This window comes from Anabrus simplex, chromosome 1 (genome assembly GCF_040414725.1).
Source record: "Anabrus simplex isolate iqAnaSimp1 chromosome 1, ASM4041472v1, whole genome shotgun sequence".
In the NCBI taxonomy this organism is placed as follows: domain Eukaryota; kingdom Metazoa; phylum Arthropoda; class Insecta; order Orthoptera; family Tettigoniidae; genus Anabrus; species Anabrus simplex.
Window position 1 is genome coordinate 1,119,580,805 of NC_090265.1, and position 72,089 is coordinate 1,119,652,893.

Consider the following 72,089-nt stretch of genomic DNA (forward strand, 5'->3'; position numbering starts at 1 on the left):
ATGCGATAACTTGTTCGACTGATTTTCACACAAGACGAATGATGGAAGGTAAATAATTTGAAGTTGTACTTTTGCTATATCGTTTACCGAGCGAGTTAGCTGCGCAGTATGGGTACAGTGTGTTTTTTATTTTTACACTAGGCAAATCATTGAAGTTGTAGTTTTGCAATATTGCTTACTGAGCGAGTTAGCTACGCCATATGTGCACAGTGTGTTTCCATAGTTTTTGATTTTACACTAAGCAAATCATCAAAATTGTACTTTTGCTCTGAACGCATCAAACAATGTTCTGATCATATGTTGAAGTTAACAACATCGATTGCAGTGTTCGATTCTAGTCTTGTTATGTTTCATTCTGATCTTCTTAGAACAAGGGTACCCCCTAACATGTTCTAAACACATGTTGTATTGAGTACAGTGTTCGATTCTAGTCTTGATCACTTATTTTGTGTTCTGAACACATCAATCAATGTTCTGATCACATGTTGAAGTTAACAACATCGATTACAGTGTTCCGTTCTAGTCTTGTTATGTTTCAATATGATCTTCTTAGAGCAAGGGTATCCCCTGACATATTCTAAACACATGATGTATTGAGTACAGTGTTCGATTCTAGTCTTGATTACTTATTTTGTTTTCTGAACACATCAATCAATGTTCTGATCACATGTTGTGTCGAGTACAGCGTTTGATTCTACTCTTCTTATGTTTCGAAAGTCTAAACATGCACAATAATGTTATCGCTGCACACGCTTGCCTTCGCGATGCAGGTTTAAACTTGTTCGATATAAAGCTATGCCTCGACATAAGAGGCGGAGGAGGAGGAGGTAGAGAAGGAGGAGGAGGAGGAGGAGGAGGAGAATGATACGGCCTTAAAAGCCTATGTACAGTCGCCATTGTTTAAAGATGACAGCTGTCAACAGAATTTTTCAAATTATCCGCCACCACATTTCAGCTAAAGAGGGCAGCAGGGTGCTCTGTTGATTAGGCACATAGAATTTCAAATTTCCCTCCACCACATGCATAACAGCAGCTGTTATCTTGCGCAATAGCCTCTAAGCTAGCTTTCTTCATAAGAGTAGCCGCCATCTTGTGCGAGCACCCCTAGGCTGTCTCATAAGGAGCTATGTATAGTCACCATTTTGTGTCCGCCATCTTGCGTAAGCATCCCTAGGACGTCTCAAGCCATCTTGTGTCTGATAAGAGCGGCCACCATCTTGTAGAAATAGATAGTTGCCAATGCCAAAGGGCTTAAGTAGGAATCGAACCGTTGATCTCATCATTAGACTATGTTTTTTCTTGTTCCTGATACTACGAACCTACGTACTAGGTAGAAAAATTTTGTCCGTTTTGCTCTACGATGCACCGTTTTCGAGATATTTAACATTTTGCATTTAAGCCTCCAAATTTAATGAATCGAACCAGCACGGTACGTTATACTCTCTACCATAGCTAGACCTGATCATGTTACGAAGACTCGCTTCAATACAAGCTAAAACAGAGCAAATGCCAAAGGGCCTAAGTAGGAACCGAACCGTTGATCCCATCATTAGACTATGGTTTTCTTGTTCCTCATACTGCGAACCTCGGTATTAGGCAGAAAAATTTTGTCCGTTTTCCTCTACGGTGCACCGTTTTCGAGGTATTTAACATTTTGCATTTAAGCCCTAAATTTAATGAATCGAACTAGCACGACACGTTAGCCTCTAAGCTAGCTTTCTTCATAAGAGTAGCAACCATCTTGCGCAAGCACCCTTAAAGCGTCTCATAAGGAGTTGTGTATAACCGCCATCTTGCGTCCGCCATCTTGCGCAAGCATCCTTAGGGCGTCTCAAGCCATATTGTGCAAGGACCCTTACGCCGTCCCATAAGAGCAGCCGCTATCTTGCGCAAGCATCCCTAGGGAAACTCATAAGGAGCCATGTGTAACTGCCATCTTGCGCAAGCATCCCAAGGGAGTCTCATAAGAACCTATGTATAGCAGCCATCTTGCGTAAGCACCCTTAAGGAGTCATGTATAGCCGCCATAGTATGCAATTAGCGTCGAGAGAGGGCTGCTGTAGAATTTTTCTTTTTAAATTATCCACCACCACATTTCAAAGGTATCTAGCTAAAGATGGCAGCACGGTGCTCTCTTGATTAAAGATGGTGGATGACAGCTAACAGAACTTTTCAAATTGCCCGCTACTACAGAGGGCTGCACGGTGCTCTGTAGATTAAAGATGGCGTATGACAGCTGACGAAATTACCCTCATGATAGCAGCACGGTGCTCTGTTGATTAAAGATGGCAGATGACACCTGTCAAAAAAGCATATGGCTTTGTTTCCAAACAAGAGTACGTGAAATTTGCCGCCACCACATTTCAAATGTATCTAACTAAAGAGGGCAGCACTATGCTCTGTTGATTAAAGATGGCTGATGGTAGCTGTCAAAAAAGCACGTGAGTTTGTTTCCAAACAAGAGCACGTGGAATTTTTCAATTTGCCGCCACCACATTTCAAAGGTATCTAGCTAAAGATGGCAGCACGGTGCTCTCTTGATTAAAGATGGCGGATGATAGCTAACAGAACTTTTCAAATTGCCCGCTACTACGTGCTTAAGATAGTAGCCATAAAGAGGGCAGCACGGTGTTCTGTGGATTAAAGATGGCGGATGACAGCTGATGAAATTGCCCGCATGATAGCAGCACGGTGCTCTGTTGATTAAAGATGGCAGATGACAGCTGTCAAAAAAGCACATGGCTTTGTTTCCAAACAAGAGCACGTGGAATTTGCCGCCACCACATTTCAAAGGTATCTAGCTAAAGAGGGCAGCACGGTGCTCTCTAGATTAAAGATGGCTGCTGTCAAAGGCATTTTTCAAATTATCCGCCACCACATTTCAAAGGTAAGTAGCTAAAGAGGGCAGCACTGTGCTCTATAGATTAAAGATGGCGGATGACAGCTGTCAAAAAAGCACGTGGATTTGTTTATCTCGAGCTAGTGAGGTTAAGTTGGTAGCACTAAGGTTTAGGCCTGCCAAGATGGCAGCACTGCTGATGACAGGTGACGAATTTGCAGCTACTGCGATAAAGAGGGCAGCACGGTGCTCTGTAGTTTAAAGATGGCGGATGACAGCTGTCAAAAAGCACGTGGCTGTCAAAAAGCACGTGGCTTTGTTTATCTCGCGCTTGTGAGGTTAAGTTGGTACTACTGAGGTTTAGGCCCGTCAAGATGGCAGTACTGAGGTTAGCGATGCGTTGTTGTCTGTCAAAAAGCACGTGGCTGTCAAAAAACACGTGGATTTGTTTACAAATTCAAATCTCGCGCTAGTTAGGTTAAGTTGGTACTACTGAGGTTTAGGCCCGTCAAGATGTCAGCAGTGAGGTTAGCGATGCATTGTTGTCGATGATAGCTGTCAAAAAGCACGTGGCTTTGTTTACAAATTCAAATTTCCCGCGGGTGGTGGAGGAGACCTCTGGGGGGCCTCTGGCTGTGGTGGTGGTGGAGGAGGAGGCCTCTGGGAGGCCTCTGGCTGTGGTGGTGGTGGAGGAGGCCTCTGGGAGGCCTCTGGCTGTGGTGTGGTGGAGGAGGCCTGTGGGAGCCGGTGGGGGTGGTGGCGGCCGAATCCGCCTATTATACTACTTCTATAATTTTAGAAGCACCGCACCACTCCTCAGATCCCACGTTAAGCGAAGATATTTACCACAACTATACCCTGAGATCGTCTGAGTTGCCGGAGAATTTTAATACGCCCCTACTGCACGCAGTAAGATGCAGGGTAGGGTAGACGCTGGACGATAATCTGAAGGAGGATGTACTTTGGAGCTCTTTGGTGTATGTTTAGTCCTCAGCCCGAAGGCTGCTTGGATCCTCAACAGCTCCGCCATCAACTGTCATAGATGGCCTAGGCATCACTGAAGAGGCGTACTAGGGAAATGAGGAGTGGGGTAGTTTCCCGTTGCTTTCCTCACCGAGCCAGAAGTTGCTATTACATATCAGTCTGTCAAGCCTACTGAAATGCATGCACCAAGCGACCCTATGAGCAATATTTTCACACCATTCATACAGGGACTGGCTGCAGAAGGAATGGCATTACTAGTATCACTCATACCTCAGTCACTTTCATTTTGTCAAAGCCAAGGATAAAGCTGAGACAGATCAATGAAAGTAACAAAATTCCTCTAGCCCATACCAGAAGACATAGTACACTGTAAACACTAGGTCCCACCAGCAAAGGCACAGAGCTCTTTGTGATGGTTCTAATTAGTACATCTTTCCAAACATCTGGGAACACTCCGTTTGACAGGCAGTACTTAAATATATGGGTTAGTATTGGCAGAACAGCTCCTAAGATATCCTTAATCAGCGATATAGGATTATCACATTTACCTGTGAAATTAGATGTAATAGGGTATATCACACCTATACCTTCCTTCGAGCTGACATTTCTAAAAGAGAATTGCTCATACACAGACTGCTGTTAAAAAAAGGGTAGGAAATTTTTAGGGAAGGAGGTAGAGACTATTCTTGGCCATGCGAAAGTATCATTTACAGCCTTTAGCGATATGCTTGATACATGCTGCTCTACGGCTTTACCTGTACCTAACGTACGCAATTTACTCCATTTTTGTCTCGGGCTGTTATTGTTCACTAGTTCCTGAAAGTATTTATATTTAGAATTTCTAATTAACTGCTTAGTTCTGTTCCTCAGGATCTTATACCGCTCAAAATCATCTGTGCTATGCGTCTCTCTGTATTGTCTGTACAATTTGTCACGACTGGCCATATCAGGTCTTATCTCGGCCGCTAGCCATGCGGAAGAATGGCGGGTGATTCTTACCTATTTCTTTGGTGCGTGCTTTTCAAATATTTCCAGTACCTGTGAATTGAATTTGTTTACTTTAGAGTTAATGTTCTGAAAACTACGTATACTATCCCAAGGTAAGTTATGTGCATCGTGGCGTAGTTTATTCAGGTCCATATGTCGTAAGTCTCGTATTGTAATGTAGCGTGGTTTGTATTTAGTTATTCATGTAGAATAACACGTACAATAGGTCATGTGAAGAGATGCCAGGAGCAGGGATCTCTCTGTGCTTAATTACTTTTTGAGGATGATTTGTCACAAGAAGATCAATTGAGGTATGACTTGTGCGGTCAGATTGATGAACGTGATTAGTAGCGTTGAGAGGCAAAATTGTATAGTTAGTGCGAGAAATAAATTCAGTTCGCGTCACTAGTCTGCTGCAAAAGTTCAGTGTTAATGTCTCCCATGATTATAATGTCATCGTATGCCGAGATAAGATTTGCTAATGCCTCTTCAAAATCATCAGTCTGTCTTATTTTAGGCGGCTTGTATACAATCTCCATTATTATCTTTTTATAGTAGTCTAATTCTACAAACATAAATTCCGGTCCCAGTGTAAGTATTGGGTGAGAAGTGAAAATGATCTTGCATTTTATGTAATTTCTGTAATAAAGTAGAAGCCCACCACCTATATTGTCAATACGGTCATGGCGTAATATTGAGTACCTGTCGAGGTTAGGTGCCGATGACAGCATGTCTGTACGCATCCAGTTCTCAATGATTCGAATAACATGTGCATTGTTCACTTCAGTAAGACCCTGTACCTCTTCGAGATGAGCTAATAATGACTAACAATTTAGGTGGCAACAAAGTAACCATCGCGGTTGGCTATTGAGCTGCTCTTGCAACACAAGTCCCGTTGAATGTGGTAGGGACGAATAAGAAGGGGAGGGTGGGGCTGTGGATAGGAATGCAGGTCAATGGTATTACCGTTGTACTGGTCAAGAAATATTTGAAACCATACAGTAGGAGAAAAAATGAAGTAAAATGTAAAATGAGCTTACCCGAACAACCTGGAGAGTAGATCCACTGAATTTCACTAGCATACACTTACACACACACACAGATATAAACTAACACACACAATTTCTTTCTCTAAAATAATTTAATAATAATAATAATAATAATAATAATAATAATAATAATAATAATAATAATAATAATAATTGTACCGGGCGGTACACCTCCACGCCGTTAATTCAAAATTTGCGCCTGTTGAAATTCCTATACTGGAGGAAGCCTGAACTTTAACAACCATGTTTATTCTAAAGTTTCTCAGAAGATGTCGCTATTGTAAATTTTGAAGAGTTCTGAATTGTGTCTTTTTCGATTTATATTTGTTTTCTCTGTAGCAAGAAGTGTGAACATTCTCTTCTAGATGGCACCACTTAAGAACTACAATTGTGCACCCTAGTGCAAAGTGAAGGAACCTTTCTTTGAAGAAATTTTGTGGTCATAAGTTTGCTCTTTGTTAAATTTCTTTCTGTCATTGTTTGGGTTGGCAATGTTAATCCGTTCGTTCCGCCAGTTTTGAAATTAGCCAATCCAGAATTTCTTAAATTAATTTTCGACCAATCGGGGCTTTCTTCCCCAACCTACTCTGTAACTGTGTTCGGTAACCAATAAAATTTTGTGGGCGGGTTGTAATCATTCATGAAACGTCTCGAATCTTCCGCGAGGGTATATAAACTGCTGATTTTCTGGTCTCCACGCCACTTCAGTAACATCTATCATTGTGTAAATTATGTAGCAGGGGGCGGGAAGCGCCTCTTCCTTCGGGCAGCGGTTCATCAATAAGGTAATGGCCTTTTAATAACTTATTTTCTTGCTAGCTCAGCAGTTTAACTCTCGGGACAGGTTCGATACCTTTCACCATGTAACTTTCCTCTAAAATGTAATAGACTCTTGGCATAAATTCTGTCTCTTTAAACTACAAATTGGGATAGAGAGTGCCTAATCCTCTCGAGCTCCCATCCATTTTGTTTTGAGGTGACTACGTTTTCATAACTGTTTCCCTTCCACTCGTAATGTCATAAAGTTTTCTATCGTGTCACCTCCGTAGAATGGGATTAGCCCTTGCATAAGCGGCCTAGGGCCAAATTAGGTTTTAATAAAGTTGGTATTTTGGAGGCCATGTAATTGTCCTGTTTCTTTATTGAGTAGACCTCAGTAGGTTGGGTATTTTTACCCCTGTTTTCATGTGCTTGGAGGTCAGCTTGAAGGTGGAGTTTGGAGTGACCTTTGATAGGCTTGAACTTTGAGAGCGGGTTGCTATTTCTTAAATCGGTTTCTGTGTGCCTCGAGCAGGCTTTACTGAGTAATAGGGAGCGAATGCTCCTGGGCATTGTTACGATCTCCGCTACCGCTACGTATACATCCTACTTTCGCATGCTGGTTTTCGCCGATCACGCCACCACTGCTTCATTCACTCTTCTGCTATGCTCACCTGTCGCCTGTCTACTCTGTTCATCACGTGATCCTGACGTCATCTTCTTCTCCACGCACCGCCTCCTCTACCTGTGTGTGTGCTTGCGCTAACCTCTACTGGACACGTGATTATGACGTTTCTGGAGTATGCTGGTTTTCAACTTCTCTATTCTTCTCGATGTTTCTGTACGATTATATAATCTCGCTCCACCGCTCAAAATATTGAGTCTGGCTTCGTTACGGAGTGGTGGAAGCAGCCATACTACTGCTACGTTCGATATTGTCATGTACCATCTGGACTGTTATTTTCTTCAGGTTATCCGGTGAGCAAGTTTATCATAATGTTATTTGGACATTAAATTCTTCATTGGGCCATCTGCCCCACTTGAACTTTACTTTGGCCAGCTTATTACGGCATCAAATATATATGCAAGACATTATTTCGACTAAAACCTTTCAAACACGAACTGTACTACGGACAATGGAATTTTGAAATCACAATATCTATTTCCTTGGACCATCGTTACCTTTTGGTATAATGTTTATTTAACACATTCTGCAGCGTAACTTCACCCGGCGAAGAGAATCCCTTTCCCCGTTCAATCCCTACTTCATTTTTATCCTTTTTCCTTCTTTTCACATTTTCTTTCAGGTTGCTTCTTCTATATCGACTTATATTATTCTTCATTGTACCCTTTATACTTATTCATACGGTATTGTAAATGTGGCACATTTTCCTTGTCTTTCAAGGTTTCCTCTATATATTTCAGTCTAGCAAACTCTTGTCTGCGATTTACTAAACTTGTTGAAGAATGTTTACTATTTTTATTATCTGTTAAATACATATCCTGTTTGCTTTGTTAAATTCGAGATTTTCTTGTTCCTGTCACTTTCTCTTGGTCCTATTCCTTCCCACTGCGCAAATTCTGCTGTAAATTATTATTTTTCTTATTATTATGATTATTATATCGTGCTGCTTCTTCTACCACGTATATGTTTGAGCTATCGACTAATATTGTATACTATTTTATCCCTGCTTCGTATGTACCTACGACGATAGCTGAGGGTATCTGTATTATTCCTGAACACCCTCACTACCACTATATTCACAATCGGGCCCCTCAGAACAGTAAGATAACAGAGCAATCTCACCTCAGTTTGATAGCAAACCCAATCTCTTATCTCAGCATGATTGGGGTTTTCTGCCCCTTTGTTAAACCTGGTGTATAAATAAAGTTGGGCTCATTGCTCAGGGATTGTGTTTTAGAACTCGAAGCCCAATATATATTAATAAACTGTAATTGTACATTCTTATTTTGTTGCTATATAACCAAGTTCCTGTTGTACTTGTTAGTTCTTGATCTTGAAAAGAAAATATAACCGTGTTGAATTTTAAATTAACTTTAATTTCGTAAGTTGAGACCTGTTCATCCCAGCACCTTCTTTCACCTCTAACTACCACGGAGAGCTCCGTAACAATAATAACAATAATAATAATAATAATAATAATAATAATAATAATAATAATAATAATAATAATAATAATAATAATAATAATAATAATAATAATAATAATAATAATAATAATAATTGTACCGGGCGGTACACCTTCGCTCCGCTAATTCAAACATTGCGCCAATGAAACTCCTCTACTGGAGGAAGCCTGAACTTTAACTACCATGTTAATTCTAAAGGTTATCAGAAGATGTCGCTATCTGTAAATTTTGAAGAGTTCTGAACTGTGTCTTTTTCGATTTAGTTTTGTTTTTTCTGTAGTGAGAAGTGTGAACAATCTCTTCTAGATGGCACTACTGAAGAAATACAACGGTGCACCCTAGTGCGAAGTGAAAGAACTTTTTTTTTGAAGAATTTTAGTATGCGTAAGTTTGTTCCTTATTAAATTTCTTTCAGCTTGTGTTTAAGTTGGCAACGTAAACCCTTTCTTTCTGCCAGTTTTGAAATTGGCCAATCATAAATTTATGTAATTAATTTTCCACCAATCCTGGTTTTCTTCTTCAATTCTGACATGTTATATTTTGGTCGTCCAATAAAAAGCTTGTGGGCAGGTGTTATCATTCAGGGAAGGTCTCGAATGTTCCGCGAGGGTATATAAACTGCTGATTTTCGGGTCTCTGCGCCACTTCAGTAGCACCTATCATTGTGTAAATTATGTAGCAGGGGGCGGGAAGCGCCTCTTTCTTCGGGCAGCAGTTCAACCACCAGGTAATGGCCGTTTTATAACTTATTTTCTTGCCAGCTCAGCAGTTTAACCCTCGGGGCGGGTTCGAAACCTTTTACCATGTAATTTTCCTCTAAAATGTAATAGGCTCTTGGCAAATATTCTATCTCTTTAAACTACATATTGGGATATAGAGTGCTTAACCCTCTCGAGCTCCCACTCATATTGCTTTGAGATGAACTTATTTTCACAACCGTTTCTTCCCTTCTAATGTAATGTAAATCGTTTTCTTATATAAGTCACCTCTTTAGGATGGGATTAGCCCTTGCATTAACGGCCTAGTGCCAAGTAGGTTTTAAATAAAGTGTATTAGGAGTGCAAGGACGCCTCCTCTCAAGTTGGTATTTTGGAGGCCATGTAATTTTCCTGTTTCTTTAATGAATAGGCCTCAGTAGGTTGGGTATTTTTACCCCTGTGTTTATGTCCTTAGAGGACAACTTGAAGGTGGAGTTTGGTGTGGCCTTTTATAGGCTGGAACTTTGAGAGCGGATTGCTCTTTTTGAAATTTGGTTTCTGTGTGCCTCGAGCAGGCTTTTCTGAGTAATAGGGAGCAAGTGCTCTTGGGCATGTTTGGGGTTTTCTGCCCCTTTGTTAAACCTTATGTATAAGTAACGTTGAGCTCATTGCTCAAGAATTATGTGTCTGGCTCTCGGAGCCCAAATCCTGTAAAACTGTAATTGTACATTCTCGATTTGTTGCTAGGCTACTGAGTACCTGTTATATTTGTTATTTCTTGATCTTAAAAAGAAAATATAACCTTGTTAAATTTTATCTTAACTTTAATTTCGTAAGTTGAGACCTGTTTCCCCCAGCACCTTCTTTCACCTCTAACTACCACGGAAAACTCCGTAACAATAATAATAATAATAATAATAATAATAATAATAATAATAATAATAATAATAATAATAATAATAATAATAATAATAATAATAATAATAATAATCATATTTAGTGGACACATCACAATGGTCATACCACTCCGATAATCCACATAACCACCTCATATGTAAGTTCAATGCATTAGGTGAACTAATGTGGAGCTTTTTCCCGTCTTCTAAATGAACGATAATGCGGCCGACCTGCGTCGAAACCCGCCGCATACCCCAGAAGTCCTGCGCTTTACGCAATATTTCTTTCCTTGCGGACGTCAGAGATTCTGTGATTAATAATTCGGTACCTTTAAGAGCTTGCTTGGCATGCCAGATGCGGTCTCTTTCATAGTACCAGGGGAATTTAATGATGATCGGCCTATTTCCTTCGGACACCAGCTCAGCTGCTGTCCTTTTCATACGGCCCAGTCTATGACATCGATATATTTATACTGTCTATAGACAATTCGATGTTCATACTGTGTTTAACGCACCCAGCGCCACCACGTAGGTGTCCTCGTCGGGGGTCTCACAGACACCATGAAAGAGTAGGTAGTTTCTTCTGGTATGTTGCTCTGCCTCGTCAATCAGAATGTCCTGCTGGTCGAGACGTTCCTGTAGATGGCTTGTCTCCTCCTTCATTACATTTAATGCCTCCGAATTTATTTCCCGAAGTCTTGGAACTGTGAAGCGAGGCCGGTTAGTGTGTCGCTGGGGTTGGTAGCACTGGTCGCACCAGCAGCCATGGCTTCCTCCAAGCGTACTTGGAATTCTGCCATTCGCTTCTCGAACTTCTTAAGATGTTAATTTACGGCTTTCAGCGCCATAGTACTTCACGGATATTGAAGTTCACACTAAAATAAAGCACTAGCATACCTACGAATATTAAAATAATGAGTATCTGGCTGATATGGCAGGTGAATTACGGAGCACGTTTACTCGCGTTGTACAACGCGCGCTATCTTATGCCTACTATATTCCTTACTATAAAATGCCCTGTAATTTCACCTTAGCAAAATATGCCTCAATTTTTACAGCAGCAGCCTTCGCTATTCGACAGGCATTACTCTTTATAAAACATAATAACTTACCTAAGGCAATTCTTTTTTTTTTCCGATTCATAGGGTTTCAAAAGCATACAATCCAATAGTGCTGGCTACTGAATGCATGATTCGAAGTAGTGTATCGATTCATTCAATTGTCCAAGGGAATAAATTCGCAGGAACGGTGAGCTCACGACACATAATTCAGCTTACCTCCAGCGGACAGTGCTGATTGTCACACTCACGGCTCACTAGCGTGACACTAGACGTTGGCGGGGAGCCGAGATTCCGCTGCAGCGAGACAGTGAATCATAGCACTCCGAAAGAATCGTGCGCAAGCACGGCTCAGTGAGACACAAGATACACACGGCTCCTTATCGGCACACTGGACACTGGTAGAGAGCAGAGCTTCCGCTCCAGCGAGACATACAGTGAGCCATAGCACACCGAAATAATCGTACGCAGTCACGGATCAGTGAGACACAACATGCACATGGTTCATTATCGGTACAATGGACATTGGCGTGTAGCCGAACTTCCTCTGAAGCAATACATACTGTCTTACCAGTATACACTGAAAGAATCGTTTGCTATAATGGACTCTCGAGCTGAGCTCATTTGAAAATAATACCCGCTTGCATTCACTGTCCTGTTCTTACAGGGAGGTTTAAATAATAACTGGATTTATTTGCAGTGTTAAAAAGGTATTCAAAACATAATTCTAAAGTAGCTAGTGAGTAGGTAGGCTATTAGATAACTATTTATTAGTTTAATGAACATTAGTGTTATAACTTAGTTGACATTTGACAATTAAATTAGACTATAGCCTGCCCTATGATTATGAGCCATGCTCACGACCACTCAAAATTACCTGTTTTATATTGGGAAGAACGGCTCAGTATTCTCTCAGTTCGTATGGCACATCGTTGTACAAGACTTCAATTATACGTGGACAGTAAGTGAGGCGACTGACGCAATAACTTAACCAACAGTATGTTGAATCAGAAAATCAGTGGGCTCGGGTAGCCTATACAAAATATGACGATTTAAAAAGTCCTCTGCTGATGGAAAAATACATATTTTCCATAATGACTGTGCAAGTTGGTTGTGCGGTTATTATAGCGTAACTATGCGTTTGCATTTGTGGGATGGTGGGTTCAAATACCACCGTCGGCAACTGTTAAGATGGTTTTCCGTAGTTCCCCATTTTCACATCAGGAAATGCTGGGATTGTACCTTAATTAAGGCCATAGCTGCTAATCAGCTGGAAGACAATGAGGATGAAACTACAATCCTAGCAGAAAGGAAGAAGAAGTTGGACTGCACTATGACATTGGTAAGTCTAGAAATGACAAGAAATTTGAGTTTTTCTCAACGAGTTAGGTTTGTGGCATGGATTCTTAGATTTTGTAGTAATACAAGGAAGATTAACTGCCACGCAGGTCCCCTACACTTTTCAGAAACAAAGGCAGCAGAGCTGATTGTCATCAAAGGTATTCAATCAGATTCATTCCCAGCTGAAGGTGATAACGTCAATGGGATAAATGTTGTCAGTGACGAGGAAGGTCTCATCCGAGTTAAGGCAAAGATTGTGATGAGAGAGGATTTAATGAACTTCAGATAACCATTGTTGCTACCTAAGGAACATAAAATAGTTGAAGCAATGATTATGGAGCAACATCGACTTCATTGTCATGCCGGTTTGCAGTTTTTAATGGCTTATTTGAGTAAAAGGTATTGGATAGTACAAACTAGAAGGACTGTAAAGAAAGTGATAGCAAGTTGTCTGCAGTGTAAACGTCATAAACTAAAGAATTCTGAAACAGAGTCTGCCCCTCTGCCTAATGATTGAATAAAGTATGCCGATGTTTTTGAAGTGGTTGGCAATGACATGGCAGGACCATCAATCCTGAGATGTAATTCTAAGGTATGGATTGTTCTCTATACCTGTGCCGTCTTCCGGACAGTCCATTTGGAACTAAGTTCGTCATTAAGTACCGAAGCTTTCATTCTTTCATTGAGAGGATTTATCGCTAGAAGGGACCATCTATCCATTATCTATTCTGACAATTGAACTAATTTTGTTAGGACTTTCAATGCATTAAAAGGCTTAGATCTCCAGGAACTTCAACAACAACCTAGGTTTCAGAAATAGAATGGAAGTTCAATCCCCCAACTGCAAATTGGTGGGGAGGATGGTGAGAATGTCTGGTCCGTTCCATTAAAGAATTGTTGAGACGAATGTTCGGAAGATCTGTACTCACTTATGAAGAATTACTGACTTCGCTTTGTGATGTAGAGGCCGTTATTAATTGACACCCAGTGACTTGACATCATCAATGTTTCTTAACGATGTTGGAGAGGGTTTTGTGCAAGATATTGATCATCTCAAGAAGGAGAAGTTCCAGGCACGCCTGCGCTACCGACAACACCTGATGCAAGAACTTAAACAGCGCTTTAGGAAGGAATATCTGCCCCAGCTTCTCCAGTGTCCCAGAGGAAAAGGAATATCTACTTTGATGGAAGGTGATATGGTTCTGGTTGGTTGCGAGCAACAAAAGAGAGCGGAGTGGCCACTAGCAAGAATAGTGTCCCTCTTTCCTGGTGTATCTCGGGTGGCCAAGTTAAGACCGAAAGATGGAACACTGATAAGACCTATTGAACGACTGTACCCTCTGGAGATAGACACTCGTGAGGAGCCCTTAGTTTCCAAAGCCTCTTCACCTGATAACATTCCCCATGGGTACAGAACCCGTAGTGTTCGCAGAGTGGTCCCCAATCCGAAATACTCCTCTTAAGTTATATACTATGGAACTGTGCTGAAGAAAGTGTCCTGTGATATTCGCAGGCATAAGTTATTTGTGATATCAAATTGACTGAAATTATTCTCACAATTTCAGGGTGGGAGAAATGTTGAGAAATTAAACTGTTTTGAATTCTGTAGTACTTTTACTCTTTTCTTTATCTTGGAGTGTGTATCATGGCGACTCTTGGACGAATGAAGTGAATTAGTGTTGTTGAAACAAGTCTGTAATCTATCACGACTATGTGTTGTTATTGAGTTTAAACAGTAAATATATTGAATGTATGGAGTCAGATCGAGTTCACTACAACAGTTACAATTAAATAGATGTTCGTTGTGATTATACAATTAAAATGTCATTTAATATTTCACTACACAGTAACAAATTAACACGCATTTACTGCGTGAGACTGCCAGACTTACGAATGTGCGCGGCAAGCGGGTGAAACATACCAAATCATACCAAATACATAGTGTCCATAACCTTAGCCAAAACGTACCCCTGCTACCCTTCCTCGCAGCGTAACACGCTGTTGCGCGATTCTCCACTGATTGCTGTGACGCTGTACGAGTCGGTTAACGGCAACGAACGCGACATTTTGTGCGTATTTCCTCTTAGTATTTTTCTTAACAATTACAGAAATTAAAGTTAGGAATTAGCTGAAAACACAGAAATTAAACAAATTGGTTTGTTTATAATTCCCCAAATATACCCCTGCTACCCTTCCTCGCAGCGTAACACGCTGTTGCGCGAGTCTCCACTGATTGCTGTGACGCTGTACGAGTCGGTTAACCGCAACGAACGCGACATTTTGTGCGTATTTCCTCTTAGTATTTTTCTTAACAATTACAGAAATTAAAGTAAGGAATTAGCTGAAAAAACAGAAATTAAACAAATTGGTTTGTTTATAATTCATAGTTTTAGGCGAATTTTTAAAATAACTCTTAGGTTCTTGAGTCTGCCGAAACTTTAAAAAAATCAGGTAGCTAAAATGGAATACATTTTTCTCCACAAAGTGAGGGGCAAGTGTCCCCCCTCGCCCCCATTAATCGCCGCTACTGTGTGCACAGAGTAGTGACTAGTGAAGAAAACTTTCACGCATCTATGGGCCTTTGGCATAGTTCTCAGTCCGACTTGAACCAGTCGCGAAAGAACTGGAAAAGAATCGTGATCGAATCGTGACCGTATCGTAAGAATCAAGACCAACTACAATATATCGGACCGTAATGCAGCTATCGATATTACCTAAAATGGCGCCCCGATCGGTTTGCTCAAATGTAAACATGAGCATGTGAGAATCATCTGTTTAGTTCTTTCTGCTGGTTTGGTTTGAGTAGGAAATGTTAGTATAGTGATATTTTTATAGAAAGTTGGTTTTAAAACTATTTTGATATATTAGGACGTGTCGATCGTAATGCATGCCTGGATGTAATTCATATTACAGTAGACGCACTTACATTCAGATCAAGTGTCCTTAATGCATCGTGACAATTTCGTAGTTACAAGTAATATATTAGGGTGCATTAAAACATTCGAGGGAAAATTTGTTAATAGAGAGGATGTGTTCCGTGTACTAGATGAGCTTTTTTTCGGATAAGGCCGAAACTCTGTGTTGTTACCAATCCTAGTACATTTCTCAATGCCTATACCTTTTGAGGATTTAAAAAGTGAGGTTATAAAAAGTGATAAAGACCTTTATTTTATCTGTGAATGAAGATTATATATTCTTTGTTAAAATTAGAGGACAACGTATTAACTGATATAGTGTCGCAGTAAGTATTTACGTTACCAACGATTTGGGTGTTAAAGTATTGTATTGTATTGTATTTTGTTTCATCCAACTGACCATACAGTGATATGGGACACGTCAATAATCAAATTTGCAGTAACAAAGGGTAAAACAGTAATATACCTGCCATGAGAAATATACAGTGTGGTAAAGAGGCACAGATTAAAAACAAATGTGATACATAAGTTAATTTCCAAGAGCTAAGTATTCTTTAATAGAATAAAAACAATGATTAGAACAAACAAATTTGAATAATACTTTTCTAAATTTTGAACATGGTTTTTATGCTTAATGTAGCCTGGCAATTTATTAAATAAATGTACTCCTGCATAACCCAAACGTAATTTATATAGTTAAGTTTTGTGTGGTTATATGTGCAGACTGTGTCTATTTCTGGTATTATACCTATGTACATCGAAGTTTATGGTGAAACTGATTATATTCTCCTTCATATATACAAGTGTATGGAAGATATAAAGGCTAGGCAATGGTAAAATAAAATAGTTTGAAGTATTTCTTGCAGCTTGTCCTCCTGCCGACACCGGCCATTCTTCTGATTATTTTCTTTTGTAACTTAAAGATGATTTATCTATATCGTGAATTCCCCCAGTAAATGACCCATATGTTAGTATGGGATGAACATATGCAAAATACAATATTCGGCAAGCTTCTAAATTAAAACTTCTTTCAAAGTTATTATCATGAAATAAATTCTACTAAGCTTTTTCCCTATAAACGCTGTATGTTTTTCCCAGGTTAATGATTCATCCAATCACAAGCCATGAAATTTTGTTGATAATGAGTACTCGATTATGGTCTCTCCAAATGATATTGGACTAATTTCCATATTTAGTTAATCTAATCACAGAAAATTTCTGTTTACTTAAAATTAATTTATTATTTTCAAGCCAGCTCAGGATATTACTCACTATATTGCCTGCCTTTAAGTCTAACCCTTCAGAACATTCATCAGCTACAAAAACAGTAATATCATCTGCAAACAAAGTTAATTGCACTCCTTGAATATCATCGACAATTTGGACGATATCATTAATAAATACTAAAAATAATAATGGTCCCAAAACTGATCCATGTGGAAAACTATGAACTATATTTCTGGCACAGGAATACACATTCTTAATAACAGTTTTGCTCAAATCAGCACCGGTATATGATATTTCAACAATCTGACTTTTACCCCTAAAATAATTTGAACCAGTTATAGGCCATTCCCCGAACTCCATACATGTATAACTTTTCTAAAAGCAAGCTGTGGTCAATTATATCAAAAGCTTTTGTTACGTCTAAGAAAATACCTAAACATGCATCCTGCCTATCTAGTGTGTTATATATCCTTCCAATAAAGTTAGTGAATGCTGTAGTAGTTGATCTATTTTTGCGAAAGCCATTTTGGCAACCAGCTAATGTATTATGCTTCTCTAAGAATGATAACAGTCTATCGTACATAATTCTTTCCAGTATTTTGGAGAATACAGAGGGGAGGCAGGCAGGCTGATAGTTACCAGCATCTTCTTCACTACGCTTTTTATGTATCGGAACAACTTTGGTTACCTTGAATTTGTCTGGAAATTTGCCAGTGGTTAGTGACAAATTTATCAAATAATAGAGAGACCTGATTATGTATTGGTAACAGCATTTAATAAGGTAGTTTTGATAACCTCTAAACCAGAAGACTTCCTTTTTCCATTTTTTACTTTCTCTATCTCTTGCTCAGTCACAGGAGTAAGAAACATGGGTGATACATTCCTGTGAACTGTATTCAAGTTTGTTCTTGTCACTGATGTTTGAAAATTTTCTGTTAACCTCCAAAACTGCTTCTAGAAAATAGTTACTAATGTTTTCTGCAACTTATTCTGGATCACTGACTTCTTTCCCTACATTTGTACGAGTAATATTATTTTTAATGGAACTAGAGTATCCTTCTCCCTTTTTATAATGTTCCACATACAGTACATTTAGACCTGTTTTTAGATTTTTTATTTCATTCTCATTATGCAATCTTTTGGCAACCTTCAAAACTTCTCGATATATGTTATTATATTTCTTATAATAATCCTTCAATGCAAAGGAGATGTTACTCCCTTTCACACGTTTGTTTAAAAACCTTAATCGTCTACTTGAATTTATAATTCTTGTTGTAATCTACCCATTCCTATAATTCTTTAAAATCACCATTTTGACTGGTATTGCCACTTGATAATAATAGTTGAACAAACCCAAAAACTCAATGAAGACCTCATTAGTTGATTTATTTCTATATACACTCTCCCAAGTTTCCTTGGCCGAAAATTGATTAAAATATGAAATATGTACCTTGTTACACATTCTACTTTCCCTGTAGGTCACATTGTTATTTTTTTAAATTATGGTTTCCTCTTACCCTAAAATTTACATGCACAATTTGAGCAAAATGATTTGAAAAACCTATATCGTAAAATTCTATTTCATAATTCCACATTTCCTCATTCAATACAACTTGATCTACTGCTGACTTTGTATCCCCAGATATACTCGTTGGTTGATCTACAACTGCCTTTAGACCATACAAGGAAAGAAACATTTCTAGTCTTTTCGTATCTCGCCAACCATTATACCCTAAAAATTCTACATTAAAGTCGCCCATGATTATTACAATTTTGTTCTTATACTGTAGGTCATATAAAATAATTTCAATATTATTATAAAAAGTTTCAACAATACTAGAAGGATTTCTATAAATGCATGTAAGTATTAATTGTAATCCACTAGTTCAACAAAGCTAGTCTCGAAATGCTCCTCTACATTCAGATATTCAAATTTATCCATCTGCTTACATTTGATATTATTATTCATATATATACATGAACCTCCACACCTTATTTTCTTTCTATAAAACTTACTTGCAAGAACATAACCTTCTAATACAATGTTTGAAATCTCATCCTCTATCAACCAATGTTCAGTTAAACATAAAACATCATTCCCTTGTAGGTTATCTGCTAATAGAACCTCCATACTTAGAATTTTATTTCTTAAAGATTGAATATTCTGGTGGAATAAATTTAGTTCTCCCTTTAGATGATTACTATTGCTACCTTTTACCTTAAAAATACTGCTCTAGTAATACTCATCGTTTCCTTGTCCTACTTGACGTTCTTATTTCTGATTGTATAGCTTGCCCTCATTTAGTTCGTCCTGATGGTGCTCCAACATCCAACTTCTCGAGTAACTCCTCTCCTCGTTCATCCAAGTGACTGCTACTGTCGAGCACAATGGTTTCCTCACGAGTTCTCCCTGAGTACTCTGTGCTTTCTGGTATTGCTGTCTCTCTCTGATGATTGTGGTAGAATCACATTAATCCCTTTCAGCTGATTTTATTCTCCTGGGCATCCACTTTTAGTGGTAGCACTCCCCGCAACTACTTCCTCAACCCTTCTTACTTTCATTACCTGCAAATGTCCTGCAACTTCCTCATCTTTATCGAACAGCAATGGCATGGCATTATTAATGACAGTTGTTCCTGGGGTCTGCTGTATTTTTTTCCTTATCATATTACATAGCTGCTTTTTCCCTCTTCTGCTAAGATGCACGTCATGATTTGTGAAATATCCTCGATCCATATTGCTCATATCAATTATTTCTGTATATTGAAAGCATTTGATAATCTTCTGTAGCCGCCTGTTTTTATCATCAACTAATTTATACAAGACCTTTCAGATAAATCATGTCGATTTGGAATATTACATAATATTACATTGGTGGTCTTTAATTTGCAAAGTGCTTTCTTCACCCCAGAAATCACATTTGATGCTTCATTTCTAGCAATATCATTCGGTCTGCCATATTAACAACGCAGTCATTCTCATTAAGTGTTCCCATCTCTTCCATATCTGACTTAAGATCCTCTTTGAACAGAGCACCGTGCTTTACAAAACCTACGACTTCAGTCCCCGATAGCATATCACCAATTTCGACAGCAATTCCCCAACCATGGCTATCCCCGTACACAACTACCTTACATTTTTTCTTCCTCAACCCCTGTGCAGGCTTCCTTGTAAAGGCTGGAACGTTATTAATCTTTACACATTCTTCTTCACTAGATGTAATTGATTCATAAGACCTGGAACTTATTCCTTAATTCAATACCTAGGCCTACGCCCCGATCATGATTAGTTTTAGGCCTACAGTTGCAACTCCTCGTAATTACTTCCGACAAATGTCTCAGTTTGCACTTCAATCACACCATTTAAACTCAGACTATTACGTTTAATACTTTCAATGCCTTCCCTTAACATTCGAAGAATTTCATCCCTTGAGGCCAGTTCGGATAGTAAATTAACACAGTCAACACACATTCCCGCTCCCGCGTGCCCGATGCGTGCGTCACATACACAAACAATTCTCGAATTACTTCCCCTTTGGCCTACGTTCTGATCCACACTTTCACTGGAATTTGACACATTCTTCTTCCCGTCATTAAATTCTATGCACTCACTACTTTCCAATAAACTATTACATCTCCGAAAATTCTCAACAGCTTGAGGAGCAACGCGCCAGGCAGGCACCATGTTTGTAATTTTGATACGAAAATCCATATGCTACCAGAGAACTTCAAATTGATTCTCCTATTGAGTATCTGAAGTGAAACAGATGTAGCAGTTTGGTGGATCATTATTAGAATCATTCTTATGAGGGAATTGAAATTCGCGACAAGGTTATGTTTCTATCAAATTTCTTGAAAGAGGTAGGCTTTTATATCTATATTTAAAAACGTATGGTAATAGAAAGGTTAATCAAATAAATGTATTTCTAAAACAAGTACTGATTTATAGGAAGAAGAATTACGGTCTGGAATAATTTACCAAGGGTTCCCCGTACTATCATTCTTATTAATAAATGGTGTATAACTTTTATACAAGATTTATACACCGTTATGTACAATGTGTTACTAATAAACCGTGTATAAGCCTCCTGTGTAAACGCACATTATAACTGTAAACAGTCCTACTAACAAACTGTGTATACCAAGCTTATACAAATCTTCAGCACAAAACGTTACTAATAAACTGCATATAGGCTCTATCGTGTGTAAGATTGTTATAAGCAGTAATGTTAATGCAGGGCAATTGTTATACACTGGTAATACAGTCGCAGGACTTAGTATAAGAAGAGCATAAGACAATACATTGCATTTAAGAGTATTTCCGTGCACTCATATGAATACCATTGGTGGTGTAATTTGACGAATTGTATTAATTACGAGTTCAGTGAGTGAATTGAAATAATGAACAATTGTGACGATTTAGAGCACGATAGTTTAGGTATCGCCTGTTTAGGTTATGCACAATAGAGTCACTGACTCTCTCTTGGGTGTCTATGGCTGAATTTTATTGAATTGTTGAACTAACCGTCTTACACCTCCCGAAGAAGAAGAATAAATCGTTATTGTAGTCCACCTCCCAATTTGCATGGTCAGGCTGCCAGAACTGCTTTAATCAATAATTACTTTTGAGGTGTCGAAAACTGAAGAGCAGATATGATGTGACTAACAGACAATCTTCTTTACAAATTCATCCTAATTTATATTTATTAGTAAGAGAGTTATAATAAAATGGTGCCGATGAAAAAACTAATAATAATGAATGTGGAGTCACATGAATCACTGCTTTCTGAGAAGTAAGTCTTTTTTAAAATTTCAATTTCCTAGCTACGGACCCTTGTCCTTTTTGTAACTGCCTCCATTATTCGCAATTCTTTCAAAAATCCTCCGAAAATTTGCTAATAAATAGACGGAATGTGTAATAATGTATTACTGCTTAATAGACTTTTGAAATTGCGAGTTTATTATACATTATCTGTCTCTACAAACTTCTTTCTCAAATTTGAGTATAAAAAGGGACATATTCCTCGACATAAAAAATGGTATAACTTGAAAACCGTACCGTACGCAATATGATTTCCATACTTCGCAGTTGAATATGAAACTTTTTTTAGCTACAAAACAGGTTTTTCTTTCTCCTGAAAAGTAAGAATTTTGGAATATGTACACTTTTCAACTCGCCGATTCAATAACAATTGCTTACGTTTTCCATACTATCCCATTTATGAGCTTTTGATCTTTCCTTAAGCTTTTCCATTTATTTTTTGGCGTTCAGTACACAAGCAAGCTGAAAAAATGTTGATATCAATATAAGTCAATTTCCAGCTGTCTTATGGAATGACAATGAATAACTATAACATAAATTATAGTTGGGCGTATTTTGCGTAATAATGTGTTATTGCTTAATAGACTTTTGAAGTTGTGAGTTAATTATACATTATCTGCCTCTACAAAGATCTATCTCAAATTTGAGTACGTATAAAAAGGAAAATATCCCTTGACATAAAAATGGTATAAGATGAAAACCGTACCGTACGTAATATGATTTCCATTCTTTGTAGTTTAATACCCAGAAATATGATACACAAATGCCTATTAGAAACTTTTTTTGATCAAACCTATATTTTAGGTACGAAACGAGTGTATACGTGCTGTATAGTAATGTTGATATCAGTAGAAGCCAATTTTCAGCTGTCTCACTTTGTGTTGCCACTGCCTTTTCGACATAACGCAGGTGTCCTGGCCTTAGGACACCTGCGTTATTCTTTGACAGATGTACCGCCCCAGTCAAACTCATAAATCTTATTAAACAATAATTATCTACTAAAAAAATAAAGCTTAACAAAATCAATGCTACTGCGCGACTTTCCGGAAAGTTTTTCTCATAGATAATCAGCAGAAGTGATCATAAAGGCGGTGAACGTGCGAAATACGTCAGTGAACTGCAGGAAGAGATTCCTACGCCTTGGAACGAGTGTATACGTGCTGTATAGTAATACAATGCGTATACTGTACCACGTTTATTAGTAAGAAAAATGTTCAACGCTTATACATGGTTCATTCACTGTATAACTATACAAGTGTTAAACAACTGTATAAGGACATTGTTTAGTAACACGGTATATCTACACCAGTTAGATACATTTCCAACTTCTTTGAAATCACTTAAGAAAGGACTAGGTAGACAATTGATACGTAATCTGCCACTTGGACGACAGCTCTAAATTCGGATCATTGATGATTGATTAATTAATTGACTGAATTGAAACGCATCAAATATTCCCCCAGGCTGTTATCAAATACCATAGAGACAATACGCGACACTCGGCGAGATATCGAGGGACAGCTAATAGAGCTATCTCTAGCGGGTAGACCTGAGAACTACTGATTCTCTCATAAGAGCACGTGTATTTATGTGTGTTGTTTTGGTGTTATTTATGCGTTTCCAGTGAGTTGACATAATTAAATAGTAGCGTGTATTATTCCCTGATATCTCCTCTCAACATGAGGGCAAAGGTATGTGCTGTGTTTGGCTGCAGTAACCATGAAGTAGAGAAGAAAGCGCGGTCTTTCTTTCGCTTCCCTCGTGACAGGAAATTTAAGTAATATTGTGTTTCTATATATATTCTTCCAGTGACAAAGACATTTTTATAGTACTTCATAATCTTCTGAACTGCTCGACCCATATTTTAACCGGCTTAAAATATAATACGAATACTTTATTGTATAGCGCAGCAGTTAACCTTAAGTGCCGATGTGTTGTTGTAGGTTTGATCTGTGGGTTTTGAAACGTCACAAAAGTGATTTGGATAAGGTGTACAAGAAAGAAGGGACGTTACGCTTATATAAGAATTATAAAATCTGTTCAGATCATTTCCAGACCAGCAACTTCAAAAATTGTACGTAAATATTCTTCAAAGCATCACTATCGACAAAATTTTCATACTTTTCTCTCTTTTATCCCTCTTCTCAGATTCAAGGCGGGATTTTATAGATTTTCTTTCTGTTAGTAGGCTTCATGTTAAGAGGAAAACTGTCCAGCTTTAAAGTGTTAATTCATTGGATCACGTGTGTAAGGAAGGTGCCGATATTTTTATTGACAAGTGTCTACATGTGATGATACAATGCCTTTTAAATGAGAAAAGAGACAAATCTAACCGTTAAAGTTCAGGCAGGAATGCTAAAGCAAAAAAGTAATGCATAAATGAAAGATCAACCCATTTCACAACAGTCCATTTCACATCTTGTTTATATGTACAATTTCAGTCTTTAGATAATAACCTTTTAAATAATTCTTTGTCATTTATCCAGAATTGCTTTAGCAACTTCGAAGTTAATATCTCAATAATACTTTCTTTCTAGACGTAGTTTATTTATCCATTTTCGTATATGCATTTCCATTGATATTTGAATTTAGCGCGACTTTACAGTTCGTCACTAGAAGCGCCACCGTCGAATTGTCTCCCTATTTAACAATGCTAAATATAAAAGTTAAGAAAGTCAACTTAAAAAAATAAATTGATAAAACATCCCCTCCCAAAATAATTATACAAAACAATATTCTTATAAACAATTAAGTGTCACGTATTGTATCTACTGTATTTGCTGTTATCTTAGAATGCAATCCTATATTACCTATTTTCTTTACTAGACTAGTTCATTAGAAAATATTTATATCCACATATTGCTTATCAAAATATAGGATATTTCTAGATAGTATTGGTCTATTACCCAAAGTAAAGTATTCTGTTCATTATTATTGACAGCTTTGCTATTCAATACGATAATCCAGGGGCGTAGCCACGGGTGTGTTACTGTGGGTTAAAAACCCCCCATGGAAACATTGCAAAAAAGAAAATAATTAGCAACTGACAGTAAACAAGAAACTAAATAAAAATTGCTTAAAATAGATAATGACGCTTTCCGACAGGTCTATAACTATTGCAATATGCAGAGTCAGTATGGAGGTGATTCAGTGTCTGCATGACTGCCGCACCGGCTCTTTTGTCGTAGTGTGTGTATGCTTCGGAACACAGCCGGCACAATTAGCTTTCTCGACGCCTTGACACCGCAACGCTTCGTGTGCCGTAAAGGAGTGAGTAAAGGAGTGGAATCGGAGGTAAGGCTTTTTGCGGATGATGTTATTCTCTATAAAGTAATAAGTTACAAGATTCTGAGCAACTGCAACGTGACCTCGAAAATGTTGTGAAATGGACAGCAGGCAATGGTATGTTGATAAACGGGGTTAAAAGTCAGGTTGTGAGTTTCACAAATAAGGAAAGTCCTCTCAGTTTTAATTACTGCGTTGATGGGGTGAAAGTTCCTGTTGGGGATCATTGTAAGTATCTACGTGTTACTATAAGGAAAGACCTTCATTGGGGTAATCACATAAATGGGATTGTAAATAAAGGGTACAGATCTCTGCACATGGTTATGAGGGTGTTTAGGGGTTGTAGTAAGGATGTAAAGGAGAGGGCATATAAGTCGCTGGTAAGACCCCAACTAGAGTATGGTTCCAGTGTGTATGGGAACCTCACCAGGATTACCTGATTCAAGAACTGGAAAAAATCCAAAGAAAAGCAGCTCGATTTTTTCTGGGTGATTTCCGACAAAAGAGTAGCGTTACAAAAAGTTGCGAAGTTTGGGTTGGGAAAAATTGAGAGAAAGAAGAGCTGCTCGACTAAGTGGTATGTTCCCAGCTGTCAACGGAGAGTTGGCGTGGAATGACATTAGTAGACAAATACGTTTGAGTAGCGTTTATAAATGTAGGAAAGATCACAATATGAAGATAAAGTTGGAATTGAAGAGGACAAACTGGGGCAAATATTAATTTATAGGAAGGGGAGTTAGGGATTGGAATAACTTACCAAGGGAGACGTTCAATAAATTTCCAATTTCTTTGAAATCATTTAGGGAAAGGCTAGGAAAACAACAGATAGGGAATCTGCCACCCGGGCGACTGCCCTAAATGCAGATCAGTACTGATTGATTGATGATGATTGATGCCGTGTGTCACGTGAACAGAAACTCCAGTCCTTCCGTACATGTCAGCTACATCGATGCTTTGAAACAGAAAAGATTTGAAACGGGGACGGTGCTTTATTTATCCTCTCGCCGTAATAGAAATACTCCGCTTGACATTGCCCTGAAGTTGAACCGACACTCGTTAATAGATGCTTCATATTACGAACCGCAAGTCAAGTTACTAAAAGAAGAATGTACTACGCATTGTAAGGTTTTTGTTGTACACCGAAAAAGACATTATTGTTCTCAAAGTAGGGTCATACTATGGCAGGAAGACGCTCCCGTTTCTCAAGTGCAAACGTTTCGAAAATTATGTTTTTCGACTTCAATTTGAACTAGATTTTAAAGGTGGATTAGGTCAAATCTGTTACTGTACGAGCAACCAGATGAAGTAGACAGAGAAAAGAAGTATATCTATCTGCATACAGTACCGTATTACAATAAAAACTACGAGCTAGACGACGTAGAATTGTGGGGTCTCATGATTGGTGCAAGAGGGACAATCCCTGAAAAGACGGTAGAGCTGATGAAGAGCTTCAGCATCAGTACCAAGGAGCTCAAAGCGCTCAGGGGTTCTCTTCCGATACTCATTTAGACACCACTTATATTCGCCAGACAAAGATCATGGACTTATCATTGACAAAAAAATTCCTTATATTTAAAGAAGTTGTTTTTGTGAGAAGTTAAATACAGGGATTGCGCCGCCGCCACCGCCACCGGGCTCCCAGGAGTCTCCTCCGCCACCGCCACCCGCGGGGCCTTCCCAGCGGCCTCCTACGCCACCGCCACCCGGGAGGCTTTCCCAGGAGCCCGCTCCGCCTCCGCCTCCGCCTCCCGGGAGGCCTTCCCAGGGGCCCGCTCCTCCTCCCGCGGGAAATTTGAATTGGTAAACAAAGCCACGTGCTTTTTGACAGCTATCATCGACAACAACTCATCGCTAACCTCAGCGCTACCATCTTGACGGGCCTGAACCTCAATGCTGCCAACTTAACCTCACTAGCGCGAGATTTGAATCGGTAAACAAATCCACGTGTTTTTGACAGCCACGTGTTTTTTGACAGCTATCATCAAAAACAACGCATCGCTAACCTCAGTGCTGCTATCTTGACGGGCCTAAACTTCAATGCTGCCAACTTAACCTTACTAGCGCGAGATTTGAATCGGTAAACAAATCTACGTGCATTTTTGACAGCTGTCATCCGCCACCTTTAATCAACAGAGCACCGTGCTGCTCTCTTTAGCTACATCTCTTTGAAATGTGGTGGCGGATAATTTCAAAAAATGCTCTTTGACATCAGCCATCTTTAATCGACAGAGCACCGTGCTGCACTCTTTAGCTACATACCTTTGAAATGTGGTGGCAGGCAATTCCACGTGACAGCAGCCATCTTTAATCAAGAGAGCACAGTGCTGCCCTCTTTAGCTACATTCTTTTGAAATGTGGTGGTGGCAATTTGAAAAATTCCACGTGCTCTTGTTTGGAAACAAACACGCTTGCTTTTTGACAGCTGTCATCCACCATCTTTAATGAACAGAGCACCATGCTGCACTATTTAGCTACATACCTTTGAAATGTGGTGGCGGCAATTTTAAAAATTCTACGTGCTCTTCTTTGGAAACAAACCCACGTGCTTTTTTGACAGCTGTCATCCACCATCTTTAATCAACAGAGCACCGTGCTGCTATCTTTATCGTAGTAGCGGGTAATTCCGTCAGCTGTCATCCGCCATCTTGCATCGCAAACCTCAGTGCTGCGCTCTTTATGTACATACCTTTGAAATATGGTGGCCGATAATTTAAAAAATCTACAGCAGCCATCTCTAGACGCTCATTGCACAAGATGGCGGCTATACATGACTCCTTAAGGGTGCTTATGCAAGATGGCTGCCATACATAGGTTCGTATGAGATTCCCTTGGGATGCTTGCGCAAGATGGCGGCTATACATGGCTCCTTATGAGACGCCTTAAGGGCTCTTGCGCAAGATGGCGGCTGCTCTTATGAGACGGCTTAAGGGTGCTTGTACAAGATGGCTTCAGACTCCCTAAGGAGGCTTGCGCAAGATGGCGGACACAAGATGATGGCTATACATAGCTCCTTATGAGACGGCTTAAGAGCGCTTGTACAAGATTGCCGCTGCTCTGTAATTATGAAGAAAGCTAGCTTAGAGCCTAACGTGCCGTGCTAGTTCGATTCATTAAATTTGGGGCTTAAATGCAAAATGTTAAATATCTCGAAAACGGTGCATCGTAGAGCAAAACGGACAATTAGGAATCATCATCATCTTGCGCAAGCATCCCAAGGGAGTCTCATAAGAACCTATGTATAGCAGCCATCTTGCGTAAGCACCATTAAGGAGTTATGTATAGCCGCCATCTTGTGCAATTAGCGTCGAGAGGTGGCTGCTGTAGAATTTTTTAAATTATCCGCCGCCATATTTCAAAGGTATGTACCTAAAAAGTGCAGCACTGAGGTTTGCGATGCAAGATGGCGGATGACAGCTGACGGAATTACCCGCTACTACTATAAAGATAGCAGCACGGTGCTCTGTTGATTAAAGATGGCGAATGACAGCTGTCAAAAATGCACGTGGGTTTGTTTCCAAACAAGAGCACGTGGAATTTTTAAAATCGCCACCACCACATTTCAAAGGTACCGTTATGTAGCTAAATAGTGCAGCACGGTGCTCTGTTCATTAAATATGGCGGATGAAAGCTGTCAAAAAGCACGTGAGTTTGTTTCCAAACAAGAGCACGTGGAATTTTTCAAATTGCCACCACCACATTTCAAAAGTATGTAGCTAAAGAGGGCAGAACGTGCTCTCTTGATTAAAGGTGGCTGCTGTCACGTGGAATTGCCTGCCACCACATTTCAAAGGTATGTAGCTAAAGAGTGCAGCACAGTGCTCTGTCGATTAAAAATGGCTGCTGTCAAAAAAGTATTTTTCAAATTATCCGCCACTACATTTCAAAGACATATAGCTAAAGAGGGCAGCACGGTGCTCTATTGATTAAAGGTGGCGGATGGCAGCTGTCAAAAAAGCACGTAGATTTGTTTACCGCTCAAATCTCGCGCTAGTAAGGTTAAGTTGGCAGCATTGAAGTTTAGGCCCCTCAAGATAGCAGCACTGAGGTTAGCGATGCGTTGTTGTCGATGATAGCTGTCAAAAAGCACGTGGCTGTCAAAAAAACACGTGGATTTGTTTACCGATTCCAATCTCGCGCTAGTGAGGTTAAGTTGGCAGCATTGAGGTTTAGGCCCGTCAAGATGGCAGCGTTGAAGCTAGCGATGCGTTGTTGTCGATGATAGCTGTCAAAAAGCACGTGGCTTTGTTTACCAATTTAAATTTCTCGCGGGAGGAGGAGCGGGCCCCTGGGAAGGCCTCGCGGGTGGCGGTGACGGAGGAGGCCCCTGGGAAGGCCCCCTGGGTGGCGGTGGCGGAGGAGGCCCCTGGGAGCCCGGTGGCGGTGGCGACGGCAGAATCCCTGTTTTTAACTACTATTGTGTATTCTTTTTCTTTACGCAGCCACGAAGTGGATTTTGAAAATAAAATAAAAATAATACCGATATTCGACTCTTCTTAGATTAATTACTCATTTTATAATCTTTTAAATTAGTTCACTTAGTTTGTTAACTATCTTACTATGCTTTCGTAACTATATAGTTACATGTACGTAAAATCGAGCGAGTTGGCCGTGCGGTTAGCTGTGATCTTGCATTCTGGGGATGGTGGGTTCGAACCCCACTGTTGGCAGCCCTGAAAATGGTTTTCCATGGTTTCCCATTTCCACACCAGGCAAATACTCAGGCTGTACCTTAATTAAGTCTACGGTTGCTTCCTTCCTTGCTTCCCTATCCCTTCGCCTTCATCAGACCTATCTATGTCGGTGCGACGAAAAGTAAATTGCAAAAAAAGAAAATTGTAAAATTCCTATTTCGGACTCTTTTTAGATTTCGTTGCTCATTTTAACATTTTTAAAGTTAGTTCACTTACTTAGACTACTATGCTTTTGTAACTGGATTAGATTTTTGTTAATGTACATAGAATACGGGATTTTGTATTCTTCCGAAATGTAATTAATTATTTCATAATTATTCAAATGAGTTACTGTGTTGGTGTGCTTTTTACTGTAAAACGGCTCCCTTTTAGTATCATTGTAAGCGTTTAGTGAAGATGCAAGCGCAGTTTATTACTAGGCCTATATACTAGTACTATTATATTGTACATCATCATTTATCATACCGTATTCTGTACATTTGCTCATTAAATATTTCACGAATCTCACATTGTATCGTTATAAGAACGTCGAACAGTTTATTCAGTTAACTGAATAATGGTTCATATTTCAACACGCCATCACGAAACACTGCTTTTCTTGCAGTCCGAGACGGAAGAGCGCCGTGTGTCGACATCGGAGCCGAAAAGTGAAATATTCGATACCTCAAGGTTACACTCGTCTCCATGGCAACGAACAGACCCTTCGTGCATGCTTTGTATTCACTTATCAGCTCTGATGTCGCAAGCCCCTTCAGTTTGGAGTAGAAACGCAACTGGTTACTGGGCAACAGTATTAGGTCTTAGCGAATGACTCAAAGTGCGTAAAATGTAGTAACGTGTTGTGTTTAGTGTTAGCTATTGTTTTACCACATCAGAATCACCAAAATACGATTATGGATCCACCGGTACGCAAAAGGCAATCTAGTTTAGTCATTTTTTTCAAAAGAACAAGGGAACATAATATTTCAACGGAATGTATACAACCTGAATCATCTGCTGAAGCTGAAACACAACCGATTAACAAACTGTGCTCACCAACTAAAGGCCATCAAAGCCTGGACTTAACATCCGCATCCACTTCTAGTGCAGTGAATTTATGCAAATCCAAGGGACATAGCAAATTTTGTGGGAAAATCTGCTAATGTAAGACATCATACACACAGTATTAGTACTATTATCAAAACAGTGCAGGAAGTCGAACTACAACCCTGAACTGCTGGTGGGTACATTTTTGACGTACCGGTATTCAATAATTACAAGTATTTTATCATTATCGAATAGTTACAAATAAAGTAGAAACATTTACATTCACTTAAGTAAATTTTTCAGATGGACGTTGAAACTAGGCACAATGTTCTGACTGATGTTTGAGTGCCAGATTACAACTTCAAGCTTCCAGGTAGTGGCAAGGGGAACTTAAAATTTCAACTCCATTGGTTAAATAGATGGAAAGTGTCTAACATATTCTCAAATCGACGATGGTGCTCTTTTCTTCTTATGGAGCTGGAGTAGGGCATCATTCCCTGGGAAAACTTGTTAAAACTAAGATCAGTATGTGGAAAGATGCTGATGAAGAGTTCGATAGGCATGAAAAAACCGAGTACCACAAGAATTGTATATTACGGGAGAGCCAATTCAAACTTGTCGCTGAGAAGAAGCAAGACCCAATCGACATATAAATCGACAAGAACGTTGAAAAGGAAATCGATGTCAACAGAAAGAAGATTATTCCTATTATCGAAACTATAATTTTGTGTGGCCGCCAAGGTTTACCCCCTTAAAGGACATAGAGATGATGGGCCAATTATTATATTGAATGATGAAGAGCCTACTGAAAATGATGGAAACTTTAGGACTTTTCTTCGCTTTCGTGCAAGAAATGGGGATGAGGATTTATAAACTCATTTGCTTACAAGCGGCCGCAAAGCTATGTACATTAGCCCACAAACTCAAAACGAGATCATTCACGTATGCAATGACTTTATTGTTGAAAACATCGTGCGCAAAGTAAACAGATCACAGTGCTTCACTATACTGGCCGATGAGACTAGTGACATTTCTGGAATGGAACAAATGTTTCTTTGTGTTTAGTATGTCGACCCTGACTATCAGACACTCCGGGAGGAATTCCTCCAGATTATACCGATCACTGACGCCACTGGAAGAGGTTTGGCTGGCAAAATAATTGATGTGGTTCAATTATTTAAGAGGACAAGGATATGATGGAGCTAACGTTATGAGTGGGCATTTTAATGGCGTCCAAGCAATAATAAAAGATACCTACCCATCGGCTTTGTACGTGCACTGCAGCTCACATATTCTCAATCTTGCTATAACCCATGCATGCTCAATCCAAGGAATCAAAAACTGTTCGGGTACTGTGGGGAATATTTATTCATTTTTAGGTTTCCTAAAAGGTTAAATGTATTTAAAGAATCGATAGATGCCACTGTTCCTTAAAGTGACAAAACGAGGCTTAAAGTAACGTGTCTAACAAGATGGGTGGAGCGCCATGACTCAATTGCAGTGTTTTTAGAACTGTTTGATGCCGTCGTTGCAATTCTTGAAAATATAATACAATGGAATAATAAAGAGGCCTCTACTAATTCTCAACAATTGTTATGTGCTCTGCAGAACTCAGAATTCCTTGTATCCATACATATACTAAATAAAGTGTTGTATAAGTGCTCCTCTTAGCAGATTTTTTCAAAGTGAAGAGTTGAACATTGCAAAAGCATTTCCATATGCTAATGTTGTGGAGGACGGTTTTATCAAGATCAGAGGAAATGCAGAAGAGGAGTTCATAAGCATATTTATGCAAGCAAGAAATCTCAGTTGGACACACAAATCAGCATTCCTCGTATAGCAAAGCGCCAAAGGCAGAGGTGCAATGTAGAAACATTTGGTAGTCCAGAAGAATATTTTCGCATATCCATGTTCAAACATTTTTTGGACAATTTCTTAGCAGAACTGAGAGAACGTTTCACATCTCATAAACTGACTTTGCAGTCTTTATGTGCCTTCTACCTCCAAGTGACAAGAAAACACCTACTAAGGAAGATGAAGAGGCAATTAAAGTCGTAAGACAAAAGTATTCTGTGGATCTCCAATACGGTAAAGATAGGTATAGGTGAGAACAGTCTGTGGTACGGCTTGCTTTCATCTCTAGAGAAGAATCCCAAAGGTGCTTTAGAAGCCCTTCTTTTATGTGATCAAGATAAGCTCCCTGCAATCTACTGCTTGTTGAGAGTGCTTGCCTCCCTACCTGTCACCACTGCAGCCAGTGAGAGATCATTTTCAACATTAAGATGCCTGAAAACCTACCTCAGAAATACCACAAATGAAAGTCGACTCAACGGGTTGGCTCTCTTGAACATTCACAGAGACATAGTTGTAAAACCAACAGATGTGTTGAATTTATTTTCTAGGAAGCCTCGAAAATTGGATTTTAGATTGTAAACTGAACATACCGTTCGAGATAAAACTGCTGACCTCGATCATATTGTTTTTATTCTGTATTTTAAACTAAGAATTTTGTAGTGTATTGCAATCTGAATATCACCAAATGCAGTGGAGACAATACGCCACACTTACGGATTTAGCCATGTTAAAATGGGAGACAATTCGACGGCGGCGCTTCTAGTGACTTGACTTGGAAAGTCGCGCTAAATTCAAATATCAATGGAAATGCATAAATGGATAAATAAATTACGTCTAGAAAGAAAGTATTATTGAGATATTAACTTCGAAGTTGCTAAAGCAATTCTGGATAAATGAATGAAGAATTATTTAAAAGGTTATTATTTAAAGACTGAAATTAGACATATAAACAAGATGTGAAATGGACTGCTGTGAAAGAGCTTGGTCTTTCATTCATGCATTACTTTTCTTAGCTTTAGCATTCCTGCCTGAACTTTTACGGCTGGTTTTGTCTTTTTTTAATTTAAAAAACATTGTATCATCACATTAAGACCCACGTCAATAAAAATAGAGGCACATTCCTTACACACATGATGCAATGAATTAACATTTAAAAGCTGGACATTTTTCCTCTTGACACGAAACCTACTAACAGAAATAAAATATATAAAACCCCGACTTTAATCCGAGAAGAGGGATAAAAGAAAGAAAAGTATGAAAATGTTGTCGATAGTGATGCTTTGAGAAATATTTACGTACAATAAATTAAAGTAAAAATGTAACATACCCTTGGCTGTATAGTCGAATATTTTTAAAGTCACTAGCCTGGAAATGATTTGAACAGATCTTATAATTCTTATATAAGCGTAACGTCCCTTCTTTCTTGTACACCCTATCCAAATCACTTCTGTGACATTTCAAAACCCTCAGATCACACCTACAACAACACATTGGTATTGAAGGTTAACTGCTGCACTATAAAATAAAATATGCGTATTATATTTTAAGCCAGTTAAAATATGGTTCGAGCAGGTCAGAAGATTATGAAGTACTATAAAAATCTCTTTGACACTGGAAGAATATGTATGCAAACACAATATTACTTACATTTTCTTGTCACGAGGTAAGCGAAAGAAAGACCACGCATTCTTCTCTACTTCATAGTTACTGCAGCCAAACACAGCACATACCTTTCCCCTCATATTGAGAGGAGATATCAAGGAATGACCCACGCTACTATTTAATTACGTCAACTCACTGAAAACGCATAAATAACACCAAAATCTTCACACATAAATACACGTGCTCTTATGAGAGAATCAGTAGTTCTCAGGTCTACCCGCTAGAGAGAGCTCTAATAGCTGTCCTTCGATATCTCGCTGAGTGTCGCGTATTGTCTCTACTCTATTTGATATCACATACAGTAATTCACTCTTGTATGAGTATCCTTATGACAGTCATGCATGCGCATACCAGACACGCACAAGCACAAGCACAAGCACTTTCGTTATGTTATATGTTAATTTTGTAACTGTAAACCCCAATCCAACCCCCCCATTGGCCGATCCTGGCTACGCTTTTGCGATAATTACAGGCGTGTTTACATTGAACCCGTGCGTCGGCCATTTTATTTTTGTTTTACGGTCTTAAAAATTATTGTATAGTACGCGAACTTTTACTTGAGCCCTAGTACCCATTATGCACTATGGAGTTCAGGGCTGAAGAAAAGGTTCGCGTGCTATAGATGGTCTTGAATGAATCGTTGGAATCGTTTCTTGAATAGGAATCGGACTGCCCAACTCTGGAAATGACATTTTGGGTAGGAGTAGAAGAAATAGAACGCGATAGAAATTCACATCTTCGGCTATTGCCGCCATTATATAGTTCAGTTGAATGCCTATTGCCAATAACCCACACCATTAGCGCTTACACGGCATTTTTGAATTCGTGAGGAGTTGTACCTCGACCTACTTGATGCGTCACTCAATCCAGTTCGTGCTAGCTCCTGCGAGGGTATCAAGACGGCCCTGAGTTGGATCCGTAGATGCAATGCACCGCCGTCTCGATCCTCCTGTAGTGCCTGCTCTATGCGAGCCTTTTTGCGACTACGCTGCGACAAATTTTCTCCGCTAGATGGCAGACATACACGCACAATGTTCTAAACTTATTCTAATGACGACAGCCTACAAAACACTATGCAGTATGGTCATATGTTCACTGAAGCTCGGAAATTCCATCAGTAATACTAAATATTGGCAATATTACCTGTATGAAGTAGCAGTTGGCCTCTTAATGCACAACTTAAAGATTTTCCTGAAGGAAGGCTTGGAGTGGTACCGTACTTTTTGTGTTCTTGCCAACGCAATATCAAATAATAGAGGTCTTACGAACTTGGTTAGGATAATATCACTAACAGTTTGCTGATGCTCTTTGACCTCAAACTGTAACAAAACACATTCTGAAAGTTTTTTTGTTATTTGTTTTACGTCGCACCAACAAAGATAGGTCTTATGGCCAGTAGCGGCTTTTCAAGTGCATCAGGTACAGCCCGGCTGCACTAACATTTCTCAAAACAATTGTCTATCATTTTCTGCAGTCCTATATTTTCTCTTTAAGCATATTCGTTTAAAAAACAGAAGACTGCGCCTTATACCTTGTGATTACTCAACCGGTGTAGCGCCCATAATTAAGCAAGCACTGCAGTTCGTTTCTTTTACGAGTGCGTCTTGCGGTCTGAGTGCAGCCCTCTCAATGCTCACAGCAGTCTGGGCTGACTTGTGACGTGTAACACAACGGTTGCCATGACAACGCTCAAGAGTGCCTCCAGTACGCATACGGCTATATTTTGCTTGGTGCAGCCCATTGAGACACTGGGATATTCGGCTGCTTGGCACGAGCTGGGACGATATTATCCGAACACACCCGAGTATGTAACGCGGCCTCTCTGCTTAGTTTGCTGCCATGTTCGTATCTAAATCTCACGCTGAAACACAATTGAACAAACAAGACACATTTACTATTATATTTTGTCGCGAGAGTTGTGGCTACTGTTACAACACCTGTAACAAGAAGCTTGTTATAAATTTGAACGTGTGGTGCTCGGAGTATTCTTTTATAGTGAAAGTAAATGTCCGTTGTTATGTGAATCGTGACCGTGTGTCGGATTAGTTGTGAGTGAACTGTACATAAAATACGCGCTTTTGAAGAGCATTTAGTAGCACAGCTCAAAGAGTGAGCTCTTGGCGTTTTTATAGATACTGCGTGAAGCGTAGCACAATTATTGTTGTATGGATGTTTGGAGAGGAAGTGCGGTTGAAATTCATTAGGGATATAAATATGAAGCATGCGAAGCCGTACTTATAGTATTCAAATCTTTTCTTATAGTGTGAAAGAATAGTGTTCCTTCAAGGCGTGTTTTTTTTTAACATGAAACCCTCCGTGCATTTAGTTTGTATCTTAAGAGAAACTCCATTTTCGAAATGGAAGGAGGAGGATAAAAAATAAATTTTATCAAGCAATCGTCCCCAACCAGTTTTGACTTATCAGAAAATAACTGGTTCTACCTCCGAACAGATGTACACACGAAATTTCCAGGTATCTTGATGTAGTAGTTATCCGTGGTTATGCGGTATTCATTATTTGCAGAGTCTCTTTTGTTGGCCTTGTCTTATTGTTGGAGTGAAACAGGCAGTCTGGAATCACGCAGGATTTGAAAATATGTCCTGTGCTACAAGGTCTTTCCAAAAACACGAAGGTTCCTCGGAGCATATAAAAAATGCCGTGGGATATAAAGAAAAAAAGAATCAGAATCAAATTGCTGACGCTTTAAAGGGAAATGCTCGTCTATACATCATAACATTTAATGAGAGTGTGAGGCTTAACAGACTTTTCATGCGATTACCAACCGGTGCAGTTTTATTTCTTTCTAAGCAGGATATGGCATTTAGAGGGTATGATGAGAGCGACTCCTCCTTATATAAAGGGAATTTTAAAAAACTGTTGATTGAAACTATTTTCAGCAGCTGATTAGAAATGCAACAGCATTATGCTTCTGTAAAAGTTTATAGCGGAGAATAGAAAACTATACAATGTGAGTTAATAGACTGCATCTATACCTTCTTTAGGGTTGCTGCGAAAGAAGAAATTTTAGATATCTCTTTCTATTCAGTTCAGGTCGACGATACAACTGATATCACAAAGAAATCGCAGTGTTCGGCGATACTTCGGTATGCGTATTACCCACAAATGTGCGCTAGTTGAACGCTTTCGGTTTTTTGACGTTAGTTCGGACTGTACTGCGATTACTTTATTCATCTTGCTGTATGCTGTTTTGAGTGAATTTTCCTACAAAACTAAATTGATTGTCCAGTGTTATGACGGAGCTAGTGTCATGGCGGTCATGTAAATGGTCTTCAAACTAAGGTCAAAGAAGATGCCCCTCGAGCATTATTTGTACATTATTTCGCACACCGATTAAGTCCAGTGGTAAAGCACATTATTACCAACATATTATCAGAGTGCCGTTCTTTTTTTTTTTTTTGCGAGCTGTGGTGGTATTCCTTCATTTTTTCATTTATCAGCCAAAAGAACTTTCGTCGCTGGTTCAGTAATTGCGAAGCAAATACCATCTGGTGTGGATACACGTTGGTCGTCACGTAGGAAACTTTTGAACGTGGTTGACGAGGAGTGGGAGGGATTGAAAGAAAAATATTTGAAAGACTTGTGTACGATCCTCAGTCAGACGAAAAAAACGTTAGTCAATCATAGGGGTTGTTCAATAATTTCAATAGCTTCCAGTTCACATTTTTATCAATAGTATTCCATGACATTTTTGAGCGTGCTAATATATTATTTAACGTGCTCCACAAGAAGTCTCTGAGCGTTTACTTCTGCCTCTCAAAAATAAGCACGACACGGCAACTGATACAGTACTAGGTAAAAGGAATGAAGAAACATTTAAAACCTACTTTCATACGGCTGAGAAGAAAACCAAAATTGAACTAAAATAAAATTCTAGTTCAAAAACAGAAAGTGAGTTTTCTAAAGCATGGGGTGCTTTATTTTCAGATACCGGATTTAGTCTCCGTGGAAACTGATACAAGATTTCAAGATATGCAGAAGCTCCAATTTCTTTTCTTAGGATATAGCTCTAAGTTTGAAGAATTTTCTAAAATTATTCCTTTTGATGCTCTAGAGAACTTAAAAATCTCTTATCCCACGATATTTGACACACCAAACCAAACCAAACCAAACCAAACCAAACCAAACCAAACCAAACCAAACCAAACCAAACCAAACCAAACCCCCATGGCGCAACAGGCCCGAAGGGCCAAGGCCTACCAAGCGACCGCTGTTCAGCCCGAAGACCTTCAGATTATGAGGTGTCGTGTGGTCAGCACGACGGATCCTCTCTGCCGTTATTCTTGGTTTTCTAGCCCGAGATATTTGACGCACACCGATTCTACCTACAAAGATGCCAGTTTGGAGGAAATAATTATGTCGCACAATAAAAAATGAACTCAAGGACTTGTTCAAAGAAGCGTATCAATTATTTTGTTTAATAGGTACCATGCCGTCTGCCAGCTCATCAGTAGAAATAAGTTTTTCGTGTCTTAAGCGGATAAAGCCTACTGAAAGAATTCAACATCCCAGGAGAGGCTAACTGCGCTGGCAAGCATATCCCTGGAGAAGTCACTGCTGAACGACTTGATGCATACAATGCCCTTTTACGATGACATTATTGCCAAGTTCGCTGCTTCAAAGGACCGGAGAATAGATTTAACATACAAGCAATAGATATTACCGAATGTGAGCAATATTTGTTTTTTAGTTAATTTAATTTAATTACATTGTGCTTTTTAAAGTACGTGCATGAAAATTATACAGCGCATATTTGTAGCCCAATATCTTCGCAAAACATCAACCCGATACCTTATTTCCTCCTAGCCAGATTATCCAACACACATATTCAAAATGTACACGTTTACTGCACAGGCGCGAGTTGGGCTGCACCAAACTTACACCCCACGAGCCGCCACTGCTTATGGCGACGATGGGATAGGAATGGGAAGGAAGCGGCAGTGGCCTTAATTAAGGTACAGCCTGGTGTGAAAATGGGAAACCACGGAAAACCATCTTCAGGGCTGCGAACAGTGGGGTTCGAACCCACTATCTCCCGGATGCCAGCTCACAGCTACGCGCTCCTAACCGCACGGCCAACTCGCCCGGTATTCTGAAAGGGGAGACGTCGCAAGTCCTCGTATTACGCGCGTACGTTTGAGGACTTCGACAATAGGGCACAGCAGCTTCAACGAACTCCTGCAGATGCTTCACCAGAGCAACAAAACAAGGTTTTGGGTATCGAACTCCTCCTCTGTCCTGATGCATAATCAGTTCCATTTAGTGGTGTCGAAGCTCTAGGCAGTGAGATGTTACTGACACAAATGTCACACTCCATCCTCTCTTCAACAACACGAACCTAGTACCCGAAAATTAGGATTTGATTTCCCGTTTCTAGTTTGATTGGAATGATATCGTCTGGATATCTGATGTTGTCCAAAATCTAAACATGAACACGTTTGTTTTGTGATTGTCCGTCACAATTCTTATCATAAGGAATCCGCTATCCTCCACGGCTTTAATCACCTTCTGGAAGAAAAAAAAAATCCGCAGCCTGTTTCCAGTCATTCGACCGGGTCAGGAACGTAACGAATGAAGCCACCATCTAGCAGCGAGGATAGGAATTGTGCCGGCCGCCGAAGGCTGTCGCACTCCACCGGGGCAGTGATTAATGAATGACAGATGAAATGAAATGATATTCGAGAGTGTTGCTGGAATGAAATATGACAGGGAAAATCGGAGTATCCGAAGAAAAACCTGTCCCGCCTCCGCTTTGTCCAGCACAAATATCACATGGAGTGACCGGGATTTGAACCACAGAACCCAGCGGTGAGAGGCCGGCGCGCTTCCGCCTGAACCGTGGAGGCTCCATCACCTTCTGAAATAAGGTTAAGGCACAGATGCGAGAGTAATCTGAGGACATCCAATTCCTTCCTTTATTAGGTCCTTGCGTAGATAAAGCCGACAGCCGCTTTGCTAGACGGTATTTCATGGAGTCGTATCTTTTCTGGCTGCGAACCACCTTGCCGAGATTGGAAAAATGGTACACAACGGTTGAATATTTCGGGGAAGGAAAGAATCTGAAGTTTGAGTTCTACGAAAAATATACCTTGCACGAACGGAAAGAAACAGGTACTAACACCTTAAAATCACTTTCTAAATATCTATAAGCATAACATGATTAACTCATTTCACAGTTCTATACAAAATATCTCTTGTACGAACGGAAGTGACCAGACACGTTTACTCATTTTACGAAAAACTCAGTTTTTCACACACATTTGTGCTCCAATAACACAGTGCTACACCCACACTGACAGCGAAGATTGTGCGTCTACTGCTGCACTCTTATGGCGACTTGGAGAAATATTGGTAGTCGCGCCTTCCTGTGTTAAACTAGTGGCATAGAGCAGGCAGTATTTGAGCAGTATAAGAAGATCGAGACGGCGGTGATGCAATGATACCTTCTACCTTGCGTTCGTGCTTGGTCGTGGTGCTTGGAATGTGTCTGGGTGAAATAACGAGCCCAAATTAACTTCACGAACAGAACAGAACAGAACAGAACAGTGGTGCTTGGAAGATAAAAGTCATACTGTATCTTAGGTTATGTGCTGTAATCAAGAGTGTAGTGTACTGTCTGTGACATGAGCATTGAGTTTTATTAATTTCAGCTGAGGTAAAATTCAGGCGCACTTCAGACTGTGTGTGTTTGTGGTGTTAAATTTGCTTTGAGTAAGTTTTCATCGAGTCGCTGTTATGGCCGGTGCTTTGTTGGTTGACAGTCCTAATTACTCAGCAGTTTCAGATAATTATTTATCCAATGGAACATTGGGAGATAAAGATGACATTAGGGATAGAGAGCTGTTGATTCTTCGCTTGGGTGAACAGTATAAGAGAGAAGGGAAAACTAAAGAGCTGTCTCAATTAATCAAAGATAGCAAACCATTCCTCAGTCTAATAAGTAAGGCAAAAGCAGCAAAGTTGGTGAGAACTTTACTTGGCTTATATTTGACTTCGAGTGCTAATCCTGAAGCAAAAGTGCTATTGTGTAATGAATGTATTGACTGGGCCAAGTCAGAAAAAATAATTTTCCTTCAGCACTTTCTTGAGACACAACTCATTGTTCTGTACAATGAAGCAGGCATGTTTTCAAATGCACTTGCTCTTAGTACTACTCTCCTTCAGCATCTCAAAAAGTTGGAGGATAAACATCTTGTTGTAGAGGTTCAGCTTTCTGAAAGTAAGACGTTTTATGCATTAAGTAATCTTCCCAGGGCACTAGCATCTTTGACATCTGCAAGAGCTGCAGCAAATGGAATCTATTGCCCCCCGGAACTTCAAGCAGCTTTAGATATGCAGTCTGGAATAATTCATGCTGCTCATGATCAAGATTTTAAAACAGCTTTTTCATACTTTTGTGAAGCACTTGAAGTTTATAACAGTATTGAGAATCCTAAGGCACTCATTGCTTTGAAGTATATGTTACTATCTAAAATAATGCTTAATGACCCTGGTGATATACATCATTTACTGAACACAAAACTGACTCTCAAATATACAGGGCGTGATATTGAAGCCATGAAGTCTGTTGCTGAGGCTACCCGGAAGAGATCATTGGCGGCTTTTCAACTGTCACTGGAGACGTACAAGGATGAACTGGAGAATGATGAAGTAATTCGTACACATCTAAAAACTTTGTATGAGGACATGCTAACGCATAATTTGTGTCGAATTATAGAACCATATTCAAGAGTTCAGGTAAGTTACATCTCGGAAGCCATCAATTTATCAGCTCATGAAGTGGAAAAGAAGTTATCCCAGATGATCTTGGATAAACGTTTTAATGGAATTCTGGACCAGGGTAGTGGTGTCCTTATCTCTTTCCCTGAAAAGCCTGTGGATAGGAATTATGATGCAACATTGCCAATTGTTCAGAGCATGTTAAAAGTAGTTGAAACGCTGTATCAGAAGGCATTAAAAATTTAACTCTCTTTAATATATGGTGGTTTACTCACATCATGCTGTAGTGTAATGTGACGACTTAAATATATCATGTTCAAACTGTATTTAAAATTATCTTATTTCAGTAGGTGGTACAATCAGCAAGACTATTAAATTTGTTGACTTTATTTGTGAATTTAATAAGCTTAGTGTAGAAAAGTAATAGGGTTATGTCACTGCATGGTAATTAGGAGGTGCAGTTCCTTGCAAGAATTGTAGTTACGGTAATACATGTAATGTAAACGGTATTATTCTTAAATGAAAGTTAATTTGATCTGCTTATAGACTTATATTAAATGTTTTAATATGATGATAATAGTGCCGATTGTTATTGTATGAAGCAAAGCAACAAAATAAGGTTAACAGATGGAGAGAAACAAGTTGTTCTGACTCATGAAGGATCCACATAAGATGAGAAGATTAAAGGCCGATATCTTATTGGTCAGAAGAAATAACGGTAGTGTTGGGAGTGGTGATTATTTTTTAACCCTAATTGCTTGCATTGGTTCATGGATACCCGAGTGAATTCCCTTTCTTCAGTTTAGTTTGCCAGATTTAGCTAGCTAGTTTATTCTGCTATTGTTACGAGACTTCACCCAATGTGTGTGTGTCTGTGTTTGTGTGTGTTCTTCTAAAACATATACGTATAATTGCCAAGACCAGGCGAGTTGGCCGTGCGATCAGAGTCGCGCAACTGTGAGCTTGCATCCGGGAGGTAGTGGGTTCGAGCCCACTGTTGGCAGCCTGAAGATAGTTTTCCGTGGTTTCCCATTTTCACACTAGGCAAATGCTGGGGCTGTACCTTAATTAAGGCCATGACCGCTTCCTTCCTACTCCTAGGCCTTTCCTATCCCTTCATCGCCAAAAGACCTATCTGTGTCGGTGCGATGTAAAGAAAAAAAAAGAACTGCCAGATGATTTTGAGCGTCTAAAAAAGCTTCTTATTTTAAATGTAGGCCTAAGTACTGTGTTACTGAATTTTTCTGCTCTTATTCATGTTTTCCTGCCGGCCCCGTGGCGTAGGGGTAGCGTGCCTGCCTCTTACCCAGAGGCCCTGGGTTCGATTCCCGGCCAGGTCAGGGATTTTTACCTGGACCTGAGGGCTGCCTCGAGGTCCACTCAGCCTACGTGATTAGAATTGAGGAGTTATCTGACGGTGAGATAGCGACCCCGGTCTAGAAAACCAAGAATAACGGCCGAGAGGATTCGTTGTGCTGACCACACGACACCTCGTAATCTGCAGGCCTTCGGGCTGAGCAGCAGTCGCTTGGTAGGCCAAGGCCTTTCAAGGGCTTAGTGCCATGGGGTTTATTCATGTTTTCCCAGTTATTTCTTTTTTGAAGGATACTACCCATTTTCTTCATACAGAATGACGAAGTGTTTGGTAATCGACAAAGAAATTTGTAGCAGAGTTGAAGTTGCTTTGTGATTATGATGACAGCAATGAATCTGATCTGGAACTTTTTGAATTTGAAGGAAAGAGGAGATATTGCTAAAGAAACATACTGTACATTCATACGTCTTCATTATAGACTATGCCTATTGGCGTTCATTCTGCAAGCTGCTGTGATTTTACTAAATGCCTCCACAATTCTCTTATTTATTAGCTCTGTGGCTTCATATAGTTCTACACCTCTTATCTTTAAAACATTAGAAACTGAGTCTAACTATCGTCATCTTGATCCTCTTACCCTCCATGGTAGAGTCCATTACTCTCCCAGGTAACCGTTTCTCTCTCCTCTGTGAACTATGTGACCTTGCCACGGTGGGAAGGGTTGCGTGTCCCAATGGAGCAGGTAACTGCAGGTGCAGCCATATTGGATGGGTATCTGTTGAGAGACCAGAATAGTGAATGGTTCAACGAAAGGGGGTAGCAGCTTTTCAGAAGGGCGGCAGTCTAAATGATTGACTGATATGGCCTTGTAATAATACTCAACATGGCTTAGCTGTGTTGATACCGCTATATGGCTGAAAGCAGCGAGAAACTACAGCCATAACTAACTCCCGAGTATATGCAGCTCTTTATGTATGAATGATGTACTGATGATGGCTTCCTCCTGGGTAAAATATTCCGGAGGCAAAATAGTCCCCCATTCGGATCTCTGGGTGGGGACTACACAACAGGGGGCGATCATGAGGAAGATGGATACTGACATTCTGCGAGTTGGAACATAGAATGTTAGATGTTTGAATCGTGGTAGGTTAGAGAATCTGAAAAGGGAGATGTAGGCTGCAGTAGTTACATAGAAATGTAAAAGTTAGCACAGGAGAGGGTGGCATGGAGGGATGCATGGTCTATGGACTGATGAATCAAACAATAACCTATCCGCATTCATTCACCTCACATATTCCCACCATCAAAATTGGTTAATGTGTACAGCTTCATCAATTGAGTTCATTCTTAACTTGGCCTTTATCTACTCATTCTGAGTACCCTCCTGCCATTGTTCTCTCTTATTTATACCAGTGATCATTCCTGTTACATTCATGCCTGTTACTTCCAACTCATGAATAAGATGTTCTGAGTCCAATCAGCTTTGACTCTTCTAAAGCAAAGTTTGTCTGAAAACAGACCAGTCTGGTTTCATCCAGAAGCTGACTTCATTTGTACAGAATAAGTTACTGTTGATCACAACTGTGAGCTCACTGCATTAGATTTGCTGCACCTCGATTCACTCTTGCTGACTATACTACCATCCTGGCAAATACACGTCCTAAATACGCAAAATGATCTAACTCGCGTTCTAAGATATATTAGACTGCTGGCTTACAGCACAATCTGCCATTAAGACAAAATTGTCGGCATAGGCCATACCGCTGATTACATTTCCATGTAACTGAATCCTTCCTTTCCTCTTTATACCTTTCAGTAGATGGTCCATGTAAACTATGAACAACAAAGGTGAAAGATTACAGCCTTGTCTACAGGGCGAGTTGGCCGTGCGGTTAGAGGCACGCGGCTGTGAGCTTGCATCTGGGAGATAGTGGGTTCGAATCCCACTGTCGGCAGCCCTGAAGATGGTTTTCCGTGGTTTCTTCCCATTTTCACACCAGGCAAATTAAGGCTGTACCTTAATTAAGGCCACGGCCGCTTCCTTGCAACTCCTAGGCCTTTCCTATCCCATCATCGCCATAAGACCTTTCTCTGTCGGTGCGACGTAAAGCCACTAGCAAAAAAGAAAAAAAACCCAGCCTTGTCTACCCCTGTAAGTACCTTGAACCAAGAACTCATTCCACCCTCAATTCTCACCACAGCCGAATTGTCAATATAAATACATGGATTGCTTTTAATAATCTGCTCTTAATCGCATAGTCCTCCAGTCTGTCTTAACATCTTTACCCTTGGTACTCTGTCATGTGCCTTCTCTAGATCTACGAAACAAACATAACTGTCTGTTCCTTCAGTTACCTGGTGCTTACTGAAAATCTGATCCTGACCATCTCTCTGGTCTGAAACCACACTGGTTTTCGTCCAGTTCAACCACTGATTGCATCCTCCCTTCCAAAATGCTAGTGAACACCTTGCCTGGTTTACTGATCAATGAAATACCTCAATAGTTGTTGCAATCCTTCCTGTTTCCTTGCTCATAGGTTGGTGCAGTTACTGCTTTTGTCCAATCAGAAGGTACCTTACTAACATTCCATGCTAATCTTATTACTCAGTGAAGCCATTTCATCCCTACCTTCCTAATAAATTTCACCGTTTCTGGTCTAATTTCATCCATAACTGCTGCTTTAAGACAATGGAATTTATTTACCTTTCTTTCCACTTCCTCAAGCATAGTTTCATCATCATCATCATCATTGTCCTCTTCCCCATGAGCTTGGTTGTTTGCAGTGTCACCATGATGATTTCCTTTTACATTAAAAAGATTTTCAAAATATTCCTTCCACTTGTCCAGTGATTGCATGGTAACTAATATGAGTTCACCTGATTTACCCAAAACACTATTCATTGCCTTTTCGCCTCCCTAAGATTCTTTAACTCTCTGGCGAGCACGCTGTTGTAAAAAATACAACAGGCACTTTAAATTCCGTTTAACATTTCAACAACAATAGGTGTGAAGTCAGTGACCCCTGTCTATTCCTTTATTACCCATTCCTAAATTTGTTGGATAACATAGATGAAACTCTACGACACCCTAAACAGAAATTCCATGTGTCTTTGTTGTTTATAACAAAGCTTTTGACTTGATTAATAGGGAAATTCTAATACACAAACTAGAGCTGTTGGTAGGAAGAAATAACAAAATTGGTGACTTATAAATAATATTCTGACATCAAACTGAATTATGATAAATGATGGAACAACTAGATCAAAAAGCATCACTCAGACAAATGGAGTCTTACAAGGAGACCCATTAAGCCCACTACTCTTTAATGTAATCACTTCAGATATTGTCACTAAAATAATACCTAGGAACTCCCCAGTAGTACTATACATGTATGCTGATGACATGGTCTTAGGATCCAGTAATAAAGAAGAATTACAGATAGTAATAGACAACCTGGAGGAATGGGCAAAGGAAAATGATTTTACTATTAACATTAACAAGACGGTACAGATGGTCTTTAGAAAGGGTGGAAGATTAGCCAAATCAGATAACATACTTCTTAGAAATGAGAAACTGGAAATTGTAAATCATTTTAAATATTTAGGAAAACATCTACAAACAACCAGAACGTCATTTAGAATACATATAAAGGAAAGAGCAATAGTAGCTATTCGTAGTATTCAAGACATCACCAATCCAGTTACTGGACATTAAAACAGCGTTATTCTTATTTCATGCAAAGATAGCACCGATCGTAACATACGGCATACATTTAATTTGGACACACCTTACATCTAGAGACCTCGAAACATTAGATCGTGTAAAAGCAAGTTTCTTGAAAAGGACACTAGCCGTCTCAAAATTTACTCCTACAAGATTAGTTTATGAACTTACAAAGGAAACTTTCTTCATCGAGGATCTTAAATTAAGATTGCATCTACCAACAACCAAAGCTTCAGAAAAACACCTAAATGATAGGAAGGAGGAAAGGGCAAATATCTAGGAGGAATTTTATTGCACCGATGCAATGATAAGTAAGGAATGGACTCAAACCAACTACGCTCTTAGGCACACAGTGACTCGGTTTGCTGTGCATGGATTTCATCATCGTATATGTAAAATGAAGTTCTTTCATTCGCCGGATGAACACTGCTTTTGTGAACTTTGTGGTAAACAATGCGGGAGATATCACCTACAGGACTGCTTGAAACTAACAAAATCTATAGTGAGATATAGTGAAGAAAATTAATTTGTATATATATTTATTGGCCATTGGCTGCAATAAATCTATTATTATATTGTAGAATGTGATTAGTTTGTAGCTAACAGATTTTCTTTAGTTGTGCCAGCAATTTGAAGCAGAAAAGATGACGCTGTTGTAATTTGGTAACGATGGGATAGGAAAAGGCCTAGGAGTGGAAAGGAAGCAGCTGTGGCCTTAAATTAAAGTATAGCCCCAGCATTTGCTGATGGGAAACCACGGAAAACCATCTTCAGGGCTGCCAACAGTGGGGTTCGAACCCCCTATCTCCTGGATGCAAACTCACAGCTGCATGCCCCTAACCACACGGCCAACTCGCCCGGTACAAAATATTATCTTGTGTGGACAGGGTACAGAGTGATAAAGTTATGTTATGATTTTCATGTTCTGTTATTTAATATTAAGTTATGTAAAATCTTGACAAGACTGAAGGTGATGATATCATTAGACTACCACTATTGAATTTATTATATATAGAGTTAACAATTATTGCAGTAAAATATATTAACAAAATTAAAAGATTTGTCCTTTTGGTGTATTATTTTCATGTAATACGTAATGAATATTAACATTTCTTATATCGACATGTTGTAAAAAGTACAACGCATGCTCACTGGCATCACATAACCTAGCACGCCTGCCAGGGGGTTAATACTGTCCAGAAAGGTTTCATTGCCGCTTGACCTAGCCTTTCCACGTTATTACCAAAATCTATCCATGACTTCCTTCTTGAATTCAACAATTGTTTCTTTCGTTTTGTTTCATCTACATACTATTCCCTGTCTGCATCAGTCCTTGTTTGGAGCCATTTCTGATATGCAATCCTTGTACGTTTACAAGCTACCCTCAATTCATCATAACACCAAGATGTTCGTTTTTTCTCCGATCTTTATACACAATTTTTCCTAGGCATTCCCTTGCTGTTTCTATAGTATTATCCATATATGCCACCCATTCTTTTTCTGTATCCTGTACCTGCTTACTGTCTGTTGTCGTATCCATATAAATTTATCCCTTCTTATAATGCCATCGCTTGTTCGGAGTGTAGTTGGCCCAATAAAGAGGGTGGCGTTAAATCAAGGCCACGTTTTAAAACATTAATTTGAATGACTTATGCTACATAGTGATATACTGTACAGGGATTTTCTGGAATAGTATTAAAAACAACATTTAATGTAAGTAATTTGTATTCGAACAATATCATGACAGATGTTACATGCAAATTTGATACAGTTATCATAAGCAAACTGAAGTACATTTATTCAGATCTGAAAAATTATTTGAATGGAGGATACAGATACACAGATGGGACTGAAGTTCATAACAGATCAAGGTGAGCTACTGCCAAGCTCTTTACCCTCAAATTGCTTTGTACAGGATTCCAAAGCTGTTCTGAGAAACAGTCCACAGTGTTAAGCAGTAAGGAAATTCTCATTGTATGCCATTATCATTCATCCAGAGTAGGAACAGTGAATCCCTTGGGCTATGACAATTGCAATATCGATCTACTAATGATCATCAGTAGCATCCATCCCACATCACATTCCCAAAGAATTGAGTAAAAGCCATGTTCCCATTTGAAGATAAATTATCCGGGATCCTGCCAATGATTTTAAATCAACAGTTGGTGATATATCGAATACACTTTTAACACTGTACAACACTTCAGTACCAGTGCTACCAGTGGCAGCAGGCGAGGGTGGCATCATATAGAGGTAGGTACTCGTACCATGCTACTTTCATTACAAATATCTGTTGGACTGAGTGAGTTGGGCATTGTGGTTAGGATCACACAGCTGTGAGCTTGTATTTAGGAGATAGTGGTTTCGAACCCCACTGTTGACAGCCCTGTAGATGGTTTTCTGTGGTTTCCCATTTTCACGCCATGAACCTACTACGCTGGCGTAGCAGGGGGAGGTGATGCTCCCACATGGCGCATCCCAGATGGGGGATAGGGGGGTCCTAACCGGCTTGCCGGCAGACTTAAGCAAAATAAAATAGCTCTCGCAGACCAAACATACAACCCCCTGTGGGTGGGGGACGCAAACGAAGAATACACCCACAGTATCCCCTGCCTGTCATAAGAGGCAACCAAGGGATGATCAAATTAGGACCATGAGTCTACTTGTAATTAATACAATCACGTGGGGAACACCATGGGCTGCCTTTACTTGCGAGTAGTACCATTATGTTAGGAACACGATAGGTTTATGATTAGTAGTAACAGTGCGTGAATCAGGATGGATTTTACAGTACCCGTGATTAGTACCACTACATGCGGAACACTGAGCTTACGTTGCCTGCGATTAGTACCATTATGTGAGAAACACCACGGGTCTGGCGTTGCCTGTGATTAGTACCACTATATGAGTGACACTGTGGGTCTGTGTTTTCTACGATTAGTACCCACTATGTGAGGAACACCACGGGAAAGTGAGAGTCCCTGTGATTAGTACACCTGTGTAAGGAACACTATAGGTTTGTGTTGCCTGAAAGTAGTGCCACACTGTGAGAAACACCATAGGTCTGTGTTACCTGTGAGTAGAACCATAATTGTGGAATACCGCGAGTCTATGCTACTTTTGATTAGTACTGCAACATGACAAATACCATGGTTCTACTTTACTAGTGATAAGTGCCATTATAAGAGGCCCTTTGGACCCCTTTAGATAATAAGCATCATTGATTCAGGGTTGTGCTTTAGAAGCAGTCCCTTGGTCAGTAATAGGCCCTACTATTGTTTTACGCTAGATTCTGGGCATATTGCGGTTCGGATTCACTGGTTGTTTTAAATTCATATTCATCCATTCATTCTTCATCATCACATTTTGAATTCTAGTCAGTGGATGATTTTGGACGTATAAATTGTCATTACATTTTGTACCATTAGGGCCCGGTGACCTAGATGTTATGCCCCAAACAACAAGCATCATCACAGTTTTCACACCTGGCACCTTAATTAAGGCCACAGCCGCGTCCTTCCCACTCCTAGCCATTTTCTATCCTATTGTCATTGTAAGACCTATCTGTGTACCACGTAAAACAAATTGTAAAAGTATTTTTTTTAAATCTGTTTGTTTCTCCGTGGGCAATAACTGAGGGTGGTGGTATATCAGATGGCGATATACAGGGGGTTGACTGTACTTCTGTCTAATCTCCTCATCCTGGAAATTTTCTAACCTTATTCATCTTTAGACAGATTTGACTTTCTTTATCCTAGGCTTAGAGATAATAGTCTGTATCATCAACATACCTGCATATTCCTAACAGATTTCCTGAATTCAAAGTGGGTTATGATATAGTGTGTTGTGGATCTGATGCCTGTACCCTCCCACGTGTAGCAGTAAATAGGCTTATGCTTGAAGAATGTATTCATAACTGCTAATTTCATACTAATACAGAAGTCCAGTAAACGCTTCCCACCGAGCTCGATAGCTGCAGTCGCTTAAGTGCGGGCAGTATCCAGTATTCGGGAGATAGTAGGTTCGAACCCCACTGTCGGCAGCCCTGAAAATGGTTTTCTGTGGTTTCCCATTTTCACACCAGGCAAATGCTGGGGCTGTACCTTAATTAAGGCCACAGCCGCTTCCTTCCCACTCCTAGCCCTTTCCTGTCCCATCGTCGCCATAAGACCTATCTGTGTCGGTGCGACGTAAAGCAAGTAGCAAAAAAATAAACGCTTCCCCTTCCTGTTAGCTTCCATTTCTTCCCCACATTTGCCCATCACCTCTTTGTATCCTTCAGTTTTATTTCCAACACTTGCATTGAAATTGCTCATTAGCACAATCCCTTCCTTGCCGTTGACTCTAACTACAATGTCACTCAGTGCTTCATAAAACATGTCAACTTCATCCTCATTTGCATCCTCACTTGGTGAATACACCAAGACAGTTCTTATCCTAATTCCTCCAACAGCTAAATCGACCCACATCATTCACTCATTTACATGCTTAACAGAAACTATGTTGCGTGCAAATGTATTCCTGATGACAGTCCTACCCCACACTCAGCCCTTCCCTTTTTAACACCCATTAAGAATACTTATAATCTCCTGTCTCTTTCTCGTTATTTCCCCTTACCAATTATCATTCATTCCTAACACAGAAGCATTTTTGCTGACTCAGCCAGTTGTACTTTCTTTCTTCCATAAGCCCCATTAATATTGATAGCTCCCCGTTGAATTCCATTTTGATCGCCAAGTTTCTTCCAAGGAGTCCCTCTCCTGTCAAATGGAAGTGGGACTCCATTATTCCCGAGGTTTGAAGCTTGCAAAAAATGTTCTGAGCTCGGTAACTTCAGAGAAGCAGGATGCTACCCTACCTGCTCATAGTTCAAGTGAGGCTCTCTCATCTAGTAGGTTAGGGACCGCTCGTGGATTATATAGTCTGAACCATCTGAGCACATAGAGGGCCATGACTCAGTCTGTAAAAAATAAAAATACATTGGGCTATTGGGTCTAACATAAGCAAAACCTTATCATTGATAAAAGAAATAAAAATAAAATGAAGTAATACAATATCTAATCCAAATTACTTGACCTACAAGTACCTTTTTTAGATGATCTGAAAAGTCAAACAGTGCTGGCACTGCATCATCTTTCAGAATTTTGTTCTCTTCAGATTGCCAAAAACTTGCTTCTGTGAAGTGAATTGAACATAGTCTATGGGAATAAGTTGAAACAAACTTGTCTCTTTTAACAGCAAAAAGCCACTTCGACAGAAGTTCAGGCTTATTCAATGGAAACCTGTAAGCAATAGCCTATGTCTAAAAATAATAGTCATGTATTCGAAATCAAAGAAATGTATATATTTCTAACTTCTTTTTTCTCAACCATTCCTGGAACAATGACAGAACATTCTCCCATTGATTTATCACAAAATATACTTCTGCTTTATAAATAGAACCTCATGTGATATATTTCAGAACAGAGTCATTCACATTTCACTACATTATTTTACATTTTTAAATTCTTCCTGAAATAACTCATTATGCTAGTGCTACTCTACCTCATAATTCTAAATGCATCTAACAATGAAAATAATACCTAGCTCAGTTTAAGTTTCTCTGAATTAAATAGATTTTTACCAGTTGGTTAAATTTAAGAGGGATAAGTGCATCATTTAGGATGCAAAATTCCCTCTCATACTATTCTCATCTTAAATACCAATATTAGGCCTACTGATTTTATAAACTCGAACTGAAAGGAGATTTCCTGAGCACAAATTAAAATTGAAAATGTGTTCTAACTTTTCTATTACAGGAGCATTATGATTCACATCAGGAAGAAGATAAAGGAGCTTGAATATTAAGCACATACGAATATAACAGTTAAACATGTAGTTTGATTAGTGTTTTCTAGTGCAAAGTAGGAGTCAGCCTAGTCAAACTTCTCTGGAACAGCATATTTAACAATTCTTTTATTATAAAGGAGATGTGAAAACACGGATAATGATATCAATAAATCATTTTCCTGATAATTTTTAATAATCTGAAGCCATAATTTGATTTAAAAATAGATGGGTTTACCAAGCTTTATCAATGATATTTTTCGGATTCTAGGCCGTGTTTATCGAAATTTTAATACGGGTACACAGTCTGTAAGAACAAAATGTGCGCTTTTTCAGAATAGCTGTTTAGTTCTTAAGAATTGTCCCTAATGAAATGAAAAATGCCAAGAAGAAGCAGCCTAAACATTGAGAATGCCACGTCCATACATCCCTGAATCCACCACTCTGTAGCCCATTCTCGATTATGGTAATTTTATAACATTTCAATTTCTACTCACTTGTGAAAAGAAATGCCAGATCCTTTCTGATAATGATTTGTGCACTTGAAAGTTGCATAAGAGATCACCATCATGAATAGTTCTCCACTCTTCACTTAGGCCTACTCTCCTTTAATATCACCAATTAATGAAAGCTCGCACTTATCACTAAAAATAGTTTCCAATACTATAAATTATCAAATAACACAACCACAGATCCCCGAACCGATAGGAATCATCATGAAAAACACACAAGAAACTGTGAACATCACCACGTGTTCACCATGCATTCAAAACTTAAGTGCCCGCAACATGGCGATGCGCGAAGATATTCAATTTTTTGCATAGCACCAGCACGCTCTGTGAGTCTAGACAAGTAATATTAAAGTCTTTGATTCTAGCAGCCTCAAGTTCCAGAGCTGGTATGACCGGACCACAGACAGCCGTGAACACTCCTCTGCCGTATTCTGTTAAGTGTGCACACTGCTCATTCCAATCAGTGCCTGATAGTAGGGTAAATAAATGTAACTTACATAGCTTTTCAGTCCATTGAACACACAAGTTCAGTATGTTATGTTAGGTATGTTATAGTGTAATACAGTGGACGCCGCTTATTATGATCACTCCGGGATGCAGATAATTTGATAACATTAACCGGCTGATAACTGTAGCCGAAAAATAAAAATTGATAGGTACCCTACTGTATTTATTCATAACCTACATGCACTACAACAGATACCGGTACACATCACTGCAATACCGTTAACTGTTTTCAGCTATGTAAAATATTCTGTAGCTGTTTGCTTCTGGTTGTCTCTCAAAAGTCCATTAATATCTAATTTCAGCATTTGTTGTTGTTCGGGAAGTTTCAGCAACATCGTCATCATCAGCATCGCTATCTTCTGCTCCGTGTTTTCACCTCAAACATCTAATTCTGCGGATGTAAATGCCTCACATAAATGTCGTCTTTGTCTGTTTCGCATCAGTTCATCCATTCCCGAAATTCGAAATTCATCTTCCGTTAAGCCTGTTGGACAAAATTCACCATCCTCGTCTACTTCTGGTAACTCTCTTAAGAATCCCCCATACTGGAAACAGTTCCTTATTGTATGTGCTCAGACATTATCCCATGACATGGCTAGAAGGTGCAGGGCATCGAGAAAGCTGGTTGTTTTGGTAAGGGCATTGGCACTAGTATTATGTGAGTCCTCTACTGTATGTTTTCTAAGATTCTTGTGCGCATTTCATCGCCAGTACTCTTTCATGATGCGAATGATTCCTTGATCGCATGGTTGAATTAATGAAGTCGTATTCACCATTAAGAAAACCACATTGATGTTCTTGAGCTCACAATTCACAATGCGTGATGCACAGTTGTCAACCAGCAAAACTATACTACGTCTCAGCCTATTATCCCACTTCAGTGACCATTATTTGAAAATCAGGGCAGTCATCCATGCATTAGGGTTGGAATGATAGTCCACTGGAAATTTCTTGATGCCTTTGAAGCAACGTGGGTTCTTACTTTTCCCAATCAGTAACAGTCTTTTCTTTTCACCAGACATACTCGCACAACATACAACTCTTACTCGTTCCTTGGCGGTTTTACAGCCTTTAGCATTTTCATATTTGAAGAAGTGTGTTCATCAAGGCGCGATAATACCTGCATACTTGAGAACGAAATCCTTGAAAACAAATATGATAACATAAACCGAATCCATGATCAAAATAAACGAAAGATGTTCAGTGTTTTAGTATATGTCCGTACAGGACTTCATAAAAGTAATTATATAATACAGTTGATAACATTATCTGTGATTACAATAAATGGCGTCCACTGTATTTATATTTAACTTGTGTGTTCGACAGACTGAAAATCTTTTAAGTTACATTTAACTAAGTCGACACTAGAAAGTATTGCTTTCTTCTTAAAAAATTATAGTAGGGATTGAATATCTGTAATACTATGATGAACCAGTGTGTTACATACCAGTAATTATCAGAAAATTTGTGAATCAGAGGAATGGCATACTAAAAAAGAAAGTTCTCTAACTCCTCAGCTACTTTTTGCCAATATTGAGGCAGACTGTTTTAATTAGGACACAACAGTACTCCCATCTATCAGAGATGTGTGGCAGCAGAAGAGAAAGCACATCACAACTAACAATTGTCAATGAAATGTTATTGTTGATCAAATTTATGATAATAAGGCCTCCCTCTTGTCTTATTCTTCAAACGATCATTCCTTTACAATTTTTTCTATAATAATTTTCACTTTTTCCTTGTTGATATGAATCGAAGACCACGCGGTTGCGCACCGTAAGACGGTCGTGACAAAAAACATCATCACTTGACACGATTGAACAATATTTTCATGTTAGCAATGATAACAAAAGTTAAATTCATTAATTCTATTATGGTAAAACTGTATAAGACATGAATGATTGAAAATTGTATTTTCTATAACTTGTGTTATGTATTACTTTTCGATAGGACCAATAACATAGGAATTTAAAAATTAAATTTTAGCCACCTTTCCCTAAACTACCGTTTCACCCAGCACGAATAAAATTATTTATAGCCTAGACTGTATTGCCTGATTCCCTGACTTTCATTGAATTATGTTCACCTGTTTTCTTGTGGTTCGGAGTTGATGTGGACTTAGCAGCAATCAAAATTCATGAATATCTCTGTTATCATAGCCAGTACGGTAAAAATGTATAAGATATAAATGACCATAAATTTAATTCTATATAACTTCAGCTATGTAATATTTAACGATAGGACCATCAATAACATAGATTTTTGAGAATGAAATTTTAGGCCTTCCCCTAAACTACCATTTCACTCAGCATAAATAAAATTACTTGTAGCCTAGATTGCAGCGCCTTATTCCCCGACTTTACATACCGATTTTCATGGAATTCTCTTCAACTGTTTTCTAGTGACACGTACATTAAGGCATATTCTATTAGGGGCGGGAGTGATCCCCCCGCTCCACACTACTCCTGCTAACACCAATTGGCTGGCTGTAACAAGATGAGGCATTGTGATGCTCTTCAGCACTTCGAAAATTTGTAAGTAGGGAAAGGATTTTAAGGTCGAAAGTATTGTTAGAAAGAGGGGCAGAAGGTTCTGAAAATACATACAAAAAGGTGATGATATCACTTTATTAAGATAAATGAATTTTCTTTATCCCATTTACTAGCTTCTAATAAATAATAAACTTGATATATTGGATTACACGCAATATTTCAATGTTTTTGACAGTAAGTTGCTGGTGCTTTGAGCTCAGTAGATCCTTACATATAGAGAAACTCCACTCACCATCTACAGAAACCAATGGAAAATATCTTGTAATTACTCGTAAAGGGATTTCAATCGTAATTGCAAAGATTTTCATGTCTGGATTGTTCAAGTTTAATTTGAATTTGTCCTTAGCAGATCCATTAAGGTTCCCAACACTCATCAACTTCTTCCACTATTGCCCCTTTTCCATACCTTCCAAACTCAAAATCACATCAGGCAAATACTTGTAGCCATGTACTGTCAAAAGTTCCAACTCTCAGTCTTTGCTGTTGAGTAATTGTTGGGCCTGCTTGATGGCTGTGGACACATATGAAGCATTTGATTTTATCATAGTTTTTGCACAAGAAAACTGTGCATCTTATCCAAGTACCCCACCTTCAGGTGACAGGAAACTGTCACAAACTGGTACAAAAGATGACTAGGAGCCTTTACGAGAATCTTCTTCGTTCGACCCCCACTGTCAGCAGTCCTGAAGATGGTTTTCCGTGGTTTCCCATTTTCACACCAGGCAAATGCTGGGGCTGTACCTTAATTAAGGCCACGGCCACTTCCTTCCCACTCGTAGCCCTTCCTATCCCACCGTAGTCGTAAGACCTATCTGTGTCGGTGCGACGTAAAACAACTGGTAAAAAAAATATCTTCTTCAGAGCAGCAACAAAGTCATTTACCCTACTGCAGTTCTCCCTGATACTTTCACAAACGCAGTGTAGTCCATGTTCAATACATGTCACATGGCTGAGGTTGAAGTACATGCCCTTTACTTTTGGAAAGCATGTAGCGTGCTTGATCAGTTACTGCAAGCTTGATTTTTTTGTATTGTATGCCCCCTGGCCACAGGTTCGTACATGAGTCATTTAATGATTGCATTATTGTGCAGGCATTTGTCTTCCTGAGTTGGTACATTGTAAAAAGCACAGGTTTCACCCATTAACCAGATTATGGAAATGCCAACACATTCAAAATATATCTTTGCATCTCATCAGTAGCTTCATCTAAAATGAATTCCACTTCTTGTTTGTAAACTGCTTCTCTTATTTTCTCGGAGACATTCTCATAAATTGGCTGTATGTAATTTTTTCTCTGAGTGCTCTCATCTGGTATTGGCCTTTGTGTGTACTTCTCAAGGAATGAATTGAATGTAGGATTTGTGGACAGGAATTCCTGACTGGATTAATGTCATGGCAAGATCCGCACTGAACTCGTGGAATGACAGCTGCTTTTCAGATCCTGAAGCAAAGGCATATATCAGAGTAGTTTGTTTAGGTTTCAACTTGTAAATTTCAATGTTCTTTACATGTTTGCTGTACAGGATGTGCCGGTTTGTTCTGTTTAATGCTTGTCAGCCGATTGCAATTTTTACTTCGCAGATGGCACATTGAGGAATGATGCCATCAACTTAAATTGCATCTAGAATTCTTCTGAAAGTGCATAGAGCTTCTCCTTCTTAACCTTCAGTATGATTTCATGTTGTGAAAAATATGTTCTGGTCTGAACTGATAAAGCACTAACACGGCCAACAAGAGACTGCACAATTGATAGGGGAACCATTAAATTCATGCCAGTACTAACTGAATTTATTTTAAACTGTTGTAGCATCATAGTTTAAATATTAATTTGATTTCACAGCTGCAGGTTGGCCATTCTTGCTGGGATATAAATTACTGGTGGTTTCCATAAATTATATTTTATTATTTATTTATCAACTATTCTTATTAAACACATTTTAAAAAATATGTTCAAGAAGAGAAAAAATAAAATAAAAGCACATGAATGAAGTGGGGGGGTAAAAGGTGCTGAAGCATAAAATAAAAGGGAAAAGTTGGCAAAATGTATTAATCTCACAAAAGGTGCAACAAATTGTTTTTATTTAGCTTCATTTCATGTCCCCAAATGCATACCATATATTGACCTATCGGTATTCGAGTCGCGTGCATCCATTTAACGTGTCCTAGCCACTTCAGCCTTGCAACACTCAGCTTTTCTTCCATGGTCAGGTTGACCTCCAGGTCTCTTCGTATCTGATCAGTCCTAATTCTGTCCTTCCTTGTTTTCTGTACAGCTGATCTAAGGAACTTTATTTCAACAGCTTGCAGTTGACTTAGTTCTCTTTTAAGTATGATGCAACTCTCCAGACTATATGTCTTGATGAGCACAAGATAAGTCTTAAACAGGGTCTGTTTAGCCCTCACCGAGCTCGATAGCTGCAGTCGCTTAAGTGTGGCCAGTATCCAGTAATCGGGAGATAGTGGGTTCGAGCCCCACTGTCGGCAGCCCTGAAGATGGTTTTCCGTGGTTTCCCATTTTCACACCAGGCAAATGCCGGGGCTGTACTTTAATTAAGGCCACGGTCGCTTCCTTCCACTTCCTAGGCTTTTCCTATCCCATCGTCGCCATAAGACCTATCTGTGTCGGTGCGACGTAAAGCAAATTGAAAAAAAAAAAAAATTGTTTAGCCCTCTGAGGAACTCCCTTGTCTGATACTGTGTTCTGGACTTTGATCCTTTTTGCACCCTGTTCAGCACTTCGTTCTTGGCACTTCCATCATTTGATATTGTACTGTCAAAATATTTAAATATTCAATCTTCTCTCCCTCGAGGGTGAGGTTACAAGGTGTATTTTTCCTGCTAACTTTCATTACCACTGTTTTTCTCTTGCTCACAGGTAACTTATATTCTTTAAACTTGGTGTTCCAAAGATCTAATCTCCTCTGTAAATCTTTCTCAGTTTCTTCCCAAATGGCAACATCAGGAAAAACAATGCATTAAGATCTTATCTATTTCTTTGAGTTCCTTTATAATCGTATCCATGAGTGAAATGAAGAGCAATGGGGAAAGAGAACCCCCCTGTTGAACACCTCTTCTTGTTTTAAACCACCGAGATCTTCCATCTTCCACTTGCACACTACTTCCACAACCATCATACAACATGTGAACTTTTTAAATTAGTACTTCTGGGATGTTATGATTTATAAACATTCCCATATTTTTCCCCGGATAATCCAGAAAACTAAGAAACAAATACAGTACATGTTATATAATACAGTATATTAACATAAGTTGTACAGTAATACCTTTTTTTTCAATTGTACAAAAAAATATAAGAACACTTTTCTTACATTTCTGTTTTATGCACTGAAATAATGTGTGAGCCTTTTCTGTTTTACATTTGTATAGCGTTTGTGCGTGGCATGATCACAAAGACTTTTTACTAACATCAGTTCTGCCGGTGTGGTTTCAGTCTGGGATTCTAAATAGGCCGTCAGTTTGTTCAACTGCATTGTTGTATCGCCATGAGTCATTGTTTTTTCTGATGGTGCACTGGTTTTATTTTTGAATTCACCATCACTCTCGTCATTACCTGCCGAGAAACAAGAGGCAGTAATTTATTCATCTGTCATTACGCCGTAGCCTGAATTACCGTAATTTCTCAACGAGTCATTTACGTCGTTCACATCTACATCCGAGCATCCGGAAATGCTTGCAAATGTGTCAAGGAACTCAGACGAGTCCACGGTTTCCTGTTCTCAGTTCCAGGCAAATGCCGGGATGGTACCTTTGATAGACTGCGGCCGACTTACTTCCAATTCCTGTCCCTAACTATCCTTGGTGGAAAAGACATTCAAGAAGAATCAACCCCGTAAAAAAAAAAGTACAAGTAAAAATAAATTATTATTTTAGATCCGGATAAACAAGGTTCTTGTGTAGCACCAAAACAGGAGCATAATGAAGAAACTCAACACAGTGTGCCATTTATATGGGACAATGTGAGCAAAACACACAAAGAAGTTTTCTGCGTAAAGTTTGGAATGAGCAAGAAAAATAGCATGGTAGGTTGCTGAAAAGAAACAGCGTGCTTTTAAGAGTGTAATGTGTCAAGGAACTCAGACGAGTCCACAGTTTCCTGTTCTCAGTTCCAGGCAAATGCCGGGATGGTACCTTTGATAGACTGCGGCCGACTTACTTCCAATTCCTATCCCTAACTATCCTTGGTGGAAAAGACATTCAAGAAGAATCAACCCCATAAAAAAAAAAAGTACAAGTAAAAATAAATTATTATTTTAGATCCGGATAAACAAGGTTCTTGTGTAGCACCAAAACAGGAGCATAATGAAGAAACTCAACACAGTGTGCCATTTATATGGGACAATGTGAGCAAAACACACAAAGAAGTTTTCTGCGTAAAGTTTGGAATGAGCAAGAAAAATAGCATGGTAGGTTGCTGAAAAGAAACAGCGTGCTTTTAAGAGTGTAATGTGTCAAGGAACTCAGACGAGTCCACGGTTTCCTGTTCTCAGTTCCAGGCAAATGCCGGGATGGTACCTTTGATAGACTGCGGCCGACTTACTTCCAATTCCTATCCCTAACTATCCTTGGTGGAAAAGACATTCAAGAAGAATCAACCCCATAAAAAAAAAAGTACAAGTAAAAATAAATTATTATTTTAGATCCGGATAAACAAGGTTCTTGTGTAGCACCAAAACAGGAGCATAATGAAGAAACTCAACACAGTGTGCCATTTATATGGGACAATGTGAGCAAAACACACAAAGAAGTTTTCTGCGTAAAGTTTGGAATGAGCAAGAAAAATAGCATGGTAGGTTGCTGAAAAGAAACAGCGTGCTTTTAAGAGTGTAATGTGTCAAGGAACTCAGACGAGTCCACGGTTTCCTGTTCTCAGTTCCAGGCAAATGCCGGGATGGTACCTTTGATAGACTGCGGCCGACTTACTTCCAATTCCTATCCCTAACTATCCTTGGTGGAAAAGACATTCAAGAAGAATCAACCCCATAAAAAAAAAAAGTACAAGTAAAAATAAATTATTATTTTAGATCCGGATAAACAAGGTTCTTGTGTAGCACCAAAACAGGAGCATAATGAAGAAACTCAACACAGTGTGCCATTTATATGGGACAATGTGAGCAAAACACACAAAGAAGTTTTCTGCGTAAAGTTTGGAATGAGCAAGAAAAATAGCATGGTAGGTTGCTGAAAAGAAACAGCGTGCTTTTAAGAGTGTAATGTGTCAAGGAACTCAGACGAGTCCACGGTTTCCTGTTCTCAGTTCCAGGCAAATGCCGGGATGGTACCTTTGATAGACTGCGGCCGACTTACTTCCAATTCCTATCCCTAACTATCCTTGGTGGAAAAGACATTCAAGAAGAATCAACCCCATAAAAAAAAAAGTACAAGTAAAAATAAATTATTATTTTAGATCCGGATAAACAAGGTTCTTGTGTAGCACCAAAACAGGAGCATAATGAAGAAACTCAACACAGTGTGCCATTTATATGGGACAATGTGAGCAAAACACACAAAGAAGTTTTCTGCGTAAAGTTTGGAATGAGCAAGAAAAATAGCATGGTAGGTTGCTGAAAAGAAACAGCGTGCTTTTAAGAGTGTAAGTTCATTTTCTCTTTCTTTGGAAGAAATTGAAATCTTACAGTTTTATTGTTCTGTATATTATGTTAATGTATTTAAATCAAAATTAATCCTAAATTAACGGTTTTGCTTAAGACTGTTTCATTCACTTCAGTAACAAAAACATATTGTTCCATCATTTCCTCCATGTTAAACCATGAATACACATACTGTATAAATTTTCATACACAGCTATTTACAACTATGAGTCCAAAAGACCCGATGTGAGTGTTTATGTATCTTTCCATCGCACAAGTACCGGTACTTGAGGGTTTAGAGTGGTGCATCTAAGTTAACATGTAAAAGAACCCTGTGCTCCACAGACAAAATTAAGTCTCTTGTTATTCTAATCAGTCTATATAGAATTCTCAATTTTCCTACTGAGAGCACTGACTATAAGCAAAGTGACTAAGTGGTAAGAATAGAATCTTAATATGCATGCTACTCAGCAGTTTAGTTAGCAACAGTGACTGTTCATTATCATTATTTTTAAGTAGATCCTTGTATAACGTGATCATTGACCAGATCTCAAAAGACTTCGAGGCCTTTTCAAACAAGAGAATGGGGAGCAGTGCTCTGAGATAGATATGATTGGTTGAAAAGGAAAGTATAGCCAACTTGAAGACAAAAATGCAGAAAAGTTCTAGTGTTACATTGAAATCAAGTTTAAATTAAAAGAAATAAAAAAAAAAATTAAAAAAACACTTAATGTGCCTGGTTAAAACTAGAGATTTTGGAGCATTATGTGGAAGAAAAGCATTGTGTGTGGGTAATTTAATTTAATGGAACCGTAAAGTTGACTGTTCCTTCAGATTAAAGTGAATGGCACATACTTAGAAGAAAAATATCACATTGGTCTAAACTTTTCTGTATGAAGTTTTCTAGTGGAAGTAAATAGCTTGTGGCTGTCTAGATGTTGATGTATCTCGATGCTGCTTGGAGAGGGAAAGGAAGGCAGATGGGGTTGATTATGTGATGCTAGGGTTGGATATTTTTCTAGACCTGAATATGTCCAACTTCTGAGTTTCTCAGAATAAGGGAATGAATGGTTGAAATTAATTGATTAAAATTTTGACAGTTAAACAGTTGTAAATTGTAGTGTGGTAAACTCTAAAGTTTCAAGATTTGCAAATGATGACTGTATGGCCATTGGGCTAATGAGGTGGTATGTAGTATAAGAAGGCTGTGTAGAATCTGCACTAAAGTTGATTGATAAGGTAAAGTGGTGGTAATTACTGTTTTAGGAAGAGATACAAACTGGGCAACCATTCTCTATTAAAACTAATCAGAGGAAAATGGGAGAGGTATGATCCTTCAAACAATTCTGGTATCAGCAAAAGTAAGGGAAGGGCCACAAAGACATGAAGATGAAATAGACCTCGCAATCCTAACACCATCAGGGTTGAAAGACGACAAGAGTTGACTACAGAGGTCAGATACGAAAGATGAAGGCAAGGAATGACGCAAGTCAATGGATGTAATGCCAGGCTCAGCTAGGGTCCCATGGTCGTCAACCATCGCTCCCAAGGTGAAAGCCCCTGGGCTCCCTTTGATGACAGACAGGGGCTACTGTGGATGTTTTTATACCACCCCTGCCTACAGTGGGTTGAGGTACAGCCTGGTGTCAGAACTAAAGTGATGTCATGATGCCTATCAGTAAAATCTTTATAGAAGAGGAGGATCTCTCTGTTGCCTTAGCTGAAAAGTTCATCAATTGAGAGCTGGTCAAATGTTGAATAAAGTGATTACTACAAAAATTTGGTGCATTAAGGAAATAATTCAAAAATTTTGTCCTCACCCATAGATGCAGGCCACGATGTATGTATGCCAAGGTATATAAAAACCATTATTTTTCCCAAACCTCATATGATTATATTCCTATACCTTTTTTTTTTTATGTTCTAAGTACATGTTCTAAGTACTATTACATATTATAATAATAGGTATGAAAGAACATGTACTGGTATTTAATACCAAGAATTTTAAGTATGTTACGGTACCAGTATTCAAAATGTCCACCTTTTTCTCAAACGTAGGACTTACAGTAAATCTTTTTGACTACCGGTACACATCTATTGCACGATTTTTTATGTCATGAGAAAATTGTCTACAGCAGTTTTGAATCCTCCATTTAGGCTGTAATAGTAAGCTCTCTCCTGTTTTAGACCATTTCCTGAAGCAGTGACTACGATTTGTAATCTAAAGTATTGAGATCTGGACTGCCTGAGTGGTCTTGGCCTTGTGTGCCGGGGCAGAGTCCTATTGCTAGCTCCATTTCCTTCCCATGAATGCAGTTTCATTTGAGGGCTCTACAACAGAACATACCATTGTAGTTTGGTACATTTTAGCAGATAATTTGAGACTTTTCTGGCAAAAGTGAAAGTCTGAAATGCCATTGTAGGAAACTCTCCACCAGACAATCAGTGATGCCAGTGACTTCAGTTGTGAACAATTTCTGATCAGTAAAGAGAATTTTTTGATGACCATTTTGCTCATACTGCGTAAGTAGGGCTCAGCATTTTATCAACCTGTGCTCCTTCAGTTGTGTTTGGAAGTACCCAGTACTGCATTGTTAGTCTTGAAACGTTCATCTCTCTTACTGGTGATTTTTGTTATCACATGGGATTTTGGCTCATTTCTTTGTTTCATGGCACTGATAAGCTGTGATGTCCTAGCAGACATCATATGGCTTGCCTGAATTGAAAGTGGTTAGACATACTCTCAGTCCAATAAAGCATTTGACAAATGTTCTGCTGATGGCAAACTTTTAAAGGATATCAGAGATGTCTGAAGGCTGTCTTCCCACCTTTCGTGTAGCACCATTAACATGTCACAATTTTCATATAGATGGTACACAAGAAAAGTGACACAAGTAAAAAAAATTGCAATTTTGAGTTAAAAGGTGGTACATGTTGCTCTTACTGCATATTTTTACATAGAAAAACGTCATAAATCTATCTATAAAATTGGCCGCTAGATGGGAGTAATGTCGTTTTTCCGCCGGAAGAATCACGACTGTCTGTTATCTGGAATAACGTCACGTTTCACTTGAGGTCTGGGAGCGGAAGCGGGAACATTGTAGCTGTGTCGAGAAGAAAGTCATATCTCAAGTTGTGACGATATTATTATAGTTTATTATCAAGAAAAGTGTCATATTTCGAGTTAAGCCACTTTTAATAATAAGGTAAGCCTAACACAACACATCTTTTTTTCATCGTCGTAAATTATTTTTAGTTAAGACATTTTTCTACAATATAATGATATCCTACTGCGACATATTTTGAATTGTGTCACTTTTCAACATAAACAGAGCATTTCTGTGGGAAAATTCTGCTGTAAACTTTGAACTTGTGACACATTTCCCCGTAGTTCTTAATATGAAATCTCGGGATGTTGGTATATGTATATTTCAAGTTACTCCTACTTTCTTTCATTTTGTTTCCTAGTAAGCAATCAGATATTATGAGCAATGGCGTACCAGCGCACAAGAGTTATCTTGAAGCTGGCAAAAATGAAATATGATCGTTTGGAAGGCAATGGTGAGTCAACTGATAAAAACTGTGAGTGGACAACTCTGAGACCAATAGATCCAAGAAGAGACGTTACATCAGCATTTCATCAAGCAGGTTAGTGAAAGGAATTACCTAAGTATGTAGTTTAAAATATTCATAATCTGTATTTTTACTTTATCTGGTGTTTCCTTATAAATATATAATGTGAATTAGATTCATTGCACAGCATGATTCCCGGTAACATTTCAGGTTAGATTTTAAACCTTGTTTCGGATGCCACTGGAATTACTTCAGTCGCCGAGTCAACGGTACTAGTGTCGCATTGTGGACCACAGTTTCAACAAGTTCAGACTCTACTGACCCATGCGAAGACAAAGTAGCTTTGCCATCACCGCAACAAGGTTACAACATTTACCTTGTTTAGATATTCTTCCTTATAAATCAATCATTTGATTTATTGCTAGGAGAACATATATGCTGCGTTTCTATTGAAAACAAATCTTAATGTACCGGTACGTAAATAATCTTCAATGGTTGAAAACGTCCTTTTTTTCATTTCAGATGTGAACAAAGTAGTAGCAGCTCATTTCCTAATTCTCACACATCATAATCAGAATCGGACATCTCATCTGATGATGACATTCAAGATCCTACCTACAAGGGACAAACTAGTTCATCCTCTTCGTCTGCAGGAGAATCTGAAGAAGACCTTGCTGTGGAGGATAATGCTGACGTAAAAAAAAAAAGAAAGGAAGGAAAAGACGGGCGAAACCACTGGAATGGAAGACAACATTAGCAAAGCAGTGCAGGATCTCTGGAAAAGAGTATATATCCAGTTCCAGGAGTGGAAAAGTCGTTAAGAAGAAGACAATGGGAGGAAGTTGTATTGACAAATGCAGGTTGAAAATGCAGTACAAAAATTAAAGAAGAAGACAGTCAGAAGATATTTGATGAATATTGGAATTTGGGAGACTTACAAAGGCAACGTGAGTTCCTTCTGTTCAATATAGAGAGTTTCTCCTAAGTACAGATACATCAGATAAAGTAGTCATCGCTCAAATAATAACGCGTTTTATTTTACTGTTACGGAAAAAAGGATCGGAGTTTGTAAAACTTATTTTAAAAGCACACTGGACATAACAGACAGGCCAATAAGAACAGTATTACACAAGAATAGTTGTGCAACAGGTGGAATACTTGATTCAGACCTCAGAGGCAAACGCGGTAAGCATCACCACATTGCTGATGATGTAAAAGAAGGAGTATGTCACCACATTAATTTAATTCCAAGGATAGAAAGTCATTACTGCCGAAAAGATTCGAGGAGAGAATACATTGATGGTGGTAGAACAATAGCGGACCTGCACAGAGATTATGTTGATCAATGCAAGAAGAAGAATCCGCCATTTGAACATTACTTAATGTATTCCTGGGTTTTTAATAATGATTTAAAAATTTCGTTTTTTAAGCCAAAAACGGATGTGTGGAGAATGCATGATGTTCATAAATGCTTCGGAAAAAGAAAAACAGAAACAGAAGGAAAAATACAACAGACACTTACTAGAAAAGGACCTATCACGCATGGAAAAAGGTAATGATAACAAAAGTGTGAGCAGCAATTTAATTGTCGCTGTATATGATTTACAGGCAGTACTTCAGTATCCCAGGGGTGATACCTCCAGTTTTTACTACAGTTCAAAAATCAACGTTTTCAATTTTACGATATTTGAGCTTCAGTTTAATACAGTCCAATGGTTCGTATGGGATGAGATCGAAGGGAACCGGGGTGCTAATGAAATCGGAACTTGTGTCTTGAGATACCCTGAAGGTTTAGAAGAGAGAGCTAAGAACACAGAGAGCAAAAACTGGATGTAATATTCTATTCAGATAACTGTTGCGGCCAGCAAAAAAAATCGCTTCATCTTTTCAATGCATTTGTTTGCTTTGAATAATTGTCACTTTTTGAACTCCATTACACACAATTTTTTGGTTAAAGGCCATAGCCAGAAAGAAGGCGATAGTGCACATGCAACTATTGAACGTGAGGTAACAAAATCTCTAAAATCTGGACCCATTTATGTTCCACAGCAATATGTCACATTAATTCGTACAGGCAAGAGGACGGGGGAACCTTACCAATTCAGTGAAATGAACTACGAAATGTTCTATGACTTAAAGGACTTGACATGTAAAATAGGTCTAAATGTCCTAAAAACTGTTACCACTAGTCGCATTTCGATTTGAAGGAAAGAATCCTGAAAGAATTCTTTTCAAAACTTCTTACGCAGATGCGGAGTTTCGTGCTATTGCAGTAAGGAAGGCACGATCAAGTTCTACTGCAAACATCCCGCTGAAAGCAGCGTATAATAAGAAACTGATCATCAAAGAAACTAAAAAAACAGGGTTTGTTTAAATTGATGTCGAAAAATGTAATTCGTAAATCTTATTCGTATTATTATAATAGTTTGTGGTTATAAAGATTTGGTGATTACTGCAATTATGTACCTATGCAATTACGCGGTTAGAGTTCCTCTATAATGATTTATGTAGGAAACGACAGCTGACGTCAGTCTGGCTATAAAAATGTTTTCTGTATTAACATTAGACCTACTACAGTATTATGTTGTGTTCCTACATTACCAATTTACATCTTATTTTAGTTTTTACTGTAAACTTTGGATGTATATTACACATTAAAATTCCAAAATATTAGGAAAAGAATTATTTATGCATTTGATTACTAATGTATCAGGATAAAATTATCATATAATCCTAGTATTATTTTCCAGAAAAGTGTCATATGTCGAAGAAGAGTACATTTTATTGATATGTACAAGGGTTGAATAACACTGACGTTCAACTATCCATGGATTCCTAAACCTTATATTATATTAAGTCTTTCTCGATCATAGGAATAACCAATTTTACGAAAGAGGAAAAGAAACTCGCTCCCAAAAGAATGACAAATCTTTAAATGGCTCTCCTGAAAAATGATGTATTTTGACTTGTGTCACTTTTCTTGTGGACCATCGATATTTGTCTCATTTCATGATTGAGATAATGCACCAGAATCACTGTGGAGGTTAATGCAGACTGTTTACAAAAGGTATTCTTCTGTATGCCACCAGATGGTGTACTGAGAAAATGGCAGAACCTGGTAGGTAGTTAATAATGGTATGTATGGCAGACTAGGTATTTAGTGGTACATGTTAGTCTGAACAACTAACAATTCTTCTTTCGTTCTTCACCTTATCCTGTTTATTTCTGGGGTCACTGGAGCCACCGAGGATCATTTAGGTTTTGGCAGGGACATTTCAGGTCAGATGCTCTTCTTGACGCCATTGACATGCAAATTGTCTCACAAAATGGAAAAAGTGAGGTCTGAGTACAAATAAGGGTAGAAAAGCCTCAAGATGAAATTAAAAGAAAGATCATTCTGAATCATTATTGATGAAATTACATTCAGAAAGGCTAAATTAACTAACCAAGCATACCTTTTCCATAATGAATTTATTAGCCTGATATTGATATATCTTTCAGCCTTCATTAAAGAGTCTTTAGTGACTTCCGTATTCCTTTGGTCTATTATCTATACTAATATTATAAAGAGTAAACATTTGTTTGTTTGTAACGAATAGACTCAAAAACAACTGAACCGATTTGAAAAATTACTTCACCTGTAGAAAGCTACATTGCCAGTGAGTAATATGGGCTGTATTTTATTTTCAAAACAATTTGATGAGGGGGGGGGGGGCGACGAGGGGAGATATAAAAATATTAAAATAATGGGCTAATATAAGCGAAATCGAATTTGTCGTACAAGGACGAGACAAAGCTCATTTTAAGCCCCTTGACGCAAAGAACAAAACTTGGTAAACCCTTCGGGTTCGAAAAACCATGTATGAAGGCTCTAAAACCAACCGTTATGGAGATAATGGAATCACACTACCCCTGCTCTAGGAATCGGATAAAGAAACGAACGGCCGTAACCATGGCAACGTCAGCTCCAGGATTCTACAGCAGCGAGATTATGCATGATGTTTGGGCATAGCTGCCAAACAAAACTGATACACATATGATTTACTATCTGGAAAAAATAAACTGTTGTGTAAGACGCTCATAGCATTCCTTTGGGCGGGGATGGAAAGGGAGTGAAGTATAAAAATAATAGCCCCGGAGATCTCCGTAGTACAGCGACCAGCGGTTGCCGACGGGCCTCCGTTTTCACGTACAGGCTTAGGTTTCAGCATTTTGCGGAGTCTGTTTATCTATAGTTTAAAATATTTTCTATCAAATCATGGAGTAGTAGGATCACTGATGTTATTAGTGCCGATATTTTGGTCCACTTTTACGATAATGGTAACTATGAAACCTAAATACTGTACACAATTGTCAAGACTTGAAAAAAATTCTCAACATTTATACTCAGATTCATTATATGATGTGCGACGTGACAAGTACTGAGAATTATAGTTCTCGATATAGTAGTTTCTTTTATGCATCGCGTATTTCCTTTATCATTTGTAATAGTTATGAAATGTCGGATCAAACAAATACATTCAATAATATTTATATTTGTGGTACTATCTGGCGAAAGTATACTTACACTAAACCTGTAGCTTTGTGAAGGGAGCAGGTATATCTAGGTGGGAATGAAGAAAATATCATGGTAGCAAAAGATCTTAGAGGTCGACGCTAATTAGGATCTAATATTTAGAGGCCCCCATGAAGAAAAGGAGAAGATACTTAAACTATATTTCCAAACGTGACAAATAATTTCTACGTACTTAAGTAAATACACCAGTGATATAAATATCTAATGAAGTCAGTCACACCGATAGTATGAGTAACTATTATTACAATTCTCACTATCCATGACAGTTGATCAGGTTTTGCATATATGTACTGGATTAACCCATAGCTCGCATAGTAAAAATATGTTACGTTGCTTACACCCTAGGGTCCAAGGGACCCCAAGTGTAAATAAGTTCAATCAGTCACTACTGATCTGCATTTAGGGCAGTCGCCCTGGTGGCAGATTCCCTATCTGTTGTTCTCCTAGCCTTTTCTTAAATGATTTCAAAGAAATTGGAAATTTATTGAACATCTCCCTTGGTAAGTTATTCCAATTCCTAACTCCCCTTCCTATAAACGAATATTTACCCTAATTTGTCCTCTTGAATTCCAACTTTATCTTCATATTGTGATCTTTCCTACTTTTAAAGACACCACCCAAACTTTGTCATCTACTGATGTCCTCCCACGCCGTATCTCCACTGACAGCTCAGAACATACCACTTAAGGCTTTTCGGCGTTTCCTCTATTAACCAGCGTTTCGTCTTAGGTCTGACACTAGACTCATCAGAGTGGGATGTGTCAGACCCTACCCACTGACGCTAGGGTGTATGCAGGTGAACTTATCAGAAGCCCTATATGAGGCACAATCTGATAACTGCATACGGGAGATAAAACTCCACAATGACCGGGCGAGTTGGCCGTGTGTGTAGAGGCGCGCGGCTGTGAGCTTGCATCCGGGAGATAGTAGGTTCGAATCCCACTATCGGCAGCCCTGAAAATGGTTTTCCGTGGTTTCCCATTTTCACACCAGGCAAATGCTGGGGCTATACCTTAATTAAGGCCACGGCCGCTTCCTTCCAACTCCTAGGCCTTTCCTATCCCATCGTCGCCATAAGACCTATCTGTGTCGGTGCGACGTAAAGCCCCTAGCAAAAAAAACTCCACAATGGAATTATTGCCCGCCTAGCAATTCCTAATGGAAATTCTAAGTTCCCAAGGAGGGAATTAGATCATTTTCCACCAATAAAGCATGTCAAAAACATCAGATGTAAGGCTTTTCGGCGTTCGATCTATTAACCAGCGTTTCGTCTCAGGTCTTACACTAGACTCATCAGAGTCTTACATCTCATCTGTTTTTGACATGCTCTACTGGTGGGAAAATATCTAATTCCCTCCTTGGGAACTTAGAATTTCCACACATACCACTTAGTCGAGCAGCTCGTCTCCTTCCTCCCAAGTCTTCCCAGCCCAAACTTGGCAACATATTTGTAACGCTACTCTTTAGTCGGAAATCGCCCAGAACAAATCGAGCTTGTTTTCTTTGGATTTTTTCCAGTTCCTGAATCAAGTAATCCTGGTGAGGGTCCCATACACTGGAACCGTACTCTAGTTGGGATCTCACCAGAGACAAATATGCTCTCTCCTTTACATCCTTACTACAACCCCTAAATACCCTCATAACCATGTGCAGAGATCTGTAACCTTTATTTACAATCATATTTATGTGATTACCCCAATGAAGATCTTTCCTTATATTAATACCTAGGTATTTACAATGATCCCCAAAGGGAACTTTCACCCCATCAACGCAGTAATTAAAACTGAGAGGACTTTTTCTATTTGTGAAACTCATAACCTGACTTTTATCTCCATTTATCATCATACCATTGCCTACTGTCCATTTCAAAACATTATCGAGGTCATTTTGCAGTTGCTCACAATCTTGTAACTTA

General features: G+C 39.0%; 1 protein-coding gene across 1 annotated transcript; it reads left to right on the forward strand.

Annotated features, from left to right (window-relative positions):
* The first annotated feature begins 40,697 nt into the window (after positions 1 to 40,697).
* LOC136858082 (26S proteasome non-ATPase regulatory subunit 11) lies at positions 40,698 to 42,236 on the forward strand. Its single transcript, XM_067137354.2, has 2 exons — positions 40,698 to 40,744; positions 40,821 to 42,236. The coding sequence occupies exon 2, from the start codon at positions 40,997 to 40,999 to the stop codon at positions 42,224 to 42,226; it is 1,230 nt and encodes a 409-aa protein (XP_066993455.2). The 5' UTR covers positions 40,698 to 40,744; positions 40,821 to 40,996; the 3' UTR covers positions 42,227 to 42,236.
* The last annotated feature ends 29,853 nt before the right edge of the window (positions 42,237 to 72,089 follow it).

Excerpts from the sequence above, each read along its gene's own strand:
- LOC136858082 (XM_067137354.2), top strand. The coding sequence starts at position 40,997 with ATGGCCGGTGCTTTGTTGGTTGACAGTCCTAATTACTCAGCAGTTTCA.